Raw genomic sequence first — 72,089 nt, 5'->3', positions numbered from 1 at the left:
ATGAAAAGATAAAAATAAAAGCATAATTAGATAGGTGGATAATTTTTTTCATTAGACGTTTATAAAAAATTTGTCGTTAATAACCAAGCCACTGAAAAGGTTTCATTTATTAGACTTTCAAAAAATATATCATTGACAACTTAGATTAAATAAATAAAATTAAACAAACTAACACTAATAAAAATTATCTTAGTTTAAATTCTTGACAACAAATAAATTAAAATAAATCACTCTCCTCATTTAAATATACATAAAAAAGTACTTAAAAGTACTCATAAAATTATTCAAAAATTTATACAAAAGATCTTATAAATTTATTTAAATTGACCTCTAAATGTTAGTTTAAAAATTGGCTAAATTTTTTTAGAATAAAACTATAAAATTTGAAATTAAATAAAAAAATATGACTAATTTAAATTATATTTGATCTTATTAAATTAGATCATATTTGATTTAAATGTTAAATATCTAAAAATACTACTAAACAAATAAAAATTAAATCAAATATTTTTGACAAACTTAAATTTAATTCTAATTAAACAAATTAAAATTTTATTTGTGCCTCTTAAATCAGATCATTATTTTTGAGACGCGAACTTTTCTGTGTCTTTGATGTCCAAGGACAACATAATGTAATTTTTTTAATATTCAAAATTCTTAAATTCGATAAAATTATGTCTCTTGATTCTAGAATACTAAAAATACTGTCTTACGTATGTATTTATATTTTATTTAAAATTTGTATATTTGATGTTTAAATTTATTTTATTTTAATAATGGTAGAATTAATGTAATTTTTATTAAAATAAATATTTTTTTTATAGGATTCATAGAATTATATTTGATGAAAAAAATTTTAAGACATGGGATAGAAAGAAAGAGGGAGGAAAGTCTTTTCTATCTATTTCAAATTGATGTGGGACTTTATGTTCTTCTATCTAATCTAATAGGGCGAAAGTCTTTCTTGATACATCAATTGGAACATTGGCTTTGAATTTATAACATAATTCACATAAAGATATGATCATTTTGGCATTGATATAGGATATAGAGAAGAGTTCCTCCTGGCATCCCTATATTATCATCTCTATCTATCTTAAATTAATGTGATACTTTACAGCTTATTAGCTTATTGTCTAACGGGACAAAAGTCCTTCTTAAAACATCCGTTTAAACATTAATTTTAATACCATTTATAATAATACCCCTATAAAGATGTTATTCGTTTTGATGTTTTAAATTTTACAAGTTTATTTTTAATAGTAGAGATAATAACATATGGCTATAAAAGAAATATCTATATTCCTATTCTTATAAAACATATTTTGTTCTCAGTTTCTAGTCGATATAAAATTTTACAAAAAGAGTACTTAATATGATTTAAAATATAACACTCTAAAATTCATATAATATTTGATTATCTATTCCATTATTTTAGATATTTTAGATGTTATTTTAGATTCTTGGATGATAGATTTTTTATTTATTTATTTTTTAAATTTAAATTTAAAAAGCTAGTTAAAATATCATGTATGACTTATAAGAAGGGATGGATGACTAGTATCTTTAGAAAATAGAAATTAAAGATCCCATTTAAAATGTACTTCTATTTTTTAAATTTAATAAAAGAAAAAGTGAAATAAATGATAATAACAAAATAGAAAATAAAATTTTATTATTTTTGTTAGCCACTTTTATTTTTTATAAAAATATAAAATATAAAATATTAAAGATAAAATTGTTTTTAACCAAATACACGCCAAGTCTTTCTGTAACAACCTGTACATGAAAGATTAAGCTAACAAGCTGAGAATAAAGCCACTCATGCAGAGAAGGTTAGACTATGATTCCCATACCATATATATATCCTATACGATTATACGGTGATTATATATGCTGATTGACTAAATCAAACACTTTAATTTTGTCATAAATGCATGATTGACCAAATAAAATATTCTTTTAGATTAAATCATACGAAAATATTTAAGAAACAAAATTATTCCCCCCACTAAAAACTATAAACTTTTTTATTTTTTACTTTATTTATATATATGAGTTCAGTTGATTAATATTGTAATATTTCATAAATGAAAACAATATCATATATTGCCGTTTATATTAGTTTATTCTTTTTTAATGTATATATGTTAATTTCTTTTAAATACTTATGATATTTAATTTGCATTATAATAATAAAAACACATTCATTTGTATTATAGTAATAAAAACACATTCCTTGTTTATTATGTAATCACTTGTATATGTATTTTTTTTATCTGTTTATGCTACCTCCGAAACAATTTTTAAAACTAAAACTCTAAAAGAATACAAGGTTTTTTTGTTCAAAAGAACGATTCTCATACATATATCTCACTTTTTGTATTATATTTTTTTAATAAATTTTGCTTTTTCTTATTCATCGTTTTATATTTTTTAATTTTTATTCCTTGTAATTTAACTCTTGTCAAGTATTAATTAGTTTAATATTTTTTGTTGTGACATTTGAATTTAACTTTAACATGGAGTCTATTTTTGAAAAATTTGAAGATTTTGAATATTTACTGAATTCACCGACGAAGATGACTCGGTCAACCAATTTCTGAAAATACGAAAATTTACAGGAGTTCTAATGAGGTATGATTAAATTTTTAACCTTTTCTTAATTGATTGTTCGCATTATGCGTTGTTTACTTATACTTTCTTCATTTTTAAAATTATATTTATGTGTATCTATATTTATAAATAAATTTAATATTTAATTACATATAAAATATATTATTTTCAAATTTTACCAAAATTATATTTGAAAAAAATGTCAAATATTTAAATTAATTTATTCAATTGATAATTTTACTAATAATATTCATAAATTCATACGCATAACATCTATAGTTAGGTATACGTAATATTTATAATTTCATACTCATAACATCTATAATTTTATACGTATAATGTTCATAACTAATAAATTTTTATAATTAATATTACTAAATTTTAAATTATGTATTTTATTATATATTTTAAATTATGTCATATGTGTATTAATATTTAATAGTTCATAATTTTAATTATTTTAATATTTTTTATTTGATATTCATATGCATATTTATTTATTGATTTTAATATAATGAGTTAACAATTACTTTTAAAATTTTATTTTCTTAATTTTTGTTTTAGAATAAGCTAGCTAATATGTATAAATATGAATTGTATAATAAAAATTATTAAATTTTTAATTTAAAATTTATAATTTTATACATATATAATTTTTAAATACATAATATATATAATCTACAAATTGGTGTTGATTAATTATTTATAATTTTATTTTACAGGTTATAAACCTATAATTTTAGATGTTTTTTATTTTTAATAAGTAGAGACTGATCAAATTTAAGATGTTTTGATCTCTTATAATAAAATGTGTTGAGTTAGTTTATTTGAGAGATTTTTTAGAATTAACGATATAAGAACTAGTGTATGTACTATACGAAAAATATTTACTCTTTTATTTATATCTAAAATATTTTCAATAAAAATATTTTTTAATATATTTAATTTTAAAATAATCTCAATTTATTATTTTTTATTGGTGCAAATACTAAGCAAAAGTATATAACAAAAAAATTTACAAAATAATTTGATTAACTAAAAAAAAAATATAATATGTAATAAATCAACGTCTTAATTTCTATGAAAAAATGTACATACATTTTTTTCTTTAAACAACCAAAACTTTAGGTTATATCTTTAATATTAATAATTACACATTCACATATTATATCTCTATATTTCTGTATCAAACTATTCTAATAATTTTAAATTTTCAATAAGATTGTACTTGCAAAGAAATTAAGATAAAATAAAATAACAAAAAGTTATAAAAAACTTAAAAAACTACATTTAACAATATATTAACTTAAGATTATAATATAACCTATTAGTTATAATAATTGTTAAAATTGTTAAAAAAATATAAGCATCAAATATAAAAATTTATAATCACGTAATATGTATATAGTATAGGATTCATCTACTTTAAATTAAGAATAGCAATATTAAATTAATATTAAATTAATTTGATTATCTATTTTTAGAACAAATCATTTTAATTATATGAGATTGATTTATAAAATAAAAAATTTACTATAATTTTTTAATTAATAATTTTTTATTTATATATACGTATATATTAATTGTTTAATTAATAATTTTTATATTCTCAGAATATCTTATTTTATTTAAATAATCTTAAATATTTTATATTATGTATACATATATATTAATTGTACGTAAATATATCTATATATGTTATGTATGTTAATTTTTTTTATTATAATTATAATTTTATATATATATATATATATATATATATATATATATATATATATATATGATTCATTTGGCAATTTTTTATTTTTTATTATTAATATCTATTATTGTACGTGTAATCTTTATAAATTACGGTAATCTTCGTTAATTACGATAATTTTTATAAATCACATTGGACAACTAAATTTTAATTATAGTAATTAATTTGTACGTGTAATCTTTATAAATTACGGTAATCTTCGTTAATTACGATAATTTTTATAAATCACATTGGACAACTAAATTTTAATTATAGTAATTAATTTGATATATATTAATGCTAAATTAATATACTGGACAAATAAATTTTAATTAATGTTAAATTAATTTAATATATATTAATTATAGTCATTAATGATAATTATTAACTTAGTTTTTTTTATACTTATAATTTTTTTTATAATTTAAATATATATTATTCGACAACTAATTTTAACCTAATAATTTTATTTATTAACATTAGTAAAATTTAAACTCAACTAAATATATCACACCGGACAACTAAAATTTTTAACTTTACAGTTGATGATAAATTTTTATCCAACTATTAACTATTTTATACAACGATAACAAATTTTTTTGTACAACTAATAGTAATATACATGATTTAGTTTTTGTTTGAGTAATGATCTACAAATATTATTTATTATTAACATGTTTTTTAACTTAAATTTTTTTTTAGTTATATTGGGAGACAATAAAAATAACACTAATTTAAAAACTGAAAAAAGAAACTTCATATTAAAAAATTTAAAAATAACATAACTAAAAATAATTATTGTAATATACAAATGAGATAATAATTTAAATTTTTCTAAAATTAATCTAATTAAATGCTAATATTAGAACTCAATTATTTAAATAATATTTAAGTTATTCTAGATCTTAGACATATATAGATTATAGTCATTCTAATAACAACAACCAACTAAAATAATATAGAATTGAATAGCCATAAGGAGAAACTAAATTGAGTTTTATTTTTATCAATGGCATTTTTTTAACCAAAGATATGAAGACTCGAACCCGTAACCTCTTAGATGAGTATGGAAAGATTATGCCATTTGAGCTATAACTCATTAACTCCATCAATGGCATTATATTAACGCACGAAAAGACTTGTATAATTTTAGGAAAAAAATTCAATATGTTACAAAATTATTTTTTATTATGAAAAGTTTCAAAGTAAAAAATTTAAATATATTACCAATATTTAAAATTGTATCTCCAAGTACATTACAATTATTTAAAAACTAAATCTAAATTAAAAAAATTCAATCTCATTATATACTCCACTTTAAATATTTTTTAATAGATGTAGAAAACATAAAACGAATGTTGAAAGCCGTTGCTCAATAAAAATTTGATCTCCTAAAAAAGCTAACTTTATTCACTTTCTATTAGGTTTTTTGGTGTCTTTCTATTAGGCCTGTCATAATGTATGAGTAGATCCAATAATTATTCAGAAAAATAGAGTTTATTGTCCCTTTGTTAAGCTCTTAGATTCATGTAATTAGAACCTGAATCAATTAATACAACTTAAGGCGGTATTTGATAGATGTGTATGCATGGTAAACGATTGTGATCAAGAACAATCGCGCTGTAACATTAAACGAAAAGAATAAATTTGAGTAAGAACAATCATCAAATTATCAAAAGATCAATAGAATGGCAACCTAAAAATTATTATAAGAAAATATAACTTGTATCTTAAAAGAATCAACTTCGATAAAAATGAAGAATATATTATTATTCTATGAAATAGTTAAGAATGAATAACAAATTAAAAATTTAAACAAAATATTTTGACTCTTAAATCTAGACTCATAAATCACAAAAAAAAATTATATATACTTTTTAGTAGCAAAAACTTAATTATTGATATCAACACCAATTTGATATACTAATATGATACACACATGCATAATAGCGAATGTTAACAAAATTATTTTTTTATAAACATATTAACAAAGCTATTTTTTATATTAACAAAGCTATTAATATTAATATCATATTTATGGCTAATTATATTTGATTAAAAATTATACTATAATAATTAAAAATATTAATAATTGGTAATTAGTCTAATTATGTATTAAATATTAATTTTTATATAATTATAAAGAATATAAATTTTTAAAATAAATTGAGAAGAAAAAGGTATGCATATTGATATCAGAAGGCACTACGTCATTATTTTTGAAGTTACAATGCTACCGTAGTAGAATAATATAATAATAATGATTTAGAATTTTTATTTGAAAGAAAGATTGTAGAATTATGAATGTAATAATAAGGGAGAGTTTTTTGGAATTTAATTTTCATTAAATTTGATATTAATTTTTAGTGTAATTAAATAAAAAATAATTATAAAAAAATTAATTGTGTTCAATTAAATTAATTAGGAGAATGATTCATATTTTTTAATTAATAAAAGTATTATTAGCTTTTTTGAATAAAAATTTGAATCAATTATGTGGGGTTAATATTCAAATTCGTCCCGAAAGATTACGTGATCTTTATTTTCGTCTCCAGATGATTTTTTTTAATCAAATTAGTCTCTGAAAGATAAAAAATAAGTCAAATTAGTCCTTCTGTCAGTTGGATGATAATGTGGCACGTTAAGTGCCACGTGGCATGATGACGTGGCATACCACGTGGCAGGTCAACGATACGGTCAACGTCACGTGGCAGGTCAGTGACACGTGACATGTCACGTGTCACTTGACATGTAAAAATGTTTTTTATAGTCAAAATAGTCCTTGAAAGTCCATATGTAAGTCATTTTGATCCCTCAAATTTTAAAAATTAGTCAAACTAGTCCTTATATAATTTTTTTATTTTTTCTTCATAATATTAAATTTAAAATATTTTTTGATACTACTAATTTTAATAGAAATGTAATTGACAAACAAAACATTAGTAATTGTATCTTTCAATAAAATTATCTCTCTCCTTTAATTTTTCTCAAAATCTCTCTTATTCTTTTCTATTCTAATACCTTTTTCTTACATATATTTTGCTGGAATATATATATATATATATATTCCAGTGAAATGTAATAATGTAAGAAAAAGGTTTTAAAATAAAGAATAAAAGAGATTTTGAGAAGAATTAAAGGAGAGAGATAATTTTATTAAAAAAAAATTTAAGAAAAAAAGATACAATTACTAATATTTTGTTTGTCAATTACATTTCTATTAAAATTAGTAGTATCAAAAAATATTTCAAATTTAATATTATGAAGAAAAAATAAAAAAAATTATATAAGGACTAGTTTGACTAATTTTTAAAATTTAAGGGATAAAAATGACTTATTTCTAGACTTTCAAAGACTATTTTGACTATAAAAAACTTTTTTACATGATATGGCATGTCACGTGTATGCCACGTGTCACTGACCTGCGTGTCACTGACCTGCCACGTGGCGTTGACCTGCCACGTGGCGTGCCACATCGTCATGCCACGTGACACTTAACGTGTCACGTCATCGTCCAACTGATAGAATGACTAATTTGACTTATTTTTTATCTTTTAGGGACTAATTTAATTAAAAAATCATTCGAGAACAAAAATAAAGATCGCGTAATCTTTTAGGGATGAATTTGAACATTAACCCCAATTATGTGTGTCAAATAATTAAGGAATAATAAATAAGTATTCATATATAATTTACTAATTAATAATAAAATCTTAAATAAAGTTTAAATCTAAGACGATAGATTAATCATGAATCTGTCATGTTAAAAAATATTATGAGAACACACAAAAATCTTATATTAATATAAAATTTGAAGGACTATGTATTAATGCATAATTGATTTGTGATTTAAATATATTATTTTAAGATCAACGATGGCAACTCAATCATTAATTTAATTTTTTCCAAATAATTAAGCGAGCGAAAAAATCCTAACAATGAAAAAAAAATAATACATAATTATTTTTAATTTTATTTTTTTTATATTACGTAATAATAACTTTTTTATCACCTTATAAATAGATGCTAGAATCCTCTTTCAGTTATTATATACTCATCATCTACAATTATACCGTGTCATCAAGAAAAAATGGCTTCTATGGTTCGGCTGTGTTTTTTGGTTGCCCTTTTGCTTATTACCTCTGAGCTCATGTGTTTTGCCAGGACTACACCACAAGGTACGCACCACTGCTTCTCTTTTCTCTCTTTAAATTATAATTTTTATTTATAACTTAAAATTTTTATTTTAAGGAGCCCTAGATAGAGGAGAATAGTCCCTTTTACCTTTCAATTATGCATGTAAATTGTTGGAATGAATTTAAACAGGGAAAGAGTATGAAGATCAAGATCCAGATCATAGAGATGATTCCATCCCTCTGGCACTAGGTAAATAATAACAATAAATAAATAAATAAGAGGTTCAGATTTAATGTTTTGAAACAAATGATTAATTTGAATGGTTGTTTTGCAGAAGATCCAGAGAAAACACAAGTAATAAGTGAAGATGACTATAAAGAACCAGGGGCCAACCCTAAACATACTCCACCACCGCCACCACCGCCACTTTGAGTTTAGTTTTAGATATTACCGGAAGGTTATAAGCCTAATCTGCATAGGGAATAAAACTTAATAATATACAAGGAATAAAATGTTATTTCTATGTTATCAATTTTGTTTTTATTAGGAAAATGATATTTTCTACCTTTAATATTTGGGATTGATTTTGGTTTTACAGGTTATAATTTATTTTTTAGTTAATAAATTATTATTTTTATTTATGAATGTTTAAAGATAAAAATTTATATAAAGTTATTTTTATGTAAAATTGATAGTTAAAATTATTAAATAATTTAATAAATTTAATAAATTATTATTTAATGACTATTAACTATCAATTTAATATAAATACAACTGTATATAAGTTTTTATTATGTTTAAAATATTAACAAATGTATTTGTAAAAATATAAAAATATTTTTGTATTTATAAAAAATAAATTTTAAATTGAAAATTCTCTTGAGTTTCTACATCTGTTCATTACCAGCTCTACATCTTTTGTCATCTAACTTTAATTTCACGTACTATCGGCACCACTGTCACTATTATAGCTATTGTTCTTTTTTTTAATAATTAAAATTAAGTTCTTGAGATATACTACCATTTTCATTTTCTGTAGTGTAGTTTGGTTAGGAGTGAATTGTCTACTCATTTATAGAAAAAAAAAAGTTCAAAAAAAACCTTGAAAATACGGTTTAACATTCAGAGCTTTTGGGGTTTGTATTATAATGATAATTTATATTTAGTTTAAAACTAATATATAAATACTAAAAATTAGGTAACACATTTGTATATAAATATATTTATGTTTTAATTTAGTATTTTAATATATTCTTTATATAAATTATTAATTTAATAATTAAGTTTTTATACATAATATAATTGTATTTTTTTTAAAAAATACACTAGAAAATATCATTTAATTTTTTAAAAATTTGTTTTTAATTTATAATAACTTTTAAAAATACATTTGAAACTTTATACCAGCTCATATTCTAAAAAAAAATTGAAAGTAAAATAAAAACCTGACAAAATATAATTCATTTATTATGTACTCAATTAAAAATTCACAAACTATCCAAATAAATATCCAAAACTTAAAATAAAAAAAGTAATTATTTAAATTAGTCTTTAAAATTTTAAAAATAAACATTTTAGTCTCCATCAGCTCATAATCTACAAAAAAAATATTTGAAAGTGAAATAAAAATTTACCAAAATATAATTCATTTATTATGTACTCATAAAAATTCACAAACTATCCAAATAAATATTCAAAACTTAAAATAAAAAAAGAGTAATTATTTAAATTAGTCTTTAAAAATTTTAAAAATAAATATTTTAGTCTTCAAATAAAATTAATACATACACGTTAACCCTATAATTTTTTTGTCGGCTAAAACAGTCTCTAACTCAGTTTTCAACATGACTCACTAATAGAAAATATTGAATTAGCATGTTAACTGGTATAGTTTTTACGTGGGATGCACACTTTATTTTTATTGCCTTTGGTATTTTTTTTGCCATGCGTTTATAAGCATTATTTGTATATTATATTAACTTGCATTTATTTTTGTAAAAGTAAATATATATACACGCTAAAAATAAGTGATTAAATTAATTAATATGTATTGTATATAAATATATAGAGTAAATATTTAAATTGGTTCTTAAAAAATTTTAAATTGGACATTTTGATTTCTAACAATTTTTTTATTCTCTTTAAAGTTTTCGAGAATTATTTTTAGTGGACAAATTGATCCCTTCTATTATTTTAAAGAGGCATTGATTTGTCTTACAATAATATATTTGAAACTTAATTGTTTTATAATAAAAATTTTAAGAAATTTATATTATTTGTAAAATAGACATAAAAAGTTTGAATAAAAACAATCGAGGAATCAATTTGTCTAATAAGAATAATTCTTGGAGAATGTTAGATAATAAAAATTTGTTAAAGACTAAAATGTTTTATCTAAATTTTTTTAAAAACTAATAAGTTGAGTATTCACTCTAAATATACATGTTATTTGCGTACTTTTTATATGTATCTTATATTCTAATATATATTCTATACAATTGAATAATTTAATCGTTTATTTTTAGCGTACACATAATATAATTATTCAATTTTCATGTTTGATCGATGTAATATTGTACTAAAGGCTTGAATGTAATAAAATTGAGTAGCCAGCAATTCATGTAAACCGCAAAAATAATGTAAATACCACCTGAAATTTTGTTCAATAAAAATATTGAGTAAACATTTGTAAAAGATGATTGAAATTTGTTCACGAATTTGAAAGCTAAGTAATTCAAGACTCTTGAATCTCGATGGAGTAGAAAATTATTACACATTGGGCTTCAAAATCGTCGATAAAATTTTTTGAATGTATAGCTTGTCCAAGATATAGTTTATTGTATAAAACTTTTCTCACAGAGAATGCATATTTCTGAAGTGAGGTGGTGATTCTGAGCTATAATTCTACTGGAGAATTTTGTACTAAAAGTTCTTTAATGATTGTGGTTGGAGTTAAACCAAAAATAAATGAGTGTATATCTATAAAAGATATTTGGATGCTTAAATCAATGAGTTTTTAAAATATATAATAATCCTATGAAAATAGAATATTAAAAGTAAGATCATACACTACAAGAAAAATGTAGAGTACGGACAGAATTATCGTCAAATTTAGCGTCAAGTTGTATAGACGGATTTACGGTTGGATTTTTCGACGAAAAGGTAGAGAAATTCATCGCTATAAAAGGTTACTGTCAGAATGTATTTTCCGTTGCAAAAACCGACGGTGATTGTTTGCGGCTTGGCGCAAAAATAAGACTCAACGACGTTAATGTTATCATCGGATTTTTCGGCAGTATAATCCACCGATATAATGATTTAATAAAACATGTTGTTTTGGTGATTTATTGTAAAAAAAAAATTCGACGATAAATGTCGCTTAAAATTCAAACACAGAACTCCTCCCACTCACTTGTTCGAACCCTCTCTTCTTTCTCTCTTTTGGTGTGCTATCTCCGTCGCCGTCGAGATGTCACCATCACCATCGCCAGAACATCGTCGTCGTTGTCTCTGCCGCCTGGAGTACCCACGGAAGCCGCCGTTGCACGTCGTCATCGATTCTGCTGTTGTATCTGTGATCGCTTCCGCCGTGGTTGCCATTCATGTCGCCGTCGCTGCCACCTTTGTCATCACCACGTTAAGGAGACCCTACAACCACTATCATCAGATTTATTGTTGGTATGATTATTTCATATGGTTATTTCATTTTTACATATTAATTTGTGACTTTATCATTTTTGTTAGAGTTTAGTTTGAATCAGTGGTTAAATTTATTTATGAAGTGTGTGATTAAAGTTTGTTGTGTTAATTTAATAGATATAAAAATCAAATAATGTTAGAGAAGATTAAGTAAGGTGAAATTAAAAGTGCTTGAGTTATTGAAAGATTTTAGTGGAATTTAGTGAATGAGTGTTCTTTCAATTACATTAAATTTATGTTGCTTATTTTGACACGTCCCTTGTTAGTTCAGTGAAATTAGAATTAAGTTATTATTATTAGACTAATGAATTTTACTTATTATTTTAAATTAGTTTCTGATTTAGTTTCAACTTATGAATTTAATATGTTGTCTTTTTTTTATCAAGATGGTGCATGCTATTCTCTTGAGATCAATTGAAGTTTTTTTTTTTGCAGTAATATTTCAGGTTGATTTTCTATCTCTGAATACAATGAATTGTTTAAATTTTAAGTCGAACTTACTTTTCCTAGGATAGTTTTAGGACGGAAGTAGGAGAAGGTCGTATAGTGGCACCTTCTCGAAACACTTGTTTGCTGTAGAATTGTGGAGTTATAAGGGGTAGCGCACTAGAACGGTTAGGATTGGATGTTTTGTTGAATGCACGTATGTTATAATTTATGCCTGCATCAGTTTCTTATGTAAGAACTGTTATATTTATTTCATGGATGTCTCTGAATCAAGGAGAAGTTCTGCCGAATTACTGTTTAAATTGTTTAAAACATGTTTGATTTATTAGAAAATAATAATTATATTTGGCAGGAGAGTCTAATTACATGGTACACTTTACCGAATTTTCTAAAAAATAAAATAATTTGTGTTGTTCGTTAAATTCTAGGGTATGTGTTTTAATACGATTCCAAGTCATTGTCTATGGATGTATGAGAGGGATAATAGTGGCCGAGGGATTTAAAACCTGAATTCTTTGAAGGGATTGATATTTTGTCGTGCATGTCTTCAACATGGAACCGTTTGAGTCTGATAGGGTATTTACGTGTCCGTGTCAAAAGTGTCGGCTGACTAAGTGATTAAGACCTGAGGACATAACGCTTCACCTCTATCGTAACGGGTTCAAGGATGAGTATTGGATTTGGACAAAACACGGAAAAGTGAACGAACAGAGAATTAACTGGTCTGCCTCTAATTTGAATAGGTTCAGTTGTCAATTAAGGAGGATTCGGGTGGTGAGAGACCAAAACATGGATGAAATGAGTTGGGAAGCTAACCAAGAGAGATACAATGAGATGGTGTGTGATGCAATAGGTATTACGAAATTGGAAGACGTTGAAGAAGAGTCTAACCCGGAAGCGAAGACATTTTATCATCTGTTAGAATCTGTTGTGAAACCTTTGAACGAGGGGTATGTTCATTCGGAGTTGTCTGCATGTGTTAGGATGATGAGTAATAAGTCAGAGTCAAATCATATCCAAGAGTCCTTTGATATATGAGCTACCCTTTGCAGCGAACTGGTACCTGTCGGGTCCACTAGTATTCCTCGAGACTACTACGAAACAAAGAAGCTAGTTTCGAAATTGGGTCTAAATATGGTGAAAATTGATTGTTGTTTGAATGGTTGTATGTTGTACTACAAGACAGATGCATACCTAATTGAATGCAGATTTTGTAGATCACCGAGGTTCCAAGTCGAGAGAGAACAAGTCAATAAACACCGTTTAAAGAGAATTCCAATGAAATGGATGTACTACTTGTCCTTAATCCCTAGGTTAAAACGATTGTATGCATAGATGAGTTCAGCCCCTCACATGACTTGGCATAGTAACAACAAGAGAGATAATGGAATCATGACGCATTTATCACACAGAGAAGTTTGGAAGCATTTTGATCGGGTCCATTCTACATTTGCGAGCGAGCCCAGAAATATTAGACTAGCTTTATGCTCTGACGGTTTTGCACCAAATTCTAATTTCGGTAATGCGTACTCTTGTTGGCCTATAGCCATAACACCTTATAACCTGAGTCCTGAAATGTACATGAAGAATTCATACATGTTCCTAACTTGCATCATACTTGGTCCCAGCAATCCAAAGACCAAAATAGATGTCTTCTTGCAACCCTTGGTGGATGAGTTAAAGGAGTTGTAGATTGATGGTGTAGAAACGTATGATATTTCAACAAGATAAACTTTCAACTACGAACTATGTTGATGTGGAACATTAATGACTTTCCTGCACATGGCATGTTGTCAGGTTGGTCCACTCAGAGCAGAATGGCAAGCCCCAGTTGCATAGAGAATACGAAGGCATTTTGTTATCGAATGGCGATAAGAATTTGTGGTTTGATTGCCATAAAAGATTCCTCGACTTCGATAATCTTTTTCGGCATAATAGGGACTCGTTCAAAAAGAATAAAATTGAACACGAACAGGCACCTGCGAGGTTGAGCGGTAGGTAAGTTTGGCAACATGTCCGTAGAATCCCAAGGATCATCGATAACGGGGAAGGTTTGAAACCTTTAAGATATGGTCGGCAGCATAATTGGACTAAACAGAGTATATTTTGGGAGTTGCTTTATTGAAAACACAACTTGGTTTGACATTGTCTTGGTGTGTTACACATTAAAAAAAACGTGTTTGATAATATCATACACACAGTAATGAGCGATGAGCGAACAAAGGACAACGATAACTAGGTTAGGCTTGGTAGACATTTACAATCGGCCAGATCTAAACTTAAAGAGACTTGATAATGGGCGGTGAGCTAAACCAACATCTGGAAACCCCTCACAGAAATAAGTGAGTTCTTTAAGGAGTAATATGCTATGAAACTTAGCATTATTAATTACCTCACAGTTATAGACAAGAACATTTTCATCATACTTTGTAAGCTAGAGAGGATATTCTCTCTATTTTTTTGTGACGTTATGGAATACTTAACAGTCCACCTACTGTACGAAGCAAGAAATTGTGGGCCAGTCTAATTTAGGTGGATGTAACCATTTGAAAGGATGATTGGTTCATTCATGCGCATCATGAAGAACAAAGCTCGGATTGAGGGCAGCATCTGCAAGCATTCCTAGCTAAAAAAACATCTACATTTTGCTCATTTAATTTTCAGTCTCATGTTGAGTCACGTAGAATAAGGGTTTCAAGAAACGATGAGAAGGGAGAATCCTCGTCAAATGGAATAACATACTTAATTTTTTTTCCAGAAGGAGTTGCAATGGGTGCGGGTAGTAACTACTGGTTAGAGCAGAAGGAAATCGATGTTGCACATCTGCATGCGTTGCTTAACTATGACCAAATTTTACCCTACCTCATGTGAGTTTTTTAAGTCTTGGTAAATACTAAAATCAGTAAGATATTAACTTCTTAATCTAATTAAAACTTCTTTATCCTATGATAAATCATATACGTTATTCCAAAAGGCAAATCCTAATGGCTCATTGAATAATTTTCTACGTTGATTCAAAAAATACGTCAGTGTGCAGCTAACTGATACAACAGATTCGGAACTAGTTGCACTTAGTTGAGACTCAATAAATAAGGGCATCAGCTACCCGATGTATACTGTTAATGGATATTGGTTCCATATCTTATAGTGGTCAAATAAAAAAAATATATAACACCAGAATTTGGGTTTGCAGATATTTAGGCAGGGGTCACTCTTATTGGTTTGGTGTGTTGCAGAACATAATTGAATTAGAGTATTTCTGTCGCACTATGTACAAGGTGTGCATATTTAAATGTAAATGGTATGATTCAAGTTTGTTACAAGGAACACGAAAGCACAAAGACTATGATATCACTGGATGGTATTTCTACTCTTAAGTGTTTGCATTCAATTCTGCTCCTTGTAATAATTGCACTCTTACTCATGCACATACCTTACCTATTAGGTGTTCTGATTCTCATATTTCAAAGCCAGTTACTATGAACTCAAATGATATGAAGTGTTTTTCCCGAATTCTGATTCTAGTTTCTTTCTTAATTCTGCCTCTACTAATATTGATCAGCATTTATTCATCTAATTGTGGCAAATATAATACACTTGAATTATGGAGTTTATGTCTACAGCGTTTACTGATTTTCTTCAAAATCATGGTATTAAACATAGAATATCTTACCTTTATACATATTAACAACAATGATGTTTTCATAGAAGGCATAGAACAATCATTGAAATTGGTTTATCTTTTTAAGCCACGGCCTCTCTTCCCATGTAATTTTGGGAAGATGTATTCACTACAGCTGTGTTTTGCTTAATAGGTTGCCCACTGCTACTCTTGAGTTTTTATCACCATTTGAAAAACTATTTCAGAAGAAGCAAGATTATTCAATGCTAAAAATACCATACAATAAACAAAACTGGACTATAAATCTGAAATATATATATATATATATATATATATATATATATATATATATATATATATTTGTCAAGATATGTGATCTTTGATGAGAATATCTTCCCTTATTCAGATTTATTTTCCTCTAATATTCATTTTGTTATGATCTTGCCAATTGTTCCTGAACAATTGACTACTAATATCTGAACCAACTTCATCACACTCACCATTCATAGAACTTCCTAGTGGTTGTCCTTCTCATTCTTTAACAAGACTTGACTAGGCTCACACTCAGATAACTATTAGTGTATTGAGATTTGCTTACCTCCTATTCCTCATACAACTTCTAATTCACACTCTATTATCACAAGATTTGAATCAGGAAACCAAAAATCAAGAACCTTTACTGTTGGCTATTATTCATTATTTCTCTTCTTACTGTTATTCTTTTCTACAAGCTTATCATCGTAGAAGAAAATATACTCCATCAAGCAAAAAATACAAAAAATTAATATGAATAAAAAATAAAAAATAGTAATTATAACAATTAACAAAAAAATAAACAGAGAAATTAGGTTTGAAAAACTGAAAGCAGTGGTGGTGAAGAGTAGCATCTGAAGCAAATTTTGAAGATATGAATCACCACATTTACCAAACTTTAAGGCTGGTCAATCGTTAACTCCTTTGCACATAGGTGCTCTGTCATGTAAGGGAGTGGTTCGTAAAAGCGCTAAAAAGAATAAAGGAAGCAGAGATTAAATCACAAAATCGGAAATGAAATCACAAAATCAAAGGCAAACCCTAGCTTAATCCTAAATAAAAAATGACGAGGAGCAGAGAATCAGAAACAACACACGGCGAGGAGGGGAGGAACCCTTCGCGACGGCGATGCCACGAGCTCAACTCAGAACTTCGTGCGACGACGAGGAGAGGAGGAACGATGCAAAGAGGGCCGAGTAGAGCTTCTCCAGATGACGAAAGCACCCATGGTCTGTCCCCGCTGGCAGCGACGACAACACCTTCTACCGGAGGAGAAGAGTTCGAGGGATGAGGGTTGCTGGCGACGTTCGAATGGAATGTGAATGGGTGGTGATAAAATTAGTGTTACCTTAATATTTTCGACAGAAAATTTAAATTACAGACGGATTTTTTGTCTGTAATAATTTAATAAAACGCAGTATTTTGTCTATTTAATTACAGACGAATTTTTCGTCTGTAACCATTTCCCAAGAAAAAAAATTAATTTTACCGAAAGAATTATCGATGGATTCTATTTTCCATCTGTAATTTATGCTAATTTATTCTTTTTATTTTTTGACAAAAAATCTCTCTGAAATTCTGTCTGTATTTTCGTGGGATAAAATCCGTCGAAAATATCCGTCTGTAATAACTAGTTTTCTAGTAGTGTCTTTCGAAGAAAGATTACGAGTTATAACTTCACAAATTCGATCTGTAAAGAGTTGGTACCTCCGAGAATTGAGCTATTTAGTTGGTTTATTTTAGTCGGTAGAGTGAATACTAAAGAAAGGTTGTGAGGATTAGGCGTAATACACCAGAATGATAGTATTTGTGTCCTGTGTAAAAAAGAGATAGAATGTGTTCATCATTTATTTTTGTTCTGTGAGTTTATGTGGCAGGTGTGGTGCGTCTGGTTGAGGTATTTTCATAGAGCTTGGGATGTCCCAAGAACCATTAAAGGCTTATTTGAGAGTTGGACTGGCACGCTTAATAGAAAAGAGGAGTAGAAGATGTGGTTGACTGGGTTCTTCACATTTATTTGGAACATCTAGTTGGAACGCAATGACAGAATTTTCAACAACAAAGAAGTAAATGTTGAGGTCATACAAAATAGGACGTTTTTGAGCTATAAGGAATGAAATGGTGTTGATCCTGTTAGTTATTGATGGCAATGCCGGAAATGACAAAGGATTGATAACAGTTGTGTTTAGATTTAATTTTTGTATCTGGCTGTTTTATGCTCCACTTTCATATGTCGAGCTTCCTTTGTTTTAAAAAAAATGTCTCCAATATTTTATTTTTACGAGTAATTTATAATCGATTTTGCTAGGTAGACAATGACTTTTCTAAATAATGTGAACAATAGACTCTAGAATTGACCAAATAAAATAAAAAAATACTTCACCCCAAATTACTTCCTAAACCTCAACATTAGGATAACCATCCATACATTCAATAAATTAAACATCTAACATATTTATTATTCATATTATTTAGTATTTTTATTATTTATCTAAACTTTTTCTTTTATAATTTACGTAATCATGAAATAATGTATGTGATTATATATATGCTTAATTACTATAAGAGAGACGACATTATTGCTGACAATGAAATAATGTATGTGATTATATATATGCTTAATTACTTTCAATTGATGAACATGAAGTCTTTACTCTAAATTATCTCGTACGGTACTAGCTACCTTCCCATGCATATCCATTAGTAATGTTGCTGTGTTGGTATGAAATTCCATATCCTAAAAAGTTTACTTCAAAAGAGGAAGTCAACCCCAAAAGCTTAAATGTTTGGAAAGTTTAACGTGTTAGGTCAAACTAAAGTTGACATTGTAGAATATCTATGTGTCTAAATTGTTCTTCATGAAAAAAAAAACGATTTCCTTTCATTTTTAAAAAACTAATTTCATTTTATTAATAAGATTATATACATACCTACTTCTGGGTGGAGAATATAACTTAAAAATTTCTATATAGGACAACATGTTATAATCGTTTTTATCATCTGACTTTTCGCATAAAAAAATAGCATATATATATATATATATATATAATTGTTAAGTAGGGTGAGTAATATAAAAAATTAGTTTATATAAATAATTAGTTTCGCTTTAAAAAAAGAAAAAAAAGTAAAAAATTTATAAAACGAGAGGCTATCAACTTGACGCTTAAAAATTTTAAATTGAATGTGATGTTTTTTTATTTAATTCTTCTTTAAAATTTTTCTGATGATCAAGAATTTTCCACCCACATATAAAATTCTTTTTTTTTTCATTTCTAAAGTACCAGTTTGTAACCACTTGTGATTGAGATTAGCATTAGCATCATCGTTGACCTAAAACGTAACCTGCATTTATGAGGCCTTGTTCCGCTGTTCAAGATCAAGAAATAAAGAAAAATTATTAGTAGGTACCCTTAATAAAAAAGCATCTCTTTTTAATAAAGAGACAGAAGATTAATTTTGTAAGTATTTGATTTTCTTCTTATTATTATTTGTTTCTTTCGATAGGCTGAATTATGTTTACTCAATGTCGATATAGCATATCTGAGTTATTTTATATAAATTATTCATAAGAAATTAGATCATTTACAAATTATACTTCAAATATTTTATTACATACACGATAAAGATGTAATGAAGTTAGTGTTAATCATTTAAATAGTCTTTAATAAAAAAATACCCGTGCATCAATATGGTGTTAAAAAGATCAAATAATGTCTCAAATTTATCTTTAAAAATTATAATAATAAATCAAATTAATTCTTCTATCAAATAGATAATAACATGTATATATGGCATAAATTATTTTATACATATCACCATCTAACTCACAATGACTAGTTAGATTTATTACTGTTTGTTGTATCTTTCAAAGATTAATTAAGACATCTAATCTTGGAGTCCTTTGCCTCTCTAGCTCAACAAAAAATATTTAAGGCATCTAATCTTGATGTTTGGGTATTATTATAATATAGCTATTATAAATTTTAAAATGATTTTATTTTTTCGTTAACATGATATGAACAAGTTATTTTGATAATTAATTTCAACTAAATTAGTCTAATAATTTATTAGCACAAGTCAATTAATTATACTTCAAATGACATAATTTCTCAATATTTATCTAAGAGGTGGCAGATTCGAATCTCCCTATCTCCTTCGTATCGAACATTTCTCTCGTCAAAATACCCACTTGTGAGTATTTGAGTTTTATGATGTGCCATGAGTAGTCGTGTCGTAGTTCGAGACATATACTTGCATTTGGTGGAACATTAATATCCGTTAATTTACTTGCATTTTTAATATAATTGTTGAATTATTAAATCTTAAAGAATTTATTATAATAATACTTATTATTTATTTAGTTTTTGGCCTCCTCTAATAGCATTAAAAAAATAAAAATGTCTTCCAATAAACGTGTAATCCACTTCCGGCGGAATCGTCAACCTTCTCTTCTATAAATACTGCCTTAGAGTAGGGCTTTCTATTGTAGTGATAATTAAAATAATATTATTCCATAAGTTAACCTTACAACATATTGTGAGAGAGAGAGAGAGAATGATATTTAGGGTTGGAAGTGGCTTGTGCATCTCTTTATCCTTTCTGATGATCATAGCTTTCTCTACTATGCTATGTGTTAATGCTAGAGACACTCTTTTCTTCTCATCAAGTGAGTTTGCCTTTCATTAGTTTCATCTTAATTAGCCACTCTTTTTTCTATAGTATATATATTTTTTTAATTTTCCTTTATTTGTGTGTCGTCTTACAACTTAATTGGAAGCTAAGTAGTTTATATAAGATATGGTAGAAAAATATCTCAATTCAAAATAAAACTCTTATGATATATACATGCCTCAAGAACATCTTTTCTAACTTTGAAGAGACATTTCTGAAGAATACACATTTCAATTCTCTCTCCCCCTCTCTCTCTCTATCTCACTACAATCTCTAGAGTTGAAAGAACTTGCTGGCTTGTTGAATATTATTAATTATTGATTTATTCGTATTTTAATTTGGTTTTTTAAAATCATTTGGTTTATTTGTAGAAAAATAAATTATCATTATTGTTTCAAAAAAAATGAATTTCTTTAGGTTTATATATATAAATTTAATTTTAATACACTGCTCAGTATAAAATAATTTTATATATGTATTTAATTATATATTATTATTTATATTGATATAATTATTTGTAAAAATAAATATAATTAGACTATTATATAAAATATTTTAGAATGTATTAAAATTAGAATTTAGCTAATATGTATTTTAAGGATATAAGTTAATAAGGTTGTTAATAATAAAAAAAATTTAAATATTTTACTTTAATAAATACACAATAAATATATTGAGAATTTAGATTTTATATATTTTTTTATAAAATTTTTTTCAATTTATAATTTTATTATGTATTTTTAGGGCACATATTTACCAAACCTTTAAAATTAAAATGTTTTAAGGTACATTAAAATTTAACTCTTTACATAATATAATTTATCATTATCATTATATATAATTACTATATGTATATTGCTATGAGAGTTCATGTTGCCTTGACAGCTGGAGATACCATTGAATTTCTACAATCTGTGCCTTTCTTATTTCCAAGTTATAAATTAATATATGCCTTGTTGCCAAATGACTGAACATAAACGTGGAATATCGTGTAGATGTATTCTTTAATCTTTCTAATAAAAGAATGGACCGTCTAACTACAATATTTAAACTTTTATTTGTCGATGAATTTATTAAATATTTATAATTTTATTCTTGAAATAATGCATTTGAATTAACATGTATAGATATAATGGTATACAACAACAAAGTAAGAATAAAACGATAAATTAAATTACAATACGATAGAAACTTTTTAGTTTGAAAGAGTTAGAAAAGAGGAGATTTGCGGAGGTGTTATTAACGTTTCTAAAATTCTCATGAATATGGCAATTTAATAAAACTTTTTGAAAATAACTTGTTAAAATTGACTTTAAAAAAATATTTTTTTAAAGATTATAATATTTATATTTAATAAATCAAACTTAAAAATAATTTCAATAAGTATAAGTAATAATAATTGTGTTTATTAATAAAATAATTTTTAAAATTTTAAATGATCATATATAATATACATATATAAATATATAAGAGTGAATTTTAAAATTTATAAATTTAAAAGATTGTATTAGACTTTTTAATTTTGATAAATATAAATTAACTTTAAAAATATACTTTTTGATATTTTCAAAAGTAATTTTAACTTTTAAAAGTTATGAGCAAAATCATATAATTTTTTTATTTATCATACACCTCTTAAAAAAGATGAGTGCTACACATACAAGTCTTTTTGACTTACAAGTCTTACAAGTTACTAGGCCTTTTAATGCGTTATTCAACGTTTCCTGTTTTCAAAGCGCTACACTCAGAACGGTTCTTCTTCTTCTTCTTCTTCCTCTTCCTCTTCCTCTTCCTCTTCGTCTTCTTCTCCTCTTCTTCTTCTTCTTCTTCTTCTTTTTCTTCTTCCTCTTCCTCTTCCTCTTCCTCTTCCTCTTCCTCTTTCTCTTCTTCTTCTTCTTCGTTTTTTTTTATTTTCATAGTTTCTGAAATCAAGTTTTGAAATCGTTTTGAAGAAGAAGAAGCAGCAGAAGATGAGGAGAAAGAGAAAGAGTTTTGAATTATGCAACGAATTTTGGGTGTATTTCTTAAATAATTTGGGTGTATTTTTCGTAATCCTTTGGGTGTATTTCTGTAATCCTTTTGAAGATAATGGAACTTCAGAAATACACCAAAACGATTACAGAAGTACACCCAAAATGATTACAGAAATACACCCAAAGAATTACAGAAATACACCCAACGGTTACAGGAATTTACCCAAACGATTATAGAAAATACACCCAAAAGATTACAGAAAATACACCCAAAGGATTTAAAGAAATACACCCAAAATTCGTTAAAATATATCTTATGCATAATTCATAACTCTTTCTCTTTCTCCTCTTCATCTTCTACTGCTTCTTCTTCTTCAAAAACGATTTCACCATGAAAAATCGAAAAAAAAAAAAGATAAAACAGAGAGAAAAGAACGTAAATGAAGAAGAATATCAGAGAAAGACGATGAAGAAGAACGTGCAGAAACGAAAGAAAAGGAGAAGAAGAAGAGTAGGAGGAAGAAGAATGTGCAGCAAGAAGAAGAAGAAGGAGGAGAAAGAGAAGGCAAGAAACGAAAGAAAAAAAGAAGGAGAAGACGAAGAGGAAGAAGAATAGTTGGAAGCGTATTTTGAGCGTTAGTTTTAATTGAACTTGTAAGGCTTACAAGCCTTAATCGCTTGTATGCGAAGAATTACTCCTTAAAAAATATCAAGTCTTAAACTAACAAAAATATTTTATATACATTAAAAATCAGTCATGCATTTATCACACATTGCTTCAGGGAAATTATATTAAACCATCAAAATGATCAAATTTGGCTTAATAGAATAATCACACACTTAATAAATGAATAATCAATGTTGCTTCTAATAGTATACAATTCCTACGGTACATGTGAACACACATAATATAATCACCTTTTAACTAGTCATTATTTTCTTTTATAATTATTATTATGTATTTTATAAAAATACATTGAAAAATAAAAGATTTAACTAACCATTAAAAAGTTAAAGCACATATATAATTATATATTACCTCAACTGGGACATTTTGGTAAAATACATTTATTAATTTTTTTAATTACAGAATATGAAGGTTCGGACACTGGTGGGAGGTCATTATTGACAATAAACCTTGAAGACTATGGTGAGCCAACAGCAAATCATGGGCATGATCCTGCTTTCAACAAAGCTGGTGGTAGAGAGCATTCCCATGTGGGAAGAAGCCGCAAAGGCTGAGATTTTTATTAGCCATCTTATCATAAATATCTATTTATTATAATTATAATATATATAATTTTAAAATTTATTGTGACATGTTGTGGTGCTGGCAATTTGGAGTTCTATTAGTATGGTAGTGTGTATTTGAAACATAAATTTTATGGAAATAATTAAATTGTTTTGTGTCTCAAACAACTTGGAATAATAATAAAAAATTCTTAGTCATAGTGATAAGAATTTTGAATTGATTTCTCAAATTCAAATTCTATCCTTTTGTAATTTTAAATAATCATATCTTTCATTGGATGGGATTTAGATGGAAATTATTTGATTTTGATTTAGATATACATATATAAAATGATTATTTTATCACTAATCTATATCTCTCATCTCTGCTTTTTTTTTTCTTATTTGACATAATAATTTATCTTTAGTTTAAATCAATTTTATATGCTTAATTGAAATATGTGCTGTAACGGATTCAAATGTTTCTAGTAATAGAGACAAAAATAATATTAAAAAAATATAAAAATTAACTTTAATATATTTAGATATCTAAAATTTAAATTCTAATAATCAAAGATTCTTTTCATTTTAATTAACATACTAAAGTATGTTAATTAACTCATTTAATGTTTTGGTCATGTTACTTAATATGCTTATTACTTATACAAGATATAATATAATACAAAAAAAATATTATTCGTTAGTTGAAGAATTTATAAAGAATATAACTTAGTTGAAGAATTTATAAAAAATATAACTTAAATTCAACAAATTCGATTCTTTTTTATAGAAGGAATAGTGAGAAAAACAGTAAAGTTTATGATAAAAGTCAGGAGTTTCAGTTGGAACTTCAGCTAGTAAATTAGTGAAGTTAGTTATGCAGCACGTTTTTCTTTTTTTCTTCTGTTATTTCCGTTATGCTGAGCTGACAGATTTTGTTAGTAACAAATTAACCACACTCCCCTGTGTATAAACTAACACATGTATCATATTGAAAGCAATGCAAGAATCACAAGGTTTCTCTTCATTCTTCTCCACTCTGATTATACTCTCACTTAGAGTTTCAGCTCTTTGCTTGGATTACAAGCTTACGCTATCTTTCACTTTTCTACAATTATGTAGGAGAGCAAAAAAAAACGAAGAAGACAAAAATTTAAATTAAATAATCACAATTCTCTTTCCATATATATATATATATATATATATATATATATATATATATATATATATATATATATATATATATATATATATATAAACTTTTTTATTAAACAATTATTCAACCATTTTTTTGCCATTTAGTTAAAGAATTTATCATATTTATAGTAAAAATCTTTTAGACAAAAATAATTATTAATTATATGTAATACTGCCAAAATTAAATATTATATATATATATATTATCTCAATTAACTATTAAGAAAAACTACTAAATACTAATAGTCTATATATTTAAAAAGCTAGGTTTGCATTTAAATGATTAGGTAATTGAATTATTATTATTTATATTTTTTAGTTGAGTAAATATGATTTTATTCAATTTCAATAGATCAAATTTATATAATATAATAATTTTTTATTTAAAAGTACCTCTGATGTGAATTAATTTTGATAAGTGTATGAAGGTTGTGGTAGGCTTAGAGAAGGGGGGTTGAATCTATGCCTTCCTTTTCAGTTTCTGTTTCTGACCTTTTTAATCAAAGTTACAAATCTGATTCTGTTTGAACTCAGCAGCGGAAATTTATGAGACAATTTATTTTTGTCTCATGAAAAACAGAAAACAGAACATGACAGAGAAGAAAAAGCTAACACCAGCATATATCCTGGTTCGGTTGCCTTGTGCTATGCAACCTACATCCAATCTCCTCCACAAATGTGGAAGAATTTCACTATAGTTAACAGTTTTACATACACCAATTTCACACTCAAGTTCTACTCTAACTTGACATTGGCTATGCTAACATCTAACTATTTTCTCTTAGTGCTAACCCAACTAAGAAAGGGATACCAAACAGGAATAAGATACAAGACACTTGACCAACCTAAAGAAATCTGAAAATAACTCTAGGCTTTTCTCTCAAGTGTATCTCTCAGCCTTTTTCCACTCATGGCTTTTTCTCAAACTTTCTCACAATGCCTTTTCTCTCAAGAAATTACAGAAAGATAAGCTTTAGAAAAGTACATTATAATCAGAACAACATGAAGGAGATTGACTTCATCAACAGCCTCTAAGCTATGTGAAAAACCAGCTTTGCAAACCTCTGAATTTGTTCTTCAATGTTGGCAGAATGCTTCTTTGATAGAGAGCATTGTCCAAGTAGAGGAACTTCACAGGGAATACTTCACAGAACTCAACGTTTCAAACTCTGGTTTTCTCTCCTTACCTTGAATGAACAGCAAGCTCTTCTTTTATCTCCCTGCATGTTCCTTGGTTCTTCCTCCAAGGTCAACATCTTGAGCCTTGAGCTTCACCAACCACAGATTCACTTTTTCTTTTCAATCATCAAATTGGAACCTTTCCTTCTGACTTTTTCAACTTGACCGAAAGCCATGAATATGTAACTGAACTTGTTTTCCAATGGTCAACTAAAATCTGAACCCTTGAATACCAACTTGGTCCCCAAGTCTTGATTAAGACCGTAGATGCACAGCAGAATAGGGCAGATAGCAATTTTCCCTTCACAGCCATTTTCGGATAGAGCAGAGAGTAGGGAAGAAAAGGATGAAGATCTGATTCATGCAAGATGATATGGTTTACCTTTCTTAAGCTTGATTTAGCTTGGGATTTCTGTTTTAGCTTCTGTGCTTCAAGCTTCAACTCTCTCTCTCTTGCTTCTTTGGTTAATGGCTTATGGAAGAAGCTTTTCTTCTCTTTCTCTTTCTTGCTTTTTCTGAAATCTTGATGTGACTTGATTAGAAGGAAGAAGAACGTTGCTTTGGTTGGAGCATTATGGTGGGAAATGAAAATCAATTCGGGTTTGGATCATGTAACCCGTTTGGCCCATCTGATTTCTTTGGCTTCTTCCTTTGCTTTTGCTTGGGCTTTTTATTTTGCTTTCAGCCCAATATTCTTTGCTGAATACCTTTTATTCCATTTGGGCTATTACCATTTGGCCTGCAACAATAAACAATTAGTTAATTAGTAGATATAATTGATCAACACTAATTATTTATTTTGCTCAAAAATAATGTTTGTCATCATTAATTAATTTAGTTAATTTCTTAACTCAACAATCTCCCCCTTGATGACAAACATGATTTAAGCAATAATCAAAAGGAAATAAGTTTGAGTTAGGTTTAGAAAACTCCCTTTGATTTTATGTTGCTCCCCCTTTCTTTTTGAAGATTAGCTCCCCCTGGATTCATGCTTTCCTCTTTGTTCCTATTTATGCATTGTACTTAAAGAAAGCTATACACATTTATTTTGTCTAAGAGATATCAACTGAGCTACATCACAAAAAATTCGAATGAACTACTAGTAGCTGCATTAACATCAAAAAATACCAAATACTATCCTTACTCCCCCTTTTGTCATCAAGGGTGGACAACTCAAAAGATCAACAAAAAACATCAATTTAAACCCTGCAAGGAAAGGTTAGTCAGTAGTTGAAAAGTTCTAACTAAACCAACAAAAGTGCAGCAGTAGTTAAAGTTATTACAGTCATCCAACAAGTTCAACAGATGCAAAATAAATAAAATTCATGAGACAAAATGAGAGCAGCAGCAGCATTCTTCATGAGACAAATCTTAGGCATCAGAACCATCTCCTTCCGAGGCAGCATCCTCTTCAACATCAGTGGTAATGTCCTCATCATTGTTAAGGTTATCAATGAAGGTCATGAGTACAGCCACTCTATCCCTTGATTTCTTCAGAAAGTTCTCATGCTTGCTAGCTAACTTCCTTTGTTCCTTGCTCAAGGCAATCATGTGGTTTGATTGAGACACAAACTCTTGAGCTACATCCTTGACCACATTCAGCAGAGTGGATTTCTTCCCAGTGGAAATGGAAGTACCCTCGGTGGAAGGAGCAGGAGAATCCTCATGGACACATTCTTCATCCTCATCATCTAGTACGACTCTTTCAGATCTAGTGGGTCCTTTGTTCTGTTTCACTGAACCACCCCCCTTTAGGTATGAATGTCTATTTTCATATGTCTCATTGGTCAAATCAACACCAAAATACTCAAATATGCAAGTTAGAAACATGCCATAAGGAAGTGCTTTATCTTTTGTACTTCGAACAGAATCAAACATGTATCTAGCCATCAAGTATGCAAAAGAAATTTCTGTTTTTGTAATAATGGCATATAAAACAAGTGTGTCAGTGTAAGAAACCCTTTGATATGAACCACTTTGAGGAATCAAAATGTGGTTGACAATGCGGTGTAATTGAGCACGTTCATATCCTAGGGCTTTGTGAGTGGGTGTGATTCCATCAATTAAAGAAACATGTTCACAAATGTGAGCCAATGCATCTAGATAAGAAATTCCAACACCTTCATCCCATTTAACCGAAGTGTAAGCACAAGGCCCAACATCAGTATACTTCAATGCATCACTGACAGTTTCATTATTTAAAAAGATGTCTCTGCCCTTAACATAAGAATGCACACTTCCTTCATGATAAGTCATGTTCGCATAAAATTCTTTGACCAACTGAGGATATACAGGTTTTTTGATGTCAAAAAGGTGATTCCAGTCTAAAAATTCCAAGTTTGCAACAAAAGGAAAACCTTTCTTTTTCAAATCAGGTAAGTCAGCCAGAAAAGATGGACATAGAGTACGGTACTTAATAACTCCATCATAGAAATCGTGGTTCATGGCAGATTTGAAACGATGGGGGTTAAAATCAGAGTGAGAAGTCATATAGTGTGATTTGTGAGCAAAAGGATCAACTTCAGGTTCTCTAACAGATGAGAGAGGAACTCGAGCTTTACCTCTCTGTGAACGCACAGGTACTGACCTTGCCCTGGGTTGTTGTGGCTCGGGAACAGGTTCCTCCGTCGCCGGACGCTTCCCTTTGGATGAGGGTGGCTTTGAAGAGCCAGGTTTTGAGGAGGCAGGTTTGGAAGGCGTTGCCTTTGGTGGTGGAGTAGGTTTGGCAGAGGCAGGGAACCTTGGAGTAGTCTTGGTTCGTGCCATGGGGTCACACCTAGGAGGAGAGGTTGGAGGAGAAGGAGAAGGTGTGAAGGTTCGGTCTTGAGAGCGAGTGGAAGGTTTTGTGGGCAGTTTGTATATCTTTTCACGAGGAGCCCTTTTTGCAATGACTTTCTTCCTCATAGTGGTGTGAGAGGGAAGAAACCGAAGGGTTGAGGAGAAGTTATGGAGGGAAGAGAGGGAGTGTTGGTAACCGTACCCAAAAGCAAGTTTCCAAAACCATGCAACTGCATCACCATTTGAAAAAACTTGACAAGACATGACCTCATAAAAGAAAGATTTTGTTTGATTTTTTTTTTTTAAAAATTTGAAAACAACAAAAATAACCTGAAACCTTTTTCGGCCAAAATTAAATTTTCTTGAAAACCTTTTGGGCCACAAAACATTTAGTGAAAGCCTTTTATGAAACACAAAAGAAAAAACAAACAAGATTGTAACATTCACATTTGGGCCTTGAGGTGATATGAATTCAATGAAATACACTTGGACTACGTTTGATCTGAGTAATGAGGTTGGCCCAGATTGAGATTCACTTGAAACAAGCCCAGATCACACGGACTAGATGGAACCGTTCATCACCTGCCCAGAATTGTCTCATGCCTGTTTATGAGACAAAAAGCTCCAGCAAATACATCAGTGTTTTTCAAACAAGGAATCATAACTCAAAATTCCTAGACAAGTCCTAAGCATGCAAAATCTATCCTCAGCCAATGGTTTTGTAAAAATATCTGCTAATTGCTCTTTTGATTTAACAAATTGAATGCAAATATCCCCCTTTTGGACATGTTCTCTTATTGAGTGAAATTTCACTTCAATATGCTTAGTCCTAGAGTGCAAAACTGGATTTTTAGAAATATTGATGGCACTCATATTATCACACATTAAGGGAATATTTTCAGCATTTAACTTGTAATCAGCAAGCTGTGTTTTTAACCATAAAAGCTGAGAACAACAAGAAGAAGCAGCTATATACTCAGCCTCTGCAGTGGAAAGGGCCACTGTTGGTTGCTTCTTACTTGACCATACATTTAAGGACTTCCCAAGGAAGCAACATAAACCAGAAGTGCTCCTTCTATCAACTCTATCACCAGCAAAATCTGCATCACAATACCCAACTACAGAAAAATCATCAATCTTAGGATACCAAAGACCAAAATTGGATGTGCCATGAACATATCTAATGATCCTTTTAACTGCAGAAAGATGTGACTCTTTTGGTTTGGATTGGAACCTAGAACACAATCCAACACTTTGCACAATATCGGGTCTAGAGGAAGTTAAGTACATAAGAGATCCAATCATTCCTCTATACCTAGTCTCATCAACATCTTTCTCAGTTTCTCCCTTATCTAATTTGGAATTTGGATGCATGGGAGTTCCCATGGGTTTGGCATTTTCCATACCAAATTTCTTAACTAATTCCTTGGCATACTTCTCTTGATGAATGAAAATGCCCTTTTCAGTTTGTGTAATTTGCAGCCCAAGGAAAAAATTAAGTTCACCCATCATACTCATGTCAAATTCACTTGTCATGAGTTTTCCAAATTCAGTACAAAGGGATTCATTTGCTGATCCAAAAATAATGTCATCAACATATATTTGGACTAAAATAAAAGAATCATTAGAATTCTTGATAAATAGAGTTGTATCAGTGGTGCCTCTTTGAAAACCATTTTTCAAAAGAAAAGAGCTAAGTCTCTCATACCAAGCTCTAGGAGCTTGTCTTAAACCATAGAGAGCTTTAGACAATTTAAAAACATGATTAGAATGCTCTTTATTTTCAAAACCCGGAGGCTGCTCCACATATACTTCTCTATCTATCACACCATTTAAAAATGCACATTTCACATCCATTTGGTATAATTTAAAACCACAAAATGCAGCATAAGCCAAGAGAAGTCTTATGGCTTCCATTCGGGCAACAGGGGCAAAGGATTCATCAAAGTCGATTCCTTCTTCTTGGTCATATCCTTGTGCCACTAGCCTAGCTTTGTTCCTTGCAATGCTACCATCTTCTCCCAACTTGTTCCGGAATATCCACTTGGTGCCGGTCACTTTCTTTCCACTTGGCCTTGGAACCAACGTCCACACTTGGTTCTTTTCAAACTCAAGAAGCTCATCCTCCATAGCCTTAATCCAAGATGGGTCACTTAGGGCTTCCTTGACGTTTTGAGGCTCCATTTGAGAAAGAAGGGCAATGTTTGAACCTTCATTTGCCTTTCTAGTGGAAGACCTAGTTTGCACTCCATGAGAGACGTCCCCAATTACAAATTCTTCAGGATAATTCTTCAAGAATCTCCATTCACGAGGTCTGGTGGACTTGGAGGCAGATTCGGTCACCAATGGAATCTGTATGCTGCTGTCTGCAGAGTTTCCTTCAGATTCATGAGACAAAATGGAATTGTCTCTTGAATTTTCAGCATTTGCTGTTTCTGGTTCAGCTTGTTCAGAATTTTCTTTTCCATGATTCTGATCAGTTTCATCCTCCTTTTGAGCTTGATTTTCTGCATCACCATCTTCCAAAAAGCTTTGCACCAAGTTAGTATCACAAAATGTAACATGTATGGATTCTTCAATAATTCTAGCATCTTGACGATAAACCCTATATGCTTTACTAGTTGTGGAATATCCTACAAACAAGCATTCATAAGCCTTTGGATCAAATTTTCCCAAATTTTCTTTGTTATTTAAAACAAAACATTTGCATCCAAAGATGTGCAAGTAATCCAAGTTTGGTGGGTAGCCTTTCCAAAGTTCATAAGGGGTTTTCTTCAAAAATTTCCTTATGATTGTTCTATTCAAAATGTGGCAAGCCGTGTTAACCGCTTCAGCCCAAAGGAATTTTGGAACATTACTCTCACAAAGCATAGCTCTTGTCATCTCTTGTATGCTTCTATTTCTTCTTTCAACAACACCATTTTGTTGTGGTGTCCTTGGACAAGAGAAGTTGTGAGATATTCCATATTCCTCACAAAAGGATTCAAACAAATTATTTTCAAATTCAGTTCCATGATCGCTTCTTATAGAAGAGATTTTTAAATCCTTTTCATTTTGAATTTTCTTGCAAAAAGGTTCAAAGGCCGAAAAGGCTTTATTTTTGTGTGCAAGAAATAAAACCCAACCAAACCTAGTATAGTCATCCACAATTACTAAACCATAGTGTTTACCACCTAGGCTTTGAGTTCTTGTTGGACCGAATAAATCAATGTGTAGCAACTCAAGTGGTCTTTTAGTAGAGATGTCTTCCTTTGGTTTAAAAGAGCTTTTTGTTTGTTTTCCCATTTGGCAAGCATCACAAGTGATGTCTTTGTCAAACTTTATCAAAGGAAGACCTCTTACTAATTCTTTCTTTACAAGTTTGTTTATTTGAAACATACTTGCATGGCCCAATCTTTTGTGCCATAACCACTTTTCAGAATCTTTAGAGTGGAGACAAGCTACATTTTGATCTTTTAGTTCATCAAGAGTAAGTCCATACATATTATTGAAACGCTTGGCAACAAACATCACTTCATTTGTCTTTTCATTTACAACACAGCATTCAAGCCTTTTGAAAACAACTAAATATCCTAAATCACACAGCTGACTTATGCTCAAAAGATTGTGTTTTAAGCCACATACCAAAAGCACATCATCAATGAAAGTAGATTGCTCATTACCTACTTTTCCAACAGCAATGATTTTACCTTTACCATCATCTCCAAAAGTCACAAAACCTCCATCATACTTATTCAGTTTGATAAAGTAAGTTGACCTTCCAGTCATGTGCCTTGAACATCCACTATCCATGTACCACATGTCCTTTTTGTTCTTGGATGCTAGGCAAATCTGCATGAAGAGTTTCAAGTAGCTTTAGGTATCCAAACTAATTTGGATCCTTTGAAGTTAATCCATCTTGGCTGCCCAAGAGCATTGAAATCACAAACAACATTGTAAACTTTGTTTCCTACAACTCTCTTTTCAATGAAGCATTGTGCATATGAGTGACCAAATTTCTTGCAATTAACACAATGATTTTCTGATGTGTGCCGCTGAAATTGAGGTGAGTTATATTGCTTGAAATGATTAAAGCTTTGAAATTTTCTGGTTTTTGGAGGAGATGCATTTCTTTTAACAAACTGATTTTTATTAAAGTTATTCCTCTTTGCAAAAGTATTTTCACCAGAATTTTTTTGAACATTATTGCCTTTCGAATATGAGGTTTTGTTGTAAAATGGTGGTTTCTTGAAAATAACCTCATTTTTCGAAACATAGCCCAAACCTGGTCGGTTTGAACTCGGACCAGTTCTTGGTGAAATTTCAGTTTCATTTGTGTATTCTTCATCAGATTTTTCTTCACAAGTGGAAACATGTCCGATACCTGATTTATTTGGTACGGATTTGGTATTTGATGAAGAGGCCACAAATTTTATAGAGGAAGTGTTGGAAACGGCATCTTCCTTGGCTATGTAGCCTAAACCAGATTTTTCAAACAATGGTCTTTGACTTGCAAGTAATTTGTCCAAGTTATTGGAACTTTGTGCAAATTTTGCCAAGTCACCATTCAGTCTTTTAATCATATCATTTAATCTTTCATTTTCAGCAATTAACTCATGAGAAGGATCCACAATGTGCTTTCCTTTTAATTTTTCAAGTTCAGATTTTAAAAATCTGTTTTCTTCAATGATGTCCAAAGCACATTCAGTTTCCTTTACTTTTTCTTTTAAGAATTCATTTTCAGCTCTTAACACATCTCTTTCAGATCTGCAACCATTGTATTTATCAAGCAGTTTTTAGGTATTTAAAGTGAGATCATCAATAATAACATGCAAGTCCTCAATGGTCAAATCATAATAATTTACCTCATCAAGATTGTTGTTTCCAGCCATGAAACAGTCTTTGTCATCTCCTTCAGATTCTTCTTCTTCATTTGAGTCATTCTCAAGATCCTCCCAAGCTGCCATGAGTACTCTCTTCCTTTCCTTCTTTCCTTTGTCCTCCCTTTTGAGCTTTGGACAGTTTGACTTGAAATGTCCAGTCTCCTTGCAATGATGACATGTCACCTTGCTCAAATCTATCTTGTGCTCCTTTGAACTTGAGCCCTTGTATTTGCCTTTGCTCTTCAACATCCTTCTAAATCTCCTAGCAAAAAACAAAAGCTCGTCATCTGAAATACCATCACTTAACTCACTTTCTTTCGGTTCTATTTGTGACTTAAGGGCTATTCCCTTTTTCTTTGAGTCTGTGTTTGTGTGTGTGGCTTCATAGGCAAGGAGTTTTCCTCTCAGCTCATCATAGGTTATTGGACTTATGTTGTTACTTTCGGTTAGGACAGTGGCAGTGTTTTCCCACTCTTTTGTGAGGCTTCTAAGGAGTTTTCTCACCAAGGTTTGTTCTGCGTAGTTTGTACCCATAGCATCAAGGTTGTTGATTATGATTGAGAATCTCTCAAATGCTTCATCAATGCTTTCTCCATCCTTCATGCTGAACATCTCATACTCTTTTCGCAGCATATCAATCCTCGTTTCTTTGACTTGTTTGGTGCCTTCATGTGTAACCTGGAGTTTTTCCCAGATTTCTTTGGCTGTCTTGCATCTAGACACCTTCCGGTACTCTTCAAAGCTGATAGCACAGTGAAGAAGGTTGATTGCTTTCGCGTTCAGCTCTATCTTCTTCTTATCATCTTCATTCCATTCAGCTTCTTCTTTTGGAGTCACCACTCCATCAGCACTTGTTTTTGTTGGGATCTTTGGACCACTCACAACGATCTTCCATAGGTTGTAGTCAATGGATTGGATGAAGATCCTTATCCTTTCTTTCCAGTAGGAATAGTTCTTCCCGTTGAAAAAAGGTGGTCGGTTGTTTGACTGACCTTCAGTGAGGGTGTAGGCAACTGTGGTTGTGCCCAAGTTGTTCGCCATTGGATCTTTGCTCCAAGCGGTTAAGCTTGATTCTTGAGACCTTTGCTCCTGATACCAATTGAAGGTTGTGGTAGGCTTAGAGAAGGGGGGTTGAATCTATGCCTTCCTTTTCAGTTTCTGTTTCTGACCTTTTTAATCAAAGTTACAAATCTGATTCTGTTTGAACTCAGCAGCGGAAATTTATGAGACAATTTATTTTTGTCTCATGAAAAACAGAAAACAAAACATGACAGAGAAGAAAAAGCTAACACCAGCATATATCCTGGTTCGGTTGCCTTGTGCTATGCAACCTACATCCAGTCTCCTCCACAAATGTGGAAGAATTTCACTATAGTTAACAGTTTTACATACACCAATTTCACACTCAAGTTCTACTCTAACTTGACATTGGCTATGCTAACATCTAACTATTTTCTCTTAGTGCTAACCCAACTAAGAAAGGGATACCAAACAGGAATAAGATACAAGACACTTGACCAACCTAAAGAAATCTGAAAATAACTCTAGGCTTTTCTCTCAAGTGTATCTCTCAGCCTTTTTCCACTCATGGCTTTTTCTCAAACTTTCTCACAATGCCTTTTCTCTCAAGAAATTACAGAAAGATAAGCTTTAGAAAAGTACATTATAATCAGAACAACATGAAGGAGATTGACTTCATCAACAGCCTCTAAGCTATGTGAAAAACCAGCTTTGCAAACCTCTGAATTTGTTCTTCAATGTTGGCAGAATGCTTCTTTGATAGAGAGCATTGTCCAAGTAGAGGAACTTCACAGGGAATACTTCACAGAACTCAACGTTTCAAACTCTGGTTTTCTCTCCTTACCTTGAATGAACAGCAAGCTCTTCTTTTATCTCCCTGCATGTTCCTTGGTTCTTCCTCCAAGGTCAACATCTTGAGCCTTGAGCTTCACCAACCACAGATTCACTTTTTCTTTTCAATCATCAAATTGGAACCTTTCCTTCTGACTTTTTCAACTTGACCGAAAGCCATGAATATGTAACTGAACTTGTTTTCCAATGGTCAACTAAAATCTGAACCCTTGAATACCAACTTGGTCCCCAAGTCTTGATTAAGACCGTAGATGCACAGCAGAATAGGGCAGATAGCAATTTTCCCTTCACAGCCATTTTCGGATAGAGCAGAGAGTAGGGAAGAAAAGGATGAAGATCTGATTCATGCAAGATGATATGGTTTACCTTTCTTAAGCTTGATTTAGCTTGGGATTTCTGTTTTAGCTTCTGTGCTTCAAGCTTCAACTCTCTCTCTCTTGCTTCTTTGGTTAATGGCTTATGGAAGAAGCTTTTCTTCTCTTTCTCTTTCTTGCTTTTTCTGAAATCTTGATGTGACTTGATTAGAAGGAAGAAGAACGTTGCTTTGGTTGGAGCATTATGGTGGGAAATGAAAATCAATTCGGGTTTGGATCATGTAACCCGTTTGGCCCATCTGATTTCTTTGGCTTCTTCCTTTGCTTTTGCTTGGGCTTTTTATTTTGCTTTCAGCCCAATATTCTTTGCTGAATACCTTTTATTCCATTTGGGCTATTACCATTTGGCCTGCAACAATAAACAATTAGTTAATTAATAGATATAATTGATCAACACTAATTATTTATTTTGCTCAAAAATAATGTTTGTCATCATTAATTAATTTAGTTAATTTCTTAACTCAACAGTGTACATTAAAGTAAAAGAAGTGTAAAGTATTGAAAATGATGATGATATGTTTGTCATGGCTAAAGTATTTAATGTCACTCTTGATGAGAATGGCAAAGAGAATGTAATGGTTCATTTGGAAAGAACAAAGGTGGATGATGAGTACATGCCAAAGTAATATATGCAACAAAATTAAAGGGAAAGAGGGCAACAACAATTAGCCACAAGTATAAAAATACTGGAGCTCTTTAATGATTTATTTTGAATATGAACTATAATATGAGTAGCGATAGCATATATATTAATGGTGTGTGGTTGTTTAGTGTGACATTCTGGTTGTATTTTATCATGTTTGATGTATGAACTTCTGTTGTATGAAGTTGATATCCTTAATTCTCTTCTTGTTTTGAGTGGCATATTTTTTTATTCATGGAAAATAAATTTACATACTTTTGAAATTGTTGTATGAGCTTAATTGCGGAAGCATATCCTATATGAATACATTTCTATAAATTTCGTACTTGTAGGTGGTTATATCGTGAATTTATTAGAATATGTATCTTTCTCTTATAAGATATATATTTTTAATGACAGCTAAATTTATTTTATTTTATTTTGTCTATAAAAATAAATATTATTTGTATATTAAAATCAGTTATCAAAATATGTATTTATAAATAAATATATTTTTCGTTTAATTCATTTTTAATATATATTTTGTATTCTAATATATATTTTATATTAATAACTAATTTTAATAGCTAATTTTAGTATACATATAATATAATTGTGTATCTATTACACTAATCATTAAACTTATACGCAAATATTATATTATGATGCGAAATTCAAATACCTTATTACTTGATTATTTTATGGGCTTATAATTAGAAAATTTTAATATGTAATTTATTTTGACAAAAAACAAAAATTATCAATTAATAAAAATTTATTGAGTAATGCTATGTGTGTACTAAAATTAGTTACTAAAATTAGCTATTAGTATAAAATATATATTGACAAATATACATTGAAAATAAATTAAATTATATATTTATATACAAATACATTAATGACTGATTTTAGTATGAAAATAGTATATTTAAAATTTATTATAGAAAATTCTAATGTGAATTAGCTAGTCAAGATGAAGTCCTGAATTTTGAAAGAACATCACAAAATAAAATAAACTAAACTTACACCTATATGTTGTATATGTATCTAGGGGGAAATTAATTTGATGAGAAAAATATTTAATAAAACTCACTTTTCCTTCTCAACGAAAATATGTATAATTTAGTAAAATATATATAAAAAGTACATGGTGATAAACTTTAAAATTCATTGGAAAAATAATTAAGAAGTTAGATTCCCCTTAAAAATAAATAAACTAAAAAAAAGTATAAAACTATTTACACAAAAAAATATTAAAAATATAACTATTTATGTTATATTTTTTTATTAGTTTTATTTTTTAAAAACAGTAATATCATGATATTATATGCAAATTGTCCAATTTTTAGTAAATTTTAAAAACAAAAAATTAGTATAAAACAAATATAATTTTTATATTATCTTTTTTATCCTTTTAAAAATTCTTAAAAAAGTTCCACAAACTTAAGTAGAAGAGCTAAATAATTAAGAACACAATCATCAAACAAAAGTTTCATATATCTTGGTCAAATGAAATCAAATGATACAAATCACGTGACCTATCCTATTTGAAAGAAATATTAAAAACTAATAACGAGAATTTTTCCTATTTTTTATCTGCCAGTCATGTGCATAGCATACGCAATTAGCCAACCTTAATTATAATTAGCTTATATCAAGGTGTTCTCCCTCCTCATAATTTAGAATTAAAAATTCCAATAATAAAACTTGCATTGAATCCAGCTTATATTATACGTACCGCAATAAGTTCAGTGCTTCAGTTTTAAACAAATCAGCTACCGTTCGCTATGACCTAGAATCCGACAAATTAAGCTGCGGTTTTATAATTTCGAGGTAACAAAGTAATAATCGAAGAAAGAAAAAGAAAGAGACCGGAGGAAAATAAAGTTAACTAAATATTTAAGCCAGTCATAAAAATATTTAAAATATTTTTTTTTAAAAATATTTGTTAATAATTAAAATTTAACATATATAATCAATTAAATTATATTATTTTTGTCAAAATTAAATTAAATAAATCAATTTGACTAAAAATTCGATAAATCAACTTTTAAATCAATATAAATTAATATTTTTTTATAAAAATAATTATAATGTCTTTATTATAAAAAATGACTTAAAATACTTCTATTATATATATATATATATATATATATATATATATATATATATATATAATTCTAAATTCTAACCTTTTTTTTATGTCGTTATAAGATTAGAATTTAAAATTTTTAAAATTAATATATATAATAAAAATATTTTAATTTTTTTTATAAAAGTATTATAGTCATTTTTTATAAAAAATAATATTAATTTAAATCGATTTAAAATTTGATTTATTAATTTTTCAGTCAAATTGATTATTTGTTTGATCTAATTTTGACAAAAATAATACAATTTAATTAATTATATAAATTAAATTTTAATTATTAAAAAATATATTTAAAATAAAGACGTTTTAAACGTTTTTATATGAGTAGTTCCTAATAATGTTTAATGATAATTAAAGTAAAAACACTAGGAATATATATTAAAATTATTATTTACAAAAGTTTTTTAACATTTTACTTTAATACATAAATAAATAACAAATATATTCGACATTTAAATTTTATATTTTTTTTATAAAAAAAGTTTAAATCGATAACTTTAACATACCCTTAATTAAACTGGAAATTAGAAAAAGAAATTAACTTTTTCGTGTCATGATTAGAGTATATCATTGTTCAAGCAACGTAATGGTACTCTATACTATCAAGTATCAACTATTGAGGGACTAACATATCTAACTCTTTTACATGCTAAGAGCCGCCTAACAATAAATTTTTTAAATTATGACGAACTACGTTGTTTTATGGATGGAAAAACTTTGTCCATAATGCGAAAAATTTTAGGAAAAAAGACAGATAAGTCTTAACTTTTTTAATTTTTGATAAATATATTTTTGATAAAATTTAAATACAAAAAAGTTTTTAACTTTAACAAACAGAAGACAATTTAGTTTTTTTATCTATTTGTCTCTCATACATCAAACGAAATTGGTTGACGTGGCTGAAACGGTGTCCAAGTTACCGTTATAGTGTCACGCTAAAAGGGGAATAAAGTTCGAAGGACAAATAAGTTATTGACGTCATTTTACAAATAAAGTTTGAAGGACAAATAGATTCTTGAGAATTTAGTTCACTATACTTCTATATGTATCATATATTACTATCTAATTGAAATATACCTATATTATGTACCATATATTACTATCTAATTTAATAATCAAATGTGTCACATAACACTCTTATTAAAATTGAGAGAAAATATTTTTTTTTCAAAATTAATAAACTCCTTTCTTAAATTCTCTCATCTACCTCTCTCCATTTTTCTATTTCTCTCTACTATTTTTACTCTATATATAATTATATTTTATATTAGTAATTTGACAAATCAAAATATGTCATCGGATATCTTTTTACAATTAAAATATTTTAAATATAAAAGTATATACATTAAATTATTTTAAATTTTAGATAACGAATGTTAAAATTAATTATTAATAAAAAATTAGATTTTTTTCGTATAAAAATAATAACTAAAAATCTTATTATTTAATTTTTTATCTGCAGATATTTTGGTCTTCTTGGCCAGAGACTTTTGTCAACTTACGACTTTTTTGTAAAAATAGTTTGATTTTATAAATCTTTTGTGCCATGCATAATTTATACTGTTAGAACAAAGTGAACTATAATTAAAAAAAATTATTCTCGTAATGTTATTATGGATAAAAATAATAGTTCTAATATAATACACAAATGCACTAATGCTAACTTAATACATGAATGATGCACAAATGAACTAATGCTAACTTGATGCATAAATGAACTGATGCTACTAATGTCACTGGTATGATGAAAATTGAACTAATGCAATTTAACAAATTCTAATATAATACACAAATGCACTAAAACTGAACTAATGTAATTTAAGAAAAAAAAAAGTAGAAACAGAACAAGCCCAATTTATGCAATTTTAATACAAATAATTTAAATTACAGAAGACAACAAGTTAACTAGATTTCAAAATACAAGCATAATTTTATAAACTAAAATTTCATAATAGAAGCATAATAGAAGTATAATGAACTAAATTCTCAAGAACCTGTTTAGCCTTCGAACTTTATTTGCAAAATGACGTCAAGGACTTATTTGTCCTTCGAAATTTATTCCCCTTCCAGCGTGACACCATAATGGATACCTGGACACCGTTTCAGCCACGTCAGCTAATTCCGTTTGGTGTATAAAAGGTAAATAGACAGAAGGATTAAATTATCCTCTGTTTGTTAAAATCAGAGACCTTTTTATATTTAAATTTTGTCAAAGATATATTTATCAAAAATTTAAAAAGTCAAAAATCTGTCTATCTTTTTTTCCAAAATTTAATAATATTCTTCCTTCGTTAAATTGGATGTAGAAAATAACTAACACTACCATTTTATTAGTCTCATAATGAATTTAATAGGGATTATATGTCTCAACCACAAGCTTAAAGCATGAGAAATTAATTTGAGTGTATTAGTCCGTTTATGCAAATGTTGAGAGTTTAAATTTAGTTTGTTATTAATATAATAACTAATTAGTCAACAATAAATTTTTTAATAAAATTTTAATTTACGATAGATTAATTATTGGTCTATCGAATTAAAAAAATCATAAACTACAACAAAAATAAAAAAAAAGCTTAAAGCGTGAATTTAAAGGGATAAAAAAATCAAACTTTAAATATTTTGAGCATACAAAATTTAATATAATAATATCATGTAATAAATAATTACATAAAAATGCATAAATAATTATATATTAAAAGGGATAAAAACAGATACCATATACTCCAAAATTAATATTCACTATATTGTATCCGTTATTATAATAGTTTCATATGCATTGGGATTATGGCATTTAATTTGCCAAAGTCCTATCCTCGTGCATATGAATGAAAAGAAAAATTAATAAAATCAAGCGCCATTTTGGATTGGTTTTAAAAAAAGTATTTGTTGAGTTTTTGAAAAACTAAAACATGATTAAAGTAATTATTAAATATTTAAATTATTATTAAATTGGTTGTGTGATATATTTGTTTTAGTATGCAGAAAATTAAATTAAATTAAAACAGACCCATTAAGTAAGTTTATATACACACTTTGATCTTATATTAATTTCGGTAGTACTATTATATTCACTTCAATCTTAATCTAAGAAGGTTGGACGGCTGAACTATGAGATAGAAAAAAATCAAACTAAATTTAAATAAAGATTCAAGTCTAATTCGGAGACTACATTTAAACTTATTTCTCTTCAACCTAATCACTAATCGAGTAAGCAAATTAAATTTTATTTGAATCTATTTTCATTTTTATCGAACACAAACTATCTTGTCTCTCTCTTCTATATTCTTTACATCAATATATGAACTAAAAAAAAGAAAGAGAAAATATTCAAAGCTAGGGCAAAGAGAAGATCGAAAGGCTAACTTCCGTTTTTAAGTAAGAAAAAAGTAAAAAGGGCTACAACAAAAGGGAGATCTCAACACAACAGAAGACCACAAAAAGGTGATTTTTTTCATTTGTGTGTTTTACAAGAAATCGTGACAAAATTTTTTGAACTACAAGCACCATTCAAGCATCTATGAAGACAAAGAAGTCAAATGTACCCAGTAGCTCATCAACAATAAAAAATTAAACTTGAAGCTAAAGCAAATATATACGCCAGATTCAAAGAACTTGAAGAAAAATGATGAAAGAGAATTGTATGGTTGCATGTCACAGATTCAGCCTTCTCTCTCTCCACTGACCACGTCGCTGCTGGTTCTGATGTTGGAGAAGAAAACAACCCAAGTGTTGAACTTGGTTCAAATTTTGGAAACTTCACTCCTCTATAATAGGGGGTGAACGGCCAATAATTGAGCAAGAGAGAAAGAGCACTTGTTTCGGTTCCCATAGCTCCTTAAGTTATTCTTGCTCTTATCCTTCATGGTTTTTATTTTGTAAATCTTTTTCTCAGTTTAGTATGTCTGAATTTCATTAGAAAAAGACAAATATGATGAGGTTTAATTTGTAAGAAAAAGGTAATGAATGGTAAAAGACAGATAGTTAAACTCGGAAAAGAAGCCTAAGTTATTTCAAAAATCTTTTGTAAGTATTTCTGTTTTGTATCATGATCCTGAGAGAATTCCCTTACAAGTTGGGTTAGCACTTTGTTGTTGAAAGTTAGGGTGAGTCCTAATCAAATTCAGGTTGGGTTAGAATCTGGACTTGTCCTAGATACGATTGGGGTAGATCTTAGGGAGAATTGGTATGTATAAACTGTTGAAAAGATAGTGAAATTTCATCATTGTTGTGATAGATACTGGATGTAGGTTGCATTGCACTAAGTAGCCAAACCAGGATACATATGTATGTCACATTCTACTCTCTTCTCCATTTCTGGTTCTGCTACTTAGGAGACAAAATAAAAGTATCTCCTGATTTTTAATCCCAACAACGTCTCACCATACCTATTCTAACAAGTAACTGTGTTCTGAACTTTCTCGTGTCAGGAGATAAAATTCAAAATCTCTTCTGTTTCTTCCATGAAAAAACAAAGTAACAAGTAAAGAAAAAAAGAGGCTAAGATTCAACATTTTTTCTCTTAGCTACTGATTACTATTAGTACTTATTTTTATATTTTAAAAAAAATTTAATAGACAAAAATTATTTTACATTTAGATAGACTTTTTAAAATATTTTTTAAACATTAAAAGTATTTTTTGCTTTTATATCTTTAAAAGTAAGATATTACTAGTTTTTTTTAAAAAAAATATTTTTTTGATAAAAATATTTTTTAAAAGACGTATATAACTAAATTTTAAATTGAATAAAAATACTCTATTTAAAAAATATATTTTTTTTATTAAAAAAATTATTCCAAACTAGCACAAAGAATTGTTTTGCTAAGAATTTATTCTCAAGAAGGCTAAAACTTTATTAGTTCAATTAAATTGATAATCTAGCTTATAATGGACTATAGGTCCATAAATATATATAAACCAAGTAATAAGTCCTTGAAAATTGCAATGTTGGACTTATAATAAATTCATAGGCCTATTGTATAAGTAATTTTAATGGAATTAATCTTGGGTGTTATTTTTGAGTTTTATAGTAATTAAAAATATTTAAAGTTAAAATTTATATTAGATATATTTTATGATACTGGTATAAATAATGAGATACTGTATTATTTTAAAATAAAGATATTGACACAGACACGTTATAGAATAGACAAATTTTAAATCTTATAAAACATCTGAATACACATATATATAAAATATAAAATATTTTTTAGATAAATTATAATAATATTTTGATATTTTATTAATATTAAAATATAAATTAATGTTTTAATTATTTTTAATATTTTATTTTAATTATATAAAATAGTTTTTTGTTTTAATAAATAATAATAAATATTATTTTTAAATTTATTTCAAGTATACATGTTAAAAATAAAGCTGAATATGCTGACACGTGACAGTATTAAGATATTTAGATGGAAGAAATTTTTTTTTAATAATATACAATTAAACACAACAAATACACGTATCGAACGAATATCAACAAGGCTATGTTTGTTTGAAGGAAAAATGAAAGGAAAGAAAATGGAAGAAAAAAATTAGAAGGAAAATAATTATTTTTCATTGTTTTGTTGAGGAGAGAAATGAGAGATAAAGGAAAAGGGATGAAAAAAAATTGGTGGGACTCACCAAATTTTTTTCTCTCCAACATTGGAAAGAAAATGAAGAGAAAACTAATTTTCTTTCTCTACTTCTAATATTATTTCTTTACTTTTTTCAATATTTTTTATAATATAAAGATAAAATTATTTTTTTATAATATTTTTTTCTTCTTATTTTTCTTCCATCCAAACACATCTAAAAAAAATAAAAATTCACTCAAATTTTTTTTTATTTTTTTTCTATTTTCTTTCTCTTTATTTCTTTCTTTCCAATCAAATATAGCCTAAATATTGTGTACAAAATATGTCCCACATAACAATTTAGCAAAATGTCCATATTTAATAGGTAGAGATCGAAAAAACAACCATCCCCTCTCCTCTCTTTGCTTCTAGCATATCCCACAATAAATTACTCATATTTACTCGAGGAAGGAAATCTCTTTTTTTTTCTTTTCTCACCATACCGTATTACCATTCATCGATCTTTGAATGTCTCTTAAATCAATGAATCACATCGTGACAATTGTCAATAGAATGAGATGCCACTTCATCACTAAAAAAATCCGAATGCTTAATACCATCATCACATTCAAGCTGACCCACCATTCATCCACTTAAATTGATATGCAAAACACAAAGCCCACAATTTTTTGGAGCATCTATCCCAATCCAAACTTTGTGATGCAAATTTTCTAATCTTCAATTCACATACACAAGCACCAATATAAAATCCACTGAAATTAAACCCATGTAATAATAATGGTTAGAGACCCAAAAACATCAATGGCTTGGTTAAGAAATCTCTCCAAATATTCTTCCACCATTGCTAAATTATCATCATCACCAAAAACAAACACTGACCCATTTTTCCTTCTACCTGCCTTCACATTCCTCTCACACTTTAGCTCCAACTCCATTCAACAAAAGCCTTCAAATTCCAATACCAAGCATGTTATTGAGTATTCAGGGTTATTGGAAGCAACAAAGCCCCATGAGAAGCCACGTGTCGTTGTTCTTGGTTCGGGTTGGGCTGGGTGTAGACTCATGAAGGGTTTGGACACAACAACATATGACATTGTTTGTGTCTCACCGCGTAACCACATGGTTTTCACTCCTCTATTGGCTTCAACATGTGTTGGAACACTTGAATTTAGATCTGTGGCTGAACCCATTGGAAGGATCCAACCAGCTCTTTCTAGAGAACCCGGTTCTTATTTCTTCCTTGCCAATTGTACTGCCATTGATACACATAACCATATGGTATATTATGGTGTGTTTCTTTTGTTTTTGTTTTGTGATATTTTAATTTGTTGTAGTAAAGGTGAATTGTTCTGCATGGGTTGTGTAACTATGAAAACTATGAACCGTTTGGATAAGAAAAAAAAGGTTAAAATAATCAAATTATGTTTTCTGATTTTACTTTTGTTTTTTAAAAACACTTTGTGCGTGCTTATTTGTGTATATTTTATACGTATTAATTTACATATTTTTCAATTAAATAATTAATTATTAAAATAATCAAATATGTAATAATAGAATAATCAACCTTGTTTATAGCAGTAATAATACAAATCAAACAAACCTGATTCTTTCTCTTTCTCCCTGATGCTATCATTTGTTGAAAACTTGGAATATTGATACTTGTTATGGAGAAATTTAATTTGATGCTTGGTTTTGAAGGTTCAATGTGAGACAGTGACTGATGGTGAAGAAACAATAGATCCCTGGAAGTTTTCAATCTCATATGACAAGCTCGTAATCGCATTAGGATCGAAACCGTCCACTTTCGGAATCCAAGGAGTCAAAGAATATGCGATTTTCCTGCGCGAGGTTTATCACGCGCAGGAAATTCGGCGAAAGCTCCTCCTTAACTTGATGTTGTCAGACGTTCCTGGTAAATTTTTCTCCAACATTAATGTTAACAAATATTTGGTTTTATGAAATGTTTGAATTTTGTTGCTGTGGTGTTTGACTAACGTGGTTTTAGTTACTTGGTGCAGGAATCACGGAAGAAGAAAAACGGAGGCTTTTGCATTGTGTAGTTGTGGGAGGGGGTCCAACTGGAGTTGAATTCAGTGGTGAACTCAGTGATTTCATCATGAAAGATGTTCAACAAAGATATGCTCATGTCAAGGATTACATTCGTGTTACTCTAATTGAGGTATATTTACTTAATCTGTAAAATTTCTTTTGGATTCTGTCTTAAAGAAGACATGTTCCTACTTTTTAGTTATAAAAATAGAATAAATTTGCATAATAGTCCCTGAAATTCACAAAATTATTTAATTATCTTCAAAATTTTAATTTTACTATAATAATTTTTTAGATTTAGTTTTGGACACTATAATAATTAAAAAATGAGAAACAGAATTGAGGAGTATAAAAAAGAAGAGAGAAATGACCGAAAGAACTTGAAGAAAAAGAATGCAGAGAAGGGCAGCGGAGGAGTGGAGTCAAGGAAAGATTACATTGGATCTAATGTGGTATTTTATAGCCACATCAATACTGAAACAACTGAGTTATGGACTACTATGATATTCAGAACTCAATCTAAAAGATTATTATAGTAAAATTAGAATTTTGAAAATCAAATCGAATAATTTTATAAATTTCAAAGATTATTATAAAAATTTATTCTATAAAAATAAGCTAAAAATATAAATATTTATTTTATTCAATTAATTTAAACTTTTAGAACAAATGATCTTGTGGTACAGGCAAATGAAATATTGTCTTCGTTCGATGATCGATTGAGACGCTATGCTACGAACCAATTGACAAAGGTGAGCAATATATGGATGACATGAACAACATAACAGTTCCTGGTTTGGCGCTTTAGAAATCTAACTAAGTTTGTATCAGTCAGGAGTTCGTCTTGTTCGCGGCATAGTGAAAGATGTGAAAGCTCAGAAGATAATACTAAGTGATGGCACTGAGGTTCCTTATGGTTTGTTGGTATGGTCTACTGGTGTTTCCCCTGCTCCTATTATTCAATCTTTGGATCTCCCTAAAGAACCTTCTGGAAGGTTAGTTACATTAACTTCTAATCAGTGCTTGATGCACTTTTTTTTTTATCATGTCTTAAATTCCTCTCATAGTTTTGTGGTCAAACCAGGATTGGTGTTGACGAGTGGCTTCGTGTTCCTTCGGTTCAAGATGTCTTCTCAATTGGTGATTGCTGTGGATTTCTTGAAACCACAGGTAGACAAACACTCCCTGCATTGGCACAAGTAAGTCATCCACAAATTATATTAATAATAATAATCATTACTATTTATTTAAACAAAAATGTTCCGTGCATATTAAAATTCGTCACGAAAATCATTCACTATATATTTATGTATAAATACATTTATTCTTAATGTATAAATAAATAGTATGAAGAGAGCGTTACATAGATAATAGTCACAATTTTCTTCTTATTTTTAGACTAACTTCTTATATCAGTGAGTCAGTGACAATGATTCATCGATAACGATAAAGTAATGGCAAGTCTTTTATAAGTAAGAAAAAATTCACCTCATTGATCATTGATTAATGATCAAAGGCATAATTCTATTACAATATATGAATTCTAATAAGTAAGTAGCAACATTAGTAGAAAGTTGAAAACATCACGTAACGTCCTATAAATTATTCATATTATCTTACAAAATCATACTTCAAATTCTCATGGAAGCTAACACTAAGATTCCACAGGTAGCAGAGAGACAAGGAAAATATCTAGCAGAACTATTAAACAGAATTGGAAAAGAAGGTGCAGGGCATGCAAACAGTGCAAAAGAAATAGAATTTGGAGATCCATTTGTTTATAAGCACCTTGGAAGCATGGCAACTATTGGAAGATACAAGGCCTTAGTTGATCTTAGGCAGAGCAAGGTCATTAATTGGTTATATGAAAAATTTAAGGAAAAAAGACAAATAAGACTTCAATTTTTTAATTTGAAGACACATAAAATTTTAGCTAATTAAAAATATAAAAATATTTTTGATTTTCTAAAATATTAAATATTTAAGTGTTTTTATCTAAAATATATAAAGACAAATCAATCTCTCAAAAAAAATTTAAATATTTTGTATTTTAAAAAATAAAAAATATTTTTATATTTTTAATTAGTCAATAATTTATTTATTTTCGAAATAAAAAATTAAGGACATTTTTCGTTTCTTTAAAATCATCATTAGTTATTCATTCCTAAAAGCTACTAATTTTGCTTTAAAATCTTAAAATGGTTGGTATTATTAAACTTGACAAGATCTTATTGTTAGTTACAGGAGGCAAAAGGGTTATCTCTGGCAGGGTTTCTCAGTTTTTTCATTTGGCGCTCCGCGTATATTACACGTGTCATCAGCTGGAGAAACAGATTTTATGTATTCATCAATTGGGTGACAACTCTTATATTTGGCCGTGACATAAGCAGATTATGAACCCAAAAAAAAAAAAGTAAGGTAACATTTCTTGCACTTTTTAGAAAGGTAGTGTTGGAGAAATGGTTTAGTTGTTACTCTGGGACAGCAAGGTCTATCAACTATTTATGTATCTACTATATTAAGGTGTTTACCTTATACTTATTAGGAGCCATTCACGTAAAGATGTTAAAAACGTCTTTTTTTTTTTAAATATTTTTAAATATTTAAAATTTAACATATATAATCGATTAAATTGTATTATTTTTATTAAAATTAGATAGGACAAATCAGTTTAGTCGAAAAACTAATAAATTAATTTTGAATCGGTCTAAATTAATATTTTTTATAAAAAATAATTAAAATATCTCTATTATATATATATATATATATATATATATATATATATATATATATTAATTTTAAAAACTCTAAATCCTAACTCTATGACGGCAAAGAAAAAAATAGGCTAAAATTTAGGATTCTTAAAATTAATATATATAATAAGAGTATTTTAGTCATTTTTTATAATAAAAGTATTGTAGTTATTTTTTTTATAAAAAAATAATATTAATTTAGATCAGTTTAAAATTTAGTTCACCATTTTTTCGGTCAAATTAATTTATCTGACCTAATTTTTATAAAAATTAATACGGTTTAATTAATTATACGTGTTAAATTTTAATTATTAAAAATTTTTTAAAAAAAAGATATTTTACATATCTTTATCTGAGTGACTCCCATATTTATTTTAGAGTTTAATTTTTATTTACACAATACACGAAACGAGAATTTTCTTTTACATTAATTTATTATTACAAAATAATTAAAGAAGAGAGATAAAATATAATAATAAAAAAAACAAGTAATTTTGTGTTATCTCAAAATTACGAGTTTAAACCTTGAAATCAATCACGGATACAATTATTAGGTTAGATTATTTACATTACATTCCTTAAGTGCAATTCTTATTTGAATGGAAGTTGTCGTATCAAATTGTCCTTAAAAAAAAAAAAGAAGAAATTCACAAAATTCTTCCAATAACATATTAAGGACTTAGTTTTATTTTGGAGGTCATTAAATCGATAAAAAATATTTTTTTTATTTTTTAGTGTATTTGATAAATTTTTAATAGTAAAAGTAAAAGTACTAGAAAAAAATATCTTTTTTGAAAAGTTACAATTTATATTTTTTTTTAAAAGATTTTTTTTCTTAAAAAAAAAAGATATTTTTCATATAATAAATAAAAAGATCTTTTTATATGAGATATCTAAGTATAAAATCACTTTTACTTTTATAAAAGATCTTTTAAAAAAAATATCATTTAAAGAAAGATATTTTTCGAAAATTGCCCCCCAACACAAGCCCTTAAAGTGTGTTGATAGGATCTTTTGTTTGGTTTAATGGCAAGTTATTTTCAGGCTCAAGTATTTTCTCTACAAGTGGACAGCATGGAACTTACTAGTTGCATGATTTTTGTTGCATGTTCAGTTTTAGCAAGTGGCATGTATTGATGAGGAGCAGGCTTGAGGAAGAAGGCAATGAAACTTTTGAATCTTGAAATTGATGGAGATTACTTTATCCATAAATTTCTCTCTCACAGCTTCTCAATCAATTAGAAATCTGGCCATGTGAGGCCATTTTGTACATATTGACAACCAACAAATTGATGTGCATGTTTATGAAATGTATAATAAAATAATCACAATAATATCATTTCATTGTAGTCTTCGTCCAAGACTTTGGCTAGGTGCAATTTACTCTCTGAATCTCTGAATTTTTCAAACATGTAATTTCATTTTATGAAGTTATCAAATGGAGATGGTACTGAAAAACTCTATCGATTTTGTACCATAAGTTCATGGTAGAAATAAAGGGAATGATATTTTAGTTATTGATCTATTTTTGTAATAAAAAACTAAAATAAATGTACTTTCTTTTAATCATAGGTATAAACCAAAGAGGGATAGAGATAGGAATTATATAAGATATTCTAAATTCAAATGACATGTATAAAAAAAATTAATTTTATATTATTTATAATAACTAGAATCTCGATTTAACTCTTAAAATTTTTTGATATTACGATTTTAAATGAGTCTATCGATTTTATAAAATTTATACTAAGTCTGACGATTTTACGATTTAAATCTTGTTAAAATTTTACATTTTACGTTCTTAATTTATTTTTTTGATTTTACGTAAAATTTCGATTTTATCTACCTTTTATAACAGTTCGATCCGATTTATAAGCATTTTGTGTTAATGCAGAAGATCTAAAAAATGATCATACTGAAAATATATAATACCTTGATAAATATGCCAATAACTTATTCCACGAATTGAATGCAAAAGAATTTAATTTTAATTTATTGTGAGGAAAAAAATATCAATCATAAATAATAATCTAGTATTAATTCCTTTTGTCACTACATTGATGAGAACCTGCTAAGTATAACCTATGGTTAATAATCTTTCATCATGAAATCCCATTCATGTACAAAATCAAAAAACACAATGAAATTCAATTAGCTAGTAAAAATTGGCATATCTATAATTCTGCTCAAATTTGAATCAATTCTGGAATAAGCTTCAAAAGAAAAGAAAGCTCTTGCTGTGAGAATTGAGGCTTGAAGTTCTTCACTTGCAACATTTCCTCCATCCCTTGACCATTTATATCAAGAACTAACTCTGCTATTTCCTTAACAAAATCAACAATGACACCATCAATCCCCATTAGATGTTGCATGTAAACTGCTTCAGGAACATTGTTTAATTTCCCATATGTAAAGAGAGAAAGCTTATTAGAACACTCCTTGATCTTTCTCACAGCTTCAGGGTTTCTAAATATTCCTTTGACTTCAGAGACTATTCCTTGCAATCCATGTTCTGTGCAAAGCTTCAGAGCCTCCTCTAATGAATTTCTTCTCACATCTTGATAGAGTTCACATCCTCCTTCAGTTAAGAAGAATACAGGGTATGTGCTTTGCAATTTTCTTACAAGTATTGCTGCATCTGGCTGAAAAGTTGAGAATATGATCGGCCTATTCTTGCCATGCTCAAACACAACCTGTCCCCAATAATTTTATAACCAAATTAATAACTAGTCTTTTATGTATTACTATTTATACAACATAACTTTTTAGAATAAACCATCAATTTAGTTTTTGTAAAGTAACTATGACAATTTAATCATTGAAATATATATAAAAACAAAAATAAAAATATACGTGTACACTAAAAATTAATTACTAAATTAATCACCATATACTTGTGTATAATCGCATGTGGTAAATTAATTTATTTTTAATATATATTTTATACAAATAACTAATATATCTGAACAAAATTTCAGCCTTCTCAAAATGAACAATATTCACAACTTATAATATGGTCATATATCCTAATGTCTTGTTTAATTGTGAATATATTTACCTTCAAGATGGAGTGAAGAACATGGACAAGATATCCTTGTTCATAAACAATGTAGTCATCAAACTTCAACTCAATGTTGAAACCCAAAGAAGGATTGACATTAACGAAAGCTTCATGGAGTGTGCAGAGTGAGTCATCTTGTTCCACGTTCCACTTGACTAGCTTCCCCTCTTCAGTTTTCCTAAGCAGGGTTTTTCCTTTCTTGTCCCTCTGAGGACCGCAAGAGAGGAACTCGGAGAGGGTCAATTCCGTAACTTTCTCCCCAAACACAGTGCCGTTTTCTTCACAGAAGATGTGGTCGTCGTGGAAGATAACGGGACAGTTATCTTTCGTGACTTGCACGTCGAATTCGATGAAGTCAAGGGCTAAGTTAGATGCAGCTTTGAAGGAAACAATGGAGTTTTCTTTGATAGCTCTCATTCTCTGATCTAATGACTGCAAATCGTTCATGCCACTTCCCCGGTGTCCGATCACCGCAAACTTCGCCACCTCAAACCTCCTTTGCTCCATCTCCACCTCTACAATTCTCGTAGTAAGCAGAGGATTTTAGTTTAATTTTGATGCTCTGATTAATATTATAAGATAATTGTTTAATTATATCTTAGATGATTATTCATTCGATTAACATAAAAAATAATTATTTTTTAAGATTTATCTAATTGAATGTATGTATAAAATATTTTATATCAAAATTAAAACTATTATGCTAATTTATTCATTTAAATTTTTGAGAAAATTTAAAATTTACTAAAATTTATTGTTTTTGATATTTTTTTAAGTTATTAACTTAATAATTTTAGTTTAGTAGCTTAATAATATATTTTTAGACAATATTTTTAAATATTATTGAATAATTACGGGTTATAAACAATAAATTTTATTAATTTTTTAATATTTTTTTAAATTTAAATGTAGTAGACTAAAATATTAATATGAAATAATAAAAGACCAAAAATTAAACATATACCTCTAGGGGAACGACTTGAGCAGCATAGATCTAAGGAAGGGATTTGAGAGACCGGGAGAAGCTTGAGAGCCATTTGCGTCAAAGATAGAGAATATTGAAATGAAAGAGGAAAATAAAGTTGTGGGAATTGTGAGGCGAGTTGTTGAGATGTATTGGAGAATATATATAATAATGGATTTGGGGTTGGGAAAGCCATACCTAAAGAGAGGATAAGCATGCCAATTCAATGGGATCTTCACGTTGGATATTCTTTTTCATGCATTTTAATAGATAAATTATGACAACTCCTTATGACAACAAGAGGTTGACCTTGCTTAGTTTTGTTTATGACTTTATGGTTATTGTAGCGCAAATCGTTCAACATTTATATTAATTTTTTATATTTTCTTCTAGAATTTCTATGATCTCAAGAACTAATCTTTTTTGGTTTCCAAGATTAGTGGATGGGTTTCGGAATTTTGGGTTTGATCCTTTTTCTCTGCACATGTGAGCTGGTAGTGTTTTGTGGTGGAGTTCGTGAGAAAGTAGTTTCAGGGTTGTTTGAGCCTTTTGTTTCTCACCTCAAATTTGTGAAAGATGAGATCTCTAAAGGTGGATACTCAATTAATTGTCTCCCGCCAAACAATTCTGCATTCTAATTCTCCAAGGCCACCTTTGAAAGGTGATTATTCCTTCCCCCCTTTTCTGGTTTTCCCTCTTTTCACTTTTATTCTTCATTTGTTCTTTGGTTTCAACAGAGTACTTATCCTATTTCCAATTAAGTTTGAAGAACCCCATAAGGTTGATTATCCTGTTATTACTTTCGTTCCATTGAAGACAAATTTATATGTTTGTAAAGCTCATCAAAAAACGTATAGAAGAGAGCATGCTCTACGAATAAACAAATATTCATCCAAAATGCATGTCTAATTGTCTAGTATAGTTTTCGAAATTCCCAGTATACAAGTATTTCTCTAGTAGTATAAAGTCGCAGGTTCTTTTCAAACACAACTGCATTATTTTAATCATCGGCATTTCTTCATATACAAGGTTTTTTCTTTTTTTTGACAGTCGTTTCTAAATATACAAGTTAATGATCAAAACTCGGGTACAAACTTAACAAACTTAAACTAAAAATAATGATAACAAAATGTTATTTCCCACTTTTTCACATAAGCTCAAGCAATTTGAAGATCCTTTCTACACAGGGCAATAATCGGAAACTAAGCTTCATCTAAAAGCTTTAGAAACTCCAAACCAAAAAATATAACGTGATTCTGCTTTCTTTTTCCCCTTACAGACAAGCAATTTGAGTCCACTGGACTCGAGTCTAATTAATAGCACAAGCTCTGACAGGTGATTTTACCGGGTCTATTTAGCAAAGTGGGAGCTTTGATGTGGGTTGCAAGAAACTGCATGTGATTTGTGAATTTGCAATGAATTACCCTAGAACAAAAAGAACAAAATCCCAAAGGCCATATCCGGCAGAGCAAATCCAGAGATCCGTGCAACAAGACATGGAGGACGCATCAATAAGGAAATCTGTGTCACTTACTGAAATTATCGCCTGTAAAACAATAGAATATAGGTTTTCATTAAACAAAATAATGAAACAGAATAACCAATAAAATCGTTATCTCGTAACATCAGGTATGATGTGCACTTTTTGGCCTGTCATCATCTGGGGTCAGTATCAAACATAATCTACTGTTATATGTAAATGTAAAGAAAGAAACACGGCCAGTAGTCCATTTTCGCAAACATAACATTCACTCAACATTCCTTTACAATTATATCTGACTATATACTTTGGAAAGGAAAAGTCCAAAGGGTAAGTTAAAAAATAATTAAAATTATGAATTATAATGTTAAGTATCATATTTAAATGTGGAGCAATTCAATAAATCAATATTAGGAAAAAATGACACCATTCAAATAGTGGCCAGTGAAACAGCAACAAAGATGGAAAAAAAAAAAAACCAGGTTAATAAGATGGACTGAGGATCTCAGGCATATTCTGAATTACTTCCTGAAAAACTCAAATAGACAATGTCATATTCATATTCATATTATGTTTTACAATAATGAGACCCCAGAAGTCAACCTTGTGCACGATCAAGCAAGAAAACAGTTGCAGGTCAGATACAAAATTTGAATGGGGGGCACATATCTCTACTAATTTTGTAACTTTATTTTAGAAATATATGATCCTAACTGTATTTCGACATTTAGAATTAAGAAATTACTTGATGAAAGAAAACCAAGCCAATTTTGATTTTTGATTCGTTACATTATTCTTTTCTGTTACAAGATTACTGAATCAACAACTTTTTACACAGCATTGAATTTCTAAGCATGTCGTAGTAGATATACCAAGAGCATTTATCATTTAAAAGAGCTTCAAACAAAATTACCAAATGCATAACATTAAAAACATGGTCAATATGTGATCACCTGTTAAACTTCTTGTTCCCATACACATCTCTATCACTGCGGCGCTCACTATGGCTGCTGCTGCTGCGGCCCTTCTCCCCGATCAACACCCTCTCGCGCTCCTTCTCGCGCTTCTCCCTCTTCAACCTCTCTTCCCTCAACTCCTCCAAAGTCTTCCTCCCATTCTTCTTCTTCTTGTTGTTCTCATTCTTCACTTTTCCATCACTATCATCCCCACCACCCTTCTCATCATCGCCATTCCGCTTCTCAAGATACCAAGGCATCTTCACACCCTTGCCTGCTACCCCATACCCTAACCTATACTTGTCATCCTCGGGACCCACCGCCACCCCCGAGGACTTCCCTTCTTCTTTCTTCATCCTCTTCTCCTTCTTCCACCCTTCCCTTTCCCCCAACAACTCCTTCCTCTTCTCGGTTCCTCGTACAGGATCGAAAATCTTAATCCCCTCGAACAAGTTAATGTGTCCGTTGTTACCCGAATTATTCAATTCCGGTTCTTCTTCTCCTTCCTCCTCCTTCTCTTCCTCTGCCTTGGCCTTAACGAGAGGAGCCAAACCCTTGGCGGTGCGGAGGCGCTCGAGGCGGAACTCGGCATCACGCTTTCTGACCTCGTCGCGCTTGATCTGCTCGTCTCTGGCGGCTTGCTCCTCGTCGCGGCGGACCTTTTCCCTGTTCTCGTAGTTGTAGACGTTCCACCGCTTCTGCGGGAGAATGTTGAGGCCACCATGGCCTCCCATTTTCGGTGGCTTAACGATTCAGCTTACTGAGGTTGGAGATTATTGATGAACTATGAGCTTGATGATAGGCCTCTTTCGATTTTTCCTGCGAGAGATACGATATTGATAATAAATTTGCAATACTTTGTTGTAAATTTAATTTGGAATATGTTGTGTGTCCGCGGGTGTAATTGGGAATTCTGAAAAACCCAAGAGTGTCATATACAACAGAAAGGTTCTGAGAACCGGACCGGTCATCAAACCGCTTTAATCATTGGTTCGTTGGTCCAACCGGTCTACTCGTGGTTCAACCGAAAAAAAGTTTTAGAATAAAATAATAAATAAATTATAAATAAACTTCCTAAAATATAATTATAATCTAATATAAATCTTAAAATATTGTCTAAATTTAAAACACTACATGGAATACCCCTCTTTACAACTCTTAGTGGCTTAAATTTCTTGCAGTGATTTCTATAAATTCATTGACTAGAGATAAATAATCAACCATGTAGATCAAAATGTGGTTTTGGGGTTAGCTAACTCAACCCATTTTTGTCTCATGACAGCACTGTCATTCAGACAACAATATCACTTTCGTCTCTTTCCTAATGCAAAGAATAAAAAAAGATCAAACAAATTGAACAAACCTTGTACGTATTAATGGTGAATCCATCTCCTTAATATTACAAATAATAGGAATTCATCGCATAAATACATTAATATTAAGAAATATACTAATATACTTGACAAATAGGTAAGACATGACATAAAAGTGCCTTTTGATCTATTTTAGAATACCTCAAGCAACATATAGAGATGAACTACAAACTAACTGGAAATATATATGAGCCTGGATGCATGATTATATAGTGTAGTGAGGTGAACTTTTTGTCTCTGTTGTTAACATGAGATTTAGCCGACCCCACCTACTGGGACAAGGCTTTGTTGTTGTTGTTGTTGTTGTTGTTGTTAACATGAGATTATGCAATACTCCCCCTATGGATTTGTCTCCAAGAAATATTATAATATTCATGAATTCACAAAATGTTTACTCTAGGGAACCAGAGAACATACTGACTGGACCAGGCAAGTAATGCTTAACTACTTTGAATAAATTTGCATGGCCTTGACCATCACCATGAGAAAATCCAGTCGTGAATTTGTCTCTGTCCGAAACGACTGGCATAAGATGCTAAGAGGCTGCAAGCACAGAGGAATCACGAATGACTACTAATAATACATTTACAGATATGCATTGAAAATGTACAAAATTTCAAACCTTGCTCGATATCATGAGACCTAACTGAATATAAAGTAATTACAAGCATGTGACATGGCAACATAATGCGAAATGGGTACCCAATGCCCAGCAACTGGCCAGTTCAAAGCACATTAACAACTGACTAAAAAATTTTAACAAATAATCATTCAATGATTTCAACAAAAACACAGCAGAGCCACAAAACACACAACAGCACACCAGAACCCAGAACCCACAGCAGCACACCAAAGCCAGAGCAAATCAATGATTTGAACAAAAACACAAAACCCTCTAATCATTCAATGATTTGTTAATTTCAGAACAGAGAGTCAGGGAGTAAAACGAAAACGAAGAACAAGTGCACACCAAAGCCACTGACTTTCGAAAGGGCGACGAGACGACGGCGACGGCGACAGGACGAATCCGATGGAGGATGGGCGCCGAGCGAGGAAGAAGACAGCGATCAGGGGGTTCAACTTGGATAACGCCAACAGTACGAAGAGAGACTCCTCGAATGGCCACGGATGGCGGCAGTGGGTCACTCAGTTCGGCGGCGGTGGAGGCTAGCTAGGTTTTCCCTTTTTGTTTTCTCTGGGTGAAGGAATGAACGAAGTAAGAAAGGAACGAATGAGAGGCAACGCGTTCATCTTCTTTCTTCTTTTTCTTTTTTTCCTCTCAAAACGACGTAGCATTAGGCAAACCGGCCGGTCCAGCGGTTTCTCTCCAGTTTTATCATGAGCTGCTTTTAGTGATGGACCGAATCGTTTACAGTGTCGGTTCCCGGTCGAGTCGGTTCAACCAGCCAATTTGGTCCAGTTTTTATAACAATAACAGACCCATTTTTCTAGAACTGATTTCATTCAGCTACAGCCAAATATTTATTTATTTATTTGGTCGAATGGATTGGACAACCCAATCCTAAATATCACTACACACTCACCTACACAATACTAAGGCTTGGTTTGGTAAAGCTTTTTGAAGAGGTGTTTGTGCTTTTTAAAAGTTCAAGCTCCTCATTTTGTGTTTGGTAAATAAAAAAGATCATGTGCTTGTGCTTGCAGCTTTTAAAAGATCGGGGTACTTTTGAAAGCACCTATGATAGAGCTTTTTAAAGTTGGCTTGTGCTTTTCAAAATTTAAAAGTCTAATATAACCTCATATGTTAACTAATTTTCAAATTTAATGCTTGTATTTATGTCTATTATAGTATTTTTAAATTTTAAAAGTTATTTTACCAAACACAATTGATATTGCTTATATTTATTAAAAGCTATTTTTGATTTGATTTACCAATCATAAATGATACAATTTTTAAAAAGCCATCTTTTAAAAGTTAACTTTTACAAGCTACTTTTGAAAAGTAAAAACTTTACCAAACTAAGCCTAAAGATTTCTTTTCAATATGGTGCATACACTAAGATTCGAACTCGGATGCAGCATATTAAGAAGCACATGATTCACCATCTGAGCTAATCTTCAGCTGCCGGCCAAATATTTATAACTCGATGGAATTCTATGTGGTGGACTCCGTAATTAGAACCCAGACTTTTGTTTTTGGACAATGCCCATGATGGGCTACAAGGAGAGACCCAGCACCCAACCCAGGAACCCAGACCATGTTATTGTCATTTTTGTGGATTTGGATCTCTAGTATGTTGTTTAGAAAAATGATACATAGTTTGAGCGAGAAGAGTTTTTTTTTTTTTTTGGCAAGTCTATATTTTAGGAAATACTTTTAGGTAAAAATATTTTTTTTTTACCAAAAAGAATAGAGTTTACAAAACAAAATAAATAAAAAAAACCACCATGTTTTTATCATCTTAATGGAAAATTTTAATTCTAAGAATTGAATTTAGAAAAAGTTTAGGAGCAACTAATTCTTAATCCTTTATATTGGAATGGATGAAGGGTTAAATGGTTTGGCAATTCCGGGGCTGAATTAAGAGAATTTTGAATCAGAGCTTTCGATTTTTATTCATCTTTCGCTGTAATAATATCTTGAGATTTGCAACGATAACTTGGTATATCTACTATACGACCATTAACTAAAACATGTTTATGGTTAACTATTTGGCGGACTTGAGGAATAGTCGAAGCCATACCCAATCTAAAAAGTATGTTATCCAAACGCATTTTAAGTAATAGATTTTGTGATTTTTAGCCATCAATAATATTTTTAATAATGTAAAATTGTATTTAATGGTGTAAAATAATTCAATTTTCTTTTGATAGTTAAGTTTTGGCCAGAATTTAATAAAAGTGCTGGCTCTTAGCATTCCTCTTAAATTTATTATTGTTTAGGGGATATAAAATCGAAACGAGAAAATACGATGAAAATATCAAAGTAATGAGGACCATGATTTACTTCAATTACGTATGATGTATGATGACATAATCTCACTTCCAAAAAAAATAATGTGAAACATTGACAATGAATCCAAAAAAATATGATATAATAAAGGGGTGACATAATCTCACTTCCATTCTTCTAGACACCATTAAATTACACATTTATTCATACCAACAAAAATTATGTAGTGTTTCATCTTTGTCTTAATAAAAAATAATTTCTTGAGTATAAAATTACTAAAAAATCCAAATATGATGACAAAGTTTTAAATCATAAGCTATTTAATTCTTAAATAAAATGTTACATTTTCTTATATTCAATGTTTTAACACACACCTATATATATGAAAATATGAAATACTCATTACAAAATACAAATTATGTGAAACAATATATATAATAATTAATTTAGTGGTGGTTAATTTTTTGTTGAATTTTGATGTACTATCCATATAAAATAATTTACATGGTCATTGATTACATTTTCTTAAATGTCTATTCACACAATGAACATGAAACAAAATTACTTTTGTTAATATAAAAATTCTTAATTAGATACATTTAGAAAATTTAAAATGCTTGATTTTTAGTCTTTGAATTTTACAAAGACTAAAAAAAAACTTATTTTTGTTTTCACTCTTAAAAAGGTATACATAATAAATGGCTAGGATATTGGAATAAGAAAACAAAATATGCATCTTATTTAAACTAAACCTTTTAATTATGTATAATGAATTATCATCATTCTTCTCTATAGTATAACAAAGAAGCCTTACATTTGGTCCCAACATGTAGTGTAACCAAAGTGTTAGTTATTCATAGTATAACAAGTAATCATGTAGGTAATTAACTAAAATATTTGATCCTTAATACTTATGAGTTGTTCACAAATCAAATAACTTGAATATTGATGATGATTTTGAAGGTTTGTGACTTCCAAGCCAGTGTTGCATATGAACTCCAATTGCATCCAAGTAGATGCTACTCTTGCCATGGAAACCTACGACCTTACCCTCAGTTGTTGTTGAAGTGAAAAACTTGCCTACTTCCTCACCAAATGGACCAAACTTTCCTCTACTTGTGTATAATGTTAGTGACTTTATTATTACTGCTTGTTCATCAGCAGTAATTGGACCATAATAGCCAGATATGCAAGTTAATACTTCATGTGGATACTCCAATTTTACCTATATAATCATATATAATAGCCATATATGAGAGTAGGACGATGAATATTCTACAATAATCGAATACTTTTTAGTGCTAGCAATAGCATTCATGACTAAAAACAGAGTAATAATAAAAATAAAAATAAAAATGCATACCCGATGCATGATATTGCCTCCATTACCACCATGCCTAACAGACCAAACAGATTGCTTGTTTCGATCATACTCAATTTGAATTGAGCAAATGCCTTCTGGTGCTTTTGTCAAATAAATTTGCTTAATTCCAGAAAACACCCCATCATCCCAAGGTCTTCCTCCATCCCCACCCCATGGACCTGGCCCACATGGTGCTGGTTCTTTTATCACACCATAAGGGATCTGTCAAAATAATATATCATGGTTCTAAGAATCGGACCAAACCAACCGCTTTATATGAGTTAATCGGAAACAAGCTATAGCTTAGTCCGATGCAGAGTAAAAATCAATTGTCAGCAATCAGTCAAATTTAAAAAAAAATAATTATATATTTTATACATAAATATATGAATTTATCATCTGATTCAACTCTAATTAAATTAAACATTTAAACTTGTAATTCTACTGGCCTTGCATTATACATACCTCTTCAACAGGTGCTGATTTAGAATGTGACAATCTAGCTGGCAAGGGCAATTGAGGACTTTCCATTATTTCAGGAATGGTTGGTTCTCTTGGGATCATTGCCATGGAAGAAGGAGAAGGGGGTGCCTTCACTGGTGCCATTACTTTCCCTTCCATGACATGCACACCAAGAGCATCAAGAAACAAACCATTTCTACCATGGATTCCAACCACTTTCCCTTCTTTAATAAGCTTTGTTGTGAAATAAGTCCCATGTTCTTCTCCAAATGGTCCATACAACCTTTTATTTGTGTGAAAGGTTAGTGATTTTATTACCACAGGTCCCATGTACATCACAGATCCATAGTACCCAGATATATGTGTTAGGACTTCATATGGAAAATCAAAGAATATCTGCAAAATATTGCACAACATTTCGAATTCAATCAATCTTATTAGTTATGTGGTTCGAGTCTCTCTATCTTTGGTAAAAAAAAATAATAAATAATAATAATAAACAAATACGATATCTATAAAAAATTGAGTTAGTTTGACAAAATTATCAATAAATAATTCAGTTCATAATTTTGTCAAACTACCTTAATATTTGATAGATATAAAATTAGTTTATATATTTTATTATTAGAATTAACTGAATTAATTATGTTTAAATTAATGAAAGTTTATTTTTTAAATAAAATATATTTCGAAATTTTATAACTTTGTTTATGGATTTTTTGAGAATTAATTTATCAATATTATCATATTTTGAAAACTAAATTAAAGGTTTAGTGAAATGTAAAACATTCATTGCAAAACTCATAGTTAGTTTACCTTATCATTTTTGTATCCTCCTGCTCCACCATGTTTATGACCCCAGACTCTTTCCCCATCCAAATCATACAAAACTCTAATCCATACAATTCCAATATTCCTGGACAAGTTGATTTGCCTAATTCCATTGTAGGGTCCATCATCAAATAAGTATCCACTACTACCACCCCAAGGGCCATATGTTACTATACCTTCAACCATTGAAGGTGTCTTCTCCACTTGACCTACCTAAAGTCATGAAACATTTTTATTATTAGGTTCAAAGTTCAAAGAGTAAGAAACCATTCATGAATACAGTGCTATGATAGTAGTAATCTGAGATTCTACACTGTGATTATGTTAACACAAAAATAGATAAAAATATTTTTATTTTAGATAAAATTTATCTAAAAATATTATATCATTTTTTTGTCTTTTATCTCTTTGCTCTAATTTTATTTTTTATCTTAAGATATTTATTACACATAATTTTAGAAGTATAGATATAAATTAGGATAGATGTAAATCTCTTATTATTTTTAGGGTAAAATATATTGTAAATCTCTTATAATGTTTATGATTTTTTTTAAAAAAATACTTCTAATGTTTAGTTTCATTTAATTTTGTCCCTAACATTTTTTATTTGAGTCAAAATTATCTCTGGAGATTAACTTCATCTAAAACGTTAAAAATAAAATTGAAAACGTTCAAAGATAATTTTTTACTCAAATCGAAAACGTTAAAAGACAAAATTAAATTAAACATTAAAAATTTCTTAAAAAAAATTATAAAAGTTAGGAAAAAAAAAAAAACTTTACCCTTCTTATTTAAATCTGGCCTTTAAGTTACCTTTATTACATGATCCACAAAATTTGACTCAGTGCTTCCAAGACATTATTTCCAATGTACTTTCTTACCCTTACCTTTTCTTTAGGTTCTTCAATATTGTTTGACTCCTTGTTGAAGCTAGAAATCTTCCCCAAGGAAGGTTCTTCAACAACTTTAGACTCATTGAAACTAGAAATCTTCCCCATAGGCTTATTACCAAGTTCATCTTTTTGTCTCAAAGCAAGAACAATATCAAATCCTTGACCAACACTTCCTTGTATAACAGAGTAGCCACCAGAAGCTTCAGTAGTAGTAGTGTTAACTAAGTAACTTTTTGAAAGAGACAAAGCCTTTGATGGGTTTGGTTGGAAGGAGTTTAGGTACACACCAATGGCATCTAAGTGCCAAGCACATCTACCATGGAATCCAACTACCTTTGCCCCAGAAACTGGCAATGAAAAATGTATTCCTTTTTCAGAACCAAAGGGTCCATAAGTTCTTTTGTTACTCTCAAAACTCAAGGACCTAACATAGCAAGCACCCCATTGGCTTAAGCTTCCATAGTATCCCTCAATTGATGTTAGATATTCATCTGGATAATCAAGCTTCACCTACAATAATACCATCATAAATATACCTAGTTAATACTTCATATGTGGTACAAAATTTTAGACTTAAATAAGTATTTGATCCTTACAAATATATCTCGTAAATTTTCAATCATGCTAGATATATACTAATTAGTCGCCAAATGAATTATCCATGTAGAATATATATTGAAATACAAATTACACATTAAAAATAAATTAAATAATACATGTATTTTATATACAAATATAAAATAATTAATTTAGTTTGTGTTTGATTTTTAATGTACAAATAATATTTTTGATAAATTTTAGTATTAACTCTTAAAAAAAATTAAAAAGTCAGTTCGGATATCTTTTAAAAACTAATTTTATGATTTTTTTGCAAATTTTATTTTGATACAAGAACATGTATTATATAAAAAAGATGGTTTTAATTTTTGAAAATTTATGGTAATTCAGTTTAAATATTCTGAAACATTATTTTAGAAGACTGATAGACTCAAATTAAACTCTTTTAAAATTGTTTAGACCTAATTAAACCGTTACAAAATACCAAAATGAAAATTCACAATATAGTCAAGGATTAAAGAACATCCTAAGCAAAAAAAAAAAAAAAAATTATGAATTAGTAAAAACTAGCAACATAAACCCTAGATAGTTAATTATAAAGGCAAGGAAAGATTATTTACCTTGTCAGTTATATGGCCACCACTTCCACCATGCTTCCCTGACCAAATAGAATTTCCATTATGGTCATATTCAACCTGAATGGAGTCAATTCCTTCACCATGAACAATCACAAACTGCCTCACCGATGAATACACGCCGTCGTCCCACCGGTATCCGCCGTTGCCTCCCCACGGCCCAACCGACACCGGCTTCTTTCCATACTCCTCCAAACTCTGCACTCAAAAACAACCATGCAATCAAACTTTGTTAGAAACTTAAAATTTTAGAAACATAAAATAAAATCAAAATTTTTCAATTCATAATTAATTAAGTAATATTAGTTACGTGAGTTCAACATGCACTACCATGATACTATTGTGATTTTGGGAAGAAAATTATTAGAAATTTGGATAGATATTTGAGTTTGTGACTATGGTTGCAAGGAGTGGAAATTGATGAGTGTTAAGTTGGGTTGAATTGAAGGAGAAGGGTTGTGAGGAATATATGTTAGCAAAAAGTTTTGAGTGAAAATTAGAATCCACAATGGAGAAAAGGATTGAAATTAAAACCCAGCAAGTATAGGAATCAGATTCTCCATGGAAACCAATCCACTATGCTTTTTATTATTATGTGTGCATGGATTAGCTTCTTGTTTTTTGAATGTCACTAACCAAACACTGTTCTGAACACTGTGTTGCTCAGAACAAAATTCCTTGACAAAAAGAAAGGTAGAAACTTACTGTGTTCTGCTGTTCTGCCATATTCTAATTTGAGTTGTATCGCAGGTGCTCTGCTCCAACTCTGTTACACTTTCTCTGTCATTAAATTAAATTCATGCATTTAGGTGATACTATTGGAAAGTTTTCAAATATACCGGTATATTGGTGTTTTAGTAATTTTTAACTGTTGATCTTAATTATAAAAAATATATAATATATATAATTAAGATTAACAGTTAAAAACCACTCAAACCGATATACCGATACACTTAAAAATTATCTGATACTATTTATCTAAAATAATTAAAAATTAATAATTTTATTACCATGACAATATGTAATTAAATATTTATATAAAATGTGGAGTAAATCATACAAATAAAATCATTTCAGTTTAAAATTACATAAATATCTTAAATCAAAATTAGTTATATGTTATGTCTGAATATCGAATTAAATTAATTTGATTTATATTATTTACTATTTGTGCATCACATTCGTAGTAAATTGAATTAATTTGATTCTATTTATATAGAGGTATTTAAAATATGACGTGTAATCAATTTTGATTTAAAACATTTGTGTAATTTTGAGCTGAAATTATTTTATTTGTGTAATTTATCCTAAGATATATGCATAATTTCTTTTAAAATTATTTAAAATGTTAAGTAGTAAGATGTATTAATAATTTTATATTTAATATTTCCCATCACAGAAGAGCAAATTTTTTTTTAGTTTTATATCTAATATTTATAGTTTGTGCTGAAATTTAACTTCATGTAAAAGAGTGATGACAACATAGCTGAACTTTATACCATACTCTATAGCAATAGAGAGTCACGTATTATATCATAAAATAATCTCTTATAAAAGGTTAAATTGGTAAAACTATTCAAACTACAAAAATATTTAATTATAAATGCTCGCTGAAATGAATGTTGCATTGAATACAACTATATAAATTTTATTATAGCCCTCTTTTATGAGTATTTTGAAGTTGGTAGTACAAATTCTCTAGATTTAAGAAAAAGATTTTTCGAAAAAAGTTTGATGTTTATGAAAATTTTTTTAGATCTAAAAAGAGTTTAGATTTATTCGAAGAAAAAAAGATATCCTACTATATTGTAATACGTCTGTGTAATTTTAAAATTAGAAGAAACTCAAATTTGTCCATATTTTTTTCACATTTTATATTCTCCATAACTAAATATTATGCTTTCTTTCGGTTTATAATTTAATATAGAACATATTTTTCCCTTTTTAAATATGAATGTAACTGTTTTTTTTTTTTTTTTTTTTTTTGCGATATGTAAGTGGCATTTGACCATTTCTTCGAATGAAAATTTCTGCTTCTCTTTAAAAGAAATTTCATTTTTTTTACCGATTATTCAAATTATTGAACCATCTTTGACTGCAATTGCATATTCCATATCCTTAGATATGATGATTGTGGGAATGGCTTAGTTATGAGTTAGAATTTTACTCAATCCTCATCATAAACTAGCGTTTAGTTGCTTCGCACTAAGGAAAGAATCTAATGCACTTTGTATTGATTCATGTTGATGATGTTATGTTGATGAAATCGAATTATGTTCTTAAGAAAATAAGAATTTTGAAAAAAACAAGTGGGTCCTCTAATCAGATTTCGATTTATCGATGGCCACTACACTAGACCATATAATCATATTATTCTATCTGGAATCTACTATTAAAAGCTAACAAAAATGTTATATATTATTGTTTGTCTATATTTTTGTAAGTTTTTTAGTATTAAAAATTATTAATAAAAAATGAGAGAAAATATAAAAAAATATTATATATATATATATATATATGCACAAATATTGCAAATTTAATTTTTCTTTAACTTCATGCAAAAAGAGATTCTCTAGAACTCTATCCATGTGTGACACGTTAGAATATATTATCATTTTCGACCTTCCAAAATTAAAAAAGAAAAGAAAAGAAGGATCGTATGAGCATTTTATATGTTACATCCATTTTAAACAAGAATATGTACTAGTTTAAAATTGATATCATTTTATATTAAAAGGTTTAAGTGTTAAATATCCAATTAGAGGATCGCCTGATTACTTATCTTGTTGTCTTCTTGTGGATATTGCTAATTAGTGGTGATACCCTATGCTTGTAAAAAGTTGTAAGTTTTCTCCAGAGTGTTTTCTCCCTTATATATATATCTAGGCTGAATTTTATTCCTTATCAGCCAAATTAACATATAAATTTATTTACTTTTTTTTAAATATTAAAATTTTAAAAGCGCTAAAAATAGACTATAAAATTTATAGAAAATATTTACCTTATTAATATTTGGTATCATCTGTTTGAATTTTTGTTTTATATATGATTTCATTTTTTTTAAATAAAAGATGAACAATTGAACATTAATTTTATAGGTATAATCAATCAAAAAAATAAATAAAAAATAAGCACAAAATTAGAGAAAAAATAAAAGCGGAAATAACTAATATGTGATTGAATTTTAAGTTTCAATAGACCAATAAAAGAATAATTATAAAAATAACAACAAAAATCAATCATCAATCATAAATAAGTTAAAAATAAGTAATCGATTTTTACCTGTCATCACTAACCTTGCTAACCTAATTGTTCTGAAACTGCAACGATAAAAGAAGTTAAAATTCAAACATGTTAAAAATAATTTAAAAACTAATACAAAAGTTTTTAAAACAAGTACTGAACAATATTCCACATAAATAAACACTCACAATTGCAATAAATTTGTTATTTGGGTGTTCTATTTTATACTATTTTTTGAACTCAAACTTGAAAACAAAAAAATAACAAAAATTCTCAACCAAGAATCAAGAAAAAACTAAAAATCATAATAAGAGAGTTAGATGAAACTCAATAATAACTAATTGCGTCAAATTAAATAAATTATCTAAACCTACACAAAAATTTAAAATTAAAAAATTGAAAAAAATTTAGTATAAAAAATTTATGGAATAAAAACTGAAAAAAACTCAGTGAAATCAGTGAACTCACATACATTGCAGAAGCAGAACCAAGAACACAACGATGGAGAAATCACGAGAAGAAGAAGTAGAGGACGGTGATGTAGTAGAAACTAAGTACGACTGACAGCGAGAATCCAAGGTGGCGAGAACGTCTGAACCAAGGACCACAGTGACTGAAGATGGAGCAAGATAGGGTTAGGGTTCAAAAAAGGGTTAAGGTTTTTTAATTTAAAATGAAGTAAAAACGAGGATGGAATGGGAAGAGGGAGGAGAGACGCAGGTCAGCGATTAAGGGAGCAACGACAATGGCAGTAGTGGCAGAAACGACAAAAATGACGGCGACAGAACGACCAACGCGTCGCAAGGAACACCTAGCCGAGTTCACGCATTCTTTGGACACAGTTGGTGGTAGCTGATGTTGGCAAAAGGGCTGGCAAAGGGCCTGCCGGAGGTGGTTTAGAGAGAGAGAGAGAGAGAGAGAGAGAGAGAGAGAGAGAGAGAGAGAGAGAGAGAGAGAGAGAGAGAGAGAGAGAGAGAGAGAGAGAGAGAGAGAGAGAGAGAGAGAGAGAGAGAGAGGGGAGACAGTTCGCGGTTTGAATTTAGGGCAAGATTACCGTCGAATTTGTTGGCAGAAAAATTCGACGGTAATGTTTTAAAAGTGACCAAAACGCAGCGTTGCACTAATAAGGAATTATTGGCGGATAAATTCGAGGGTAAATTTGATGGCAATCTCAGCGACAATTTTTTTGTTTTTCCTCCAATTACTACTGGCAAATTAACCCTCGAAAAATTAAATCCGACGGTAATCTTTTTATTTGACGAATTTGTTGTCAAATCCGCTGGTAAACCCATTGCTATCATCCGACGCTAAATCTGATAGTATTCAGCATTTTTTTGTAATGCCGCACCCTACCCGAAAATATTTTTATCCTTCTAGAAAATAAATTTTTTTTCAAAAGATATAAAATGATACCATTATTTTGTCTACAAAAATTTAATTAATTTAAAAAAAAAGCATCATTGATGTTTTCTTTAAAAAATATTTGTTATTTTAACGAATTTAAAAAATCAAAGTTGTAACGTCCAAAACTCAATACAACCACACATAATGGGGCTTTTTGGAGATAACACGATTCTAAGCCCAATATTTAAAAAAATTCACTTTTCTATAGTATTTTTTTTAAGTTGATTTATTAATACAAACAAAAACATACAAATGGACATCATCTATACTTCCTTCACTTCCTTTGAATGGCATTGTCATTTATGATCAAATCAAAGACATTATCCAATTCAAAAAAGCTCTACAACCAAGCAAACTACTTAACCAAATTTAACAAGTTGTATAACCGTTTCTCATATCCATGTGCGCTTCTTCTTCTTTTTCTTCTTTTTCTTCTTCTTCTTCTTCACACTGCTACTACTGCTTTTTCTTCTTCTCCTCCTTCTTTTTTATCTTTCTCGTTTGTTATCATCATTACCGTCACCACTCACAACAAGAAAAATAATGAGTACCGTCGGATTTACCGTCATCTTGGAGTTGACGGTATAAACGGCACCGAAAACTGTTTACCGGCGAATTATTTTTGTCCTACACTAATTACTAGTAGATTTTTTGCCAGTTTTTCAATAAATTTATCAAAACTGAGTTGCTGATAACCATTGGATTAATCCGACGGTAACTTTGGCGCCATATCACGTGTTTTGGCGCTAAGTTACCGTCGGATTTTTTCACTGATAAATTCTACGATAGTTTTTTTTCTGATGGCATAGTTAAGCCACAATTAGTAGTCAAATTAAAATTCTTGTAAACAAAATTTTTAGTAGAAATTCAAAATTATAAAAAATCAACAAATTATTTTATTAACAATAAATGGTCTTAACATAATAAAATGTCAGAGAAGTAGAATATAATGAAGTAGATGCTGATGGCGGTGCCCCACCGGCCGTGTTGCCGCTGGTACCAGCAGCGTTGCTGCCTCCAGCGCCGCTGCCTCTAGCGCACATCTGCTGGTTGTACACCTCCATATGCTCTCGCAAATGATCTAGTTGATGGCAACGGCTCCTCCTTTGCGTGCAAGAAAGTCGTTGTGCCTTTGCTCAGACTGTTCTGCTTGTTGGTGTAGCTCCTGTGTCAGCTTCTGCACCTCCTCACTCAAGTCGACAACTTCCTGGAGATCGGCAGGACTGGTGGCAGAGGCAGAGAAAGCCACCAATACGAAGGAGTGGAGGCCACTGGCAAAGAATGACCCCAACCTAAAGTGACGATTCTTGTGGGGTTTAGAGGCGATCTCGTGCCAAACTCTATCAGAATCTACCACTGAAGTCTCAGAGTCATCTTCGTCGTTCCCATAGGCGACTGAGATTGCTGGGTCGTAGCCTCCAATCTCTGCATGTAATCATCCTATGTCACACACATTGTGATTAGGATAACAGCTAATTGACTTTAAACCAAATAAATTTGAAACTTAGAATTATTTAAAACTCACATAATGGGCTCCAAATCGCTCGTCAGCAAATCTCCCCTTGTTGACCTTCAAGGTATGAGTATACTTGAAGGTCTCTACCAGTATCGCCTCACAATCTAATGACTTAGACTGCACATATTCGTATCAACCAATAAAATAAATCAATAAACAACTAATTCAAGTAACTACTAACAAACATTACCAAACTACTTACCAGTCTGCTTTTCGTCTTCATGAAGATCGTCCACCCACCCGTATACTTCGATGACCTTGGCAAAGTCCTGTTAGCGACATTCGTCAGATGGCAATGCTTGATCCCGTCATCATTTCTAAAATGGACCTCTAGTTCCGTCTTGATAGGTGGACGAATCCAGGTCATTAGGTGATTGCGCCCATTGACAAACGTTGCTCATCATCTACTGAAGTCGTTTAGCTGCACGGTGGTTGTAGATCTTCCTGATCATGAGATTATGTTCCGTATCCCATGAGTCAGTTTAAATAAAATACAGTTCAAATCCAGTTAATTAATTCAACATTATTGGGTTCTTACCGCCCATTTCTGAAACCATCGCTCTCTGGTCTCAGTAGAAATCTTCGTGTAGCTCGGCCACATGTCATCATATATTGACTTAATGACCTGAGAGATCTCCTGTGTGCAAGCATTATTATTTGGTGCAAACCTATTAGAGAAAAAAAATCTAAGATTAACAAACATATAGAAACACATAAACTTAAGATTAACAAACTTAAGATTAAAAAATAGTATGTACTCACATCTACATGCCATCAGGCTAAATCTTCAGTCGGATGACGGGCGATGGTAGAGGGCATCTTGCTGCGGGCACTGGAGGAATCATTCA

At 29.5% G+C, this 72,089-nt stretch overlaps 4 protein-coding genes and 1 long non-coding RNA gene across 12 annotated transcripts; 2 read left to right on the top strand and 3 right to left on the bottom strand.

Annotated features, from left to right (window-relative positions):
- The first annotated feature begins 20,803 nt into the window (after positions 1–20,803).
- On the top strand, positions 20,804–24,244 carry LOC130946703 (uncharacterized). The gene is made up of 2 exons (XR_009072343.1): positions 20,804–20,958; positions 24,027–24,244. It is a non-coding gene; the product is annotated as an uncharacterized LOC130946703 (long non-coding RNA).
- A 21,238-nt stretch (positions 24,245–45,482) lies between these two features.
- LOC130962067 (internal alternative NAD(P)H-ubiquinone oxidoreductase A1, mitochondrial-like) lies at positions 45,483–51,071 on the top strand. 2 transcript variants are annotated; one of them, XM_057888167.1, is made up of 9 exons: positions 45,483–46,064; positions 46,485–46,698; positions 46,805–46,965; positions 47,522–47,587; positions 47,667–47,830; positions 47,920–48,034; positions 48,504–48,683; positions 49,080–49,253; positions 50,703–51,071. In XM_057888167.1, exons 1-8 carry the CDS (start codon positions 45,564–45,566, stop codon positions 49,230–49,232), a joined length of 1,554 nt encoding a protein of 517 aa, XP_057744150.1. In that variant the 5' UTR covers positions 45,483–45,563; the 3' UTR covers positions 49,233–49,253; positions 50,703–51,071. The 2 variants fall into 2 exon arrangements, with proteins under 2 accessions (XP_057744150.1, XP_057744142.1); XM_057888159.1 differs by having other exon boundaries at positions 45,484–46,064; positions 49,080–49,248; positions 50,703–51,070.
- A 534-nt stretch (positions 51,072–51,605) lies between these two features.
- Positions 51,606–53,905, bottom strand: LOC130958281 (glycerophosphodiester phosphodiesterase GDPD1, chloroplastic-like). The gene is made up of 3 exons (XM_057885207.1): positions 53,614–53,905; positions 52,647–53,164; positions 51,606–52,281 (listed from the first exon to the last, which is right to left on the bottom strand). Exons 1-3 carry the CDS (start codon positions 53,828–53,830, stop codon positions 51,775–51,777), a joined length of 1,242 nt encoding a protein of 413 aa, XP_057741190.1. The 5' UTR covers positions 53,831–53,905; the 3' UTR covers positions 51,606–51,774.
- Positions 53,906–54,924: 1,019 nt separating this feature from the next.
- LOC130958440 (uncharacterized) lies at positions 54,925–58,654 on the bottom strand. 7 transcript variants are annotated; one of them, XM_057885226.1, is made up of 4 exons: positions 58,393–58,654; positions 57,840–57,965; positions 56,047–56,868; positions 54,925–55,159 (listed from the first exon to the last, which is right to left on the bottom strand). In XM_057885226.1, exons 3-4 carry the CDS (start codon positions 56,781–56,783, stop codon positions 55,153–55,155), a joined length of 744 nt encoding a protein of 247 aa, XP_057741209.1. In that variant the 5' UTR covers positions 56,784–56,868; positions 57,840–57,965; positions 58,393–58,654; the 3' UTR covers positions 54,925–55,152. The 7 variants fall into 7 exon arrangements, with proteins under 7 accessions (XP_057741209.1, XP_057741231.1, XP_057741202.1 ...); XM_057885248.1 differs by having other exon boundaries at positions 57,903–57,965; XM_057885219.1 differs by having other exon boundaries at positions 58,406–58,654.
- A 2,400-nt stretch (positions 58,655–61,054) lies between these two features.
- Positions 61,055–65,561, bottom strand: LOC130958173 (jacalin-related lectin 3-like). Its single transcript, XM_057885168.1, has 7 exons — positions 65,409–65,561; positions 65,064–65,276; positions 63,880–64,395; positions 62,978–63,205; positions 62,165–62,557; positions 61,700–61,921; positions 61,055–61,561 (listed from the first exon to the last, which is right to left on the bottom strand). Exons 1-7 carry the CDS (start codon positions 65,409–65,411, stop codon positions 61,259–61,261), a joined length of 1,878 nt encoding a protein of 625 aa, XP_057741151.1. The 5' UTR covers positions 65,412–65,561; the 3' UTR covers positions 61,055–61,258.
- Positions 65,562–72,089: the final 6,528 nt, after the last annotated feature.

Source organism: Arachis stenosperma, chromosome 1, assembly GCF_014773155.1.
Source record: "Arachis stenosperma cultivar V10309 chromosome 1, arast.V10309.gnm1.PFL2, whole genome shotgun sequence".
Lineage (NCBI taxonomy): Eukaryota > Viridiplantae > Streptophyta > Magnoliopsida > Fabales > Fabaceae > Arachis > Arachis stenosperma.
The sequence above is the reverse complement of the archived record's forward strand: the minus strand, read 5'-3'. Positions and strand labels throughout refer to the sequence as shown.

Excerpts from the sequence above, each read along its gene's own strand:
- LOC130962067 (XM_057888167.1), top strand. The coding sequence starts at position 45,564 with ATGGTTAGAGACCCAAAAACATCAATGGCTTGGTTAAGAAATCTCTCC. Across the intron at positions 46,966-47,521 it reads TTCGTGTTACTCTAATTGAG|GCAAATGAAATATTGTCTTC; the intron begins GTATATTTACTT and ends CTTGTGGTACAG. Across the intron at positions 47,588-47,666 it reads CTACGAACCAATTGACAAAG|TCAGGAGTTCGTCTTGTTCG; the intron begins GTGAGCAATATA and ends AGTTTGTATCAG.
- LOC130958281 (XM_057885207.1), bottom strand. The coding sequence starts at position 53,830 with ATGCTTATCCTCTCTTTAGGTATGGCTTTCCCAACCCCAAATCCATTA. Across the intron at positions 53,165-53,613 it reads CTCAAGTCGTTCCCCTAGAG|AGGTGGAGATGGAGCAAAGG; the intron begins GTATATGTTTAA and ends CGAGAATTGTAG. Across the intron at positions 52,282-52,646 it reads TTCTTCACTCCATCTTGAAG|GTTGTGTTTGAGCATGGCAA; the intron begins GTAAATATATTC and ends TATTGGGGACAG.
- LOC130958440 (XM_057885226.1), bottom strand. The coding sequence starts at position 56,783 with ATGGGAGGCCATGGTGGCCTCAACATTCTCCCGCAGAAGCGGTGGAAC.
- LOC130958173 (XM_057885168.1), bottom strand. Across the intron at positions 64,396-65,063 it reads GTGGCCATATAACTGACAAG|GTGAAGCTTGATTATCCAGA; the intron begins GTAAATAATCTT and ends GTATTATTGTAG. Across the intron at positions 61,562-61,699 it reads GAGGCAATATCATGCATCGG|GTAAAATTGGAGTATCCACA; the intron begins GTATGCATTTTT and ends ATGATTATATAG.